We start from the raw sequence: 71933 nt of genomic DNA, 5'->3' as shown, positions 1-71933 counted from the left end.
ACATGAAATCCTTATAAAGTCAGGAAACCCAGGTCTGCCCTGCATCCTAACCATCTACCTGGTCATTTTGATGCCCTTAAAAATTGGGAATCTGTATGCCCACCATGCCTGTGCTACTTCACCTTTGTGACATGAGTTCTTCAGCAGCCTGCCTTCTGACTGAACCACGTTCCTGTTGCTAAGGAAGATGAGCCGCCGGAAGAAGTGCTTGTTTTCACCCTGCACATCCTCAATGATGTAATCTCCACTCAGGCAACTGCGGTCCACATGGCGAACCTTCCGGACTCCGATGTCCTTACCCACAGACAAAAAGGGCACCTAGAAGTTCAGCAGAGAAGTGGTCTAAACAAGAAATGATGTCACTTCCCTCTAGGTATGTAAGGAACCCCCAGCAGGAACTCCAAAGGTACAGTCTTGAGTTACCTTTCTGGACTCGTTGTAGAGATTGCAAAATGTTTCAGTCACCTTTTACAAGTCAGACAGACACATAAAGATCCCCCAGACCATTAGTGAAATATACTTACTTCTCCACAAGAGAAATATAAGTTTTTCTCAACAGTTCTCCCTAAGAGAACTTTTAGAAAATGGTAAAGGACAATGAGGTAACCTACAGGGAAAAGCTAGCATTCTAAGATAGGGAAGTTAATGGAATAAAGATAGAAATATTCAGAGGAAGGTCAATAAGATAGCTTACTAGGTAGGTGCCTGCCCTATCATGTATTCAGCCCAGATTCAAATATCCATATGGCTTCTTAATATCATAGAAAAATGTATCCCCCTCCCATCCCTCTTTCCAACTTTTACATCTGTTTCTTCTTTAAAATAAGCATGAGTGACACTATAATAATGGTTAAATCAAGGAAAAACATTGGAGAAGTGAAACAGGACAAAAGTTCAGCTAAAAGACCCCCAATGGTAGAAGCACTGAAGAATGAGATCAACATCCAACCATTAATTGAGACATTAGTCACCGGAGTGAGGAGTTTCAAAAAACTGTCATCAGAAATGCAGAAACAACAAGTGAGACTCTAAAAGAGAGTATTATCTTGAAGTAATTAGAGAGCTGAAAGCTGAAATAGCTGAGCTAAGAGCACAACAAGCTAAAAAACAGTATCAGAACAGGGTAACAAAATAGCTGAGCTACAGAAAACAACAGAGGGGAGAGAGAATAGAATAAATGAGGCCGAAAACAGAATCTGCAAGATTGAGGACAAATTAGAGACAACTAAGAAATAAGTAAGAGATCTCAAAAAGAGATTAAGAGATATTGAAAACAACAGAGACATATGGGATGACTTCAAAAGAAATAATATACGCAGGAGTTGGTGGCAGCTCAGCAGGTTAAGCGCATGTGGCGCAAAGCACAAGGACCGGTGTAAGGATCCTGGCTTGAGCCCCCGGCTCCCCACCTGCAGGGGAGTCGCTTCACAAGCAGTGAAGCAGGTCTGTAGGTGTCTATCTTGCTCTCCCCTTCTCTGTCTTCCCCTCCTCTCTCCATTTCTCTCTGTCCTATCCAACAATGATGACATCAATAACAACAGCAACAAGGGCAACAAAAGGAAATAAATAAATATTTAAAAAGAAATAATATACGCATTATAGGACTAGCAGAGGAAGAAAGAGAGGGAGGGGAAGAAAGCATTCTACAGGACATAATAGCTGAGAACTTCTCTAATCTAGACAACATAAAATACATAAAGGTTCAAGAAGCCCAGAGAGTTCCAAACAGAATTAACTTAAAAGACACCCGAGACACATCATATTTAGAATGAAATGTAATAAGGATAAAGAAAGGATCCTTAAGGCTGCAAGAGAAAAACAAAGAGTCACCTACAGAGGAAAACCCATAGATTACAGCTGACTTCTCCACACAAACACAAAAAAGAAGAGAATGGCAAGATATCTATTGAGTGCTCAATGAGAAAGGCTTTCAACCAAGACTACTGTATCCTGCTAGACTGCCATTCAGACTAGATGGAGGCATAAAAACCTTCTCAGACAAGCAACTATCACCAAGCCTGCCCTGCAAGAAGTTCTGAAAGGTCTCCTATAAACAATAAGATCACCATAAACATGCCATATATCAGAATACTCTATAAAATAATCTATAATAATGGCATTAAAATATCTTCAATCTATAATATCAATAAATGTCAATAGCCTGAATTCACCTGTTAAAAGGCACAGAGTAGGAAGATGGAACAGAAAACATAACCCAACAATATGCTGTCTAGAGGAAATTCACCTAACTCAACAAGACACAGACTCAAAGTGAAAGGATGGAAAACTATCATACAGGTCAATGGGCCACCAAAAAGGGGGGGGGGGGCAGGAACAGCTATGCTCATATCTGACATGATAGACCTTAAAATAAAAGATAGGGATAAACATTACTCAGAGGATCAATCAATCAAGAGGGCTTAATGATTATCAACATCTATGCACCCAAGGAGAGGCCATCTAAATACATCAAACATCTACTGAAAGAGCTACAGCAATATATTAGCAGCAACACAGTAATAGTAAGGGACTTTAACACCCCACTCTCTCAACTTGACAGATCATCCAGGAAGAAAATCAATAAAGAAACAAAGGAAGCTAAATAAAGAGAGAGAGAAACTAGAACTATTGGACATTTTCAGAGTAAAAAATGGTGACTTCACCATTTTCAGCCCATCTTGGATGAAGCTTGAAGAAATCATATTAAGTGAAATAAGTCAGAAACAGAAGGATGAATATGGGATGATCTCATTCACAGGCAGAAGTTGAAAAACAAGATCAGAAGGGAAAGCACTAAACAGAATTTGGACTGGAGTTAGTGTATCGCACCAAAATAAAAGACTCGGGGGGGGGGGGGGTCCTGGAAGAAGATGACAGAGGACCTAGTGGGGGTTGTACTGGAAAACATTAATTCCCCAATAAAGAAAGAAAAATGTGCATGAGTATTTAATCATCAATAGGGTGCCTGACTTGGCACAGGGTGAGAGGTCACAAAAGAACCCCATGCAGGACCTAGATGTCCCTGGTTTCACCAACCACCAGGCTGGCCAGAAAAGACCAAACACAGTCCTCTATAAACACAGATCTACTGTGAGCTTACTTTTCAGACCTATTATTGCCACATGAGAGTATCTAGGCACAGGAGTATACTCTGGTGCTGTGGTGTTTCTCCTCTATCTCTACATGAATGAAAAAACAGCCAAGAAGCAGAGAAATTGTGCATATGTACTTGTGCCACCAAAAAAAAAAAAAAAAATCTACCTGTTAATTACCCTTGGTGGCTAGGATACTGGATGGATTATATCAACTCATAGTAGGTCTCTTTCCAATAAAACACCAGACCAGCAATACAAAACATCCTAGAGATACTGCTAAGCTACTCAGACCATTTCCACTCCACACTTAGATAGCAATGTTTCTGGAGTCCAAGAGTCAAAGAACACATCCTTCAGGCACCTCTGCATAGTACAGACACACACAGACTCTCATTCTCTCTCTCTCTCTCTCTCCCCATCTCTGGACATCAACAATGCCCCAGCCTACCTCCTCCCATGGCCATCGAGCATCATTTCTACCCAGTTAGCTCTTAACTGATGGCATGGACCAGAAGTCCTAGATTCTGGGTACTTTCAAGAGGCCCTGGGCCCTCCCAGCTAGTGACACTCCTCTGGAGCCTCCAAGAGAAACTGCCCAAGTGTTTACCCTCTGCTGGGCAGGCATCCCAGCAGGGGCCAGCTCCAGGACCCTGGTCGACAGCTCATCCTGGATGCTGCTCATGTCCTCATAGTGCTGGCCTCGATGCAGAGCCACGGTGACAAGTCTCTGGTAGCCTGAGCTGAGTGCCAGCTGCTTCCGGCCTTCATCCATGCCAAAGAGCCACTCGGTCTCCCGGCCCTGGGGAACTAGAGAAAGGTAAATGGTAATGGATGTCTGGGGAAAGGGTTTTAATACATAACCCTTATGACCACATAGCAGAAAGCAAGGCCTGAATGGGATCCAGCGCCTTCATTTTAGGGGCTAGCAACTCCCCATGGGACATGACCAGAGCAAAGCAACAGGTCCCATGGCAGCTAACAATTGTGAGCACATGTGCAAGGGGAGAGAGGCTAGTGCAAACATAGGAACAACCAACATTCAGCATTGGACTCTGCAGCATGAGGTCCTGAGTTCAATCCCCGGCAGCACATGTACCAGAGTGATGTCTGGCTTTTTCTCTCTCCTCCTGTGTTTCTCATTAATAAATAAAAATCTTAAAAAAAAAAAAAAAAAAAAAAAAGCGGGGGGGAAGTCAGGCAGTAGTGCAACAGGTTAAGTACACATGGTGCAAAGTGACCGGCACAAGAATCCCGGTTGGAGCCCCCAGTTCTCCACCTGCAGGAGAGTTGCTCCACAGGCGGTGAAGCAGGTCTGCATGTGTCTGTCTTTCTCTCCTTCTCTCCATGTCTCTCTGTTCTATCCCACAACGACATCAATAACAACAATAAAAAACAAGGGCCAACAAGGGCAACAAAGGGAAAATAAGGGAGCTGGGCGGTAGCGCAGCAGGTTAAGCGCACGTGGCACTAAGCGCAGGGACAGGCCTAAGGATCCCGATTCAAGCCCCCAGCTACCCACCTGCAGGGGGATCGCTTCACAGGTGGTGAAGCTAGTCTGCAGGTGTCTATCTTTCTCTCCCCCTGTCTTCCCCATCTCTCTTGATTTCTCTCTGTCCTATCCAATAACAGCAACAACAATAATAATCACAATGATAAAACAAGGGCAACAAAAGGGGAAATAAAAAGAAACTACCTAAATCCACACAGAAGTCCAAGTTACAGGCAGTTAGCAACCCCATTTTTATAAAAGAGGAAAAAGATGCAGAAATTACATTATTTGCCTACGACCAATAGATGACAAGGCCCCTTGGGACTCAAGCCTGGTTAGACCCCACACTCCTGTCTACTTGCACTGTTCCATCCTACTGGTGGATGGTTAGGGTTATGGAGCACTTAGGGAAATACTAATAGCTCAGTTGTTGGGAAACATTACCAGCGTAACTATCTTGCATCTGTCTAGAACTTCCTACTTTTGATTTTCTTTTTTAATGCATTTGCCAGGAATTGAACAGGGTCTTAACTATGTATTCCACTACAGAACAGTCTCTCCATTAGTTGTGATTCTGTTATTTTAAGAAAATGAGAGAGACACCAAAGTACATTATTTTTTTTAATTTTATTTATTTATTCCCCTTTTGTTGCCCTTGTTGTTTTATTGTTGTAGTTATTATCGATGTCATTGTTGTTGGATAGGACAGAGAGAAATGGAGAAAGGAGGGGAAGACAGAGAAGAGGAGAGAAAGACAGACACCTGCAGACCTGCTTTACCGCCTGTGAAGTGACTCCCCTGCAGGTGGGGAGCCGGGGGCTCAAACCTGGATCCTTTTGCCAGTCCTTGAGTTTGGCGCCACCTGCGCTTAACCTGCTGCACTACCGCCCGACTCCCCCAAAGTAAATTATTATCCATAGAATTCCACTTGTTTTTTTTATTTGGTGCTTTCATATGGTGTTAGCAGTCAAACACAAGGCATCACAAAAGGAGTAAATGCTGTCTACCTGATGAGTTAACCCAATGGCTCAAGAATTTTTAACTTCTGAAAGCATTTTCTCTGACTCTCTTTTGATTCTTATCAAAGTAAATATGGGAGGAAGAAGAGGGTTTGGCTGGTGTATCAGTACATAAAGCCCATGCCTTCCATGTGTAAGGCCCTTAGTTAAATCCCCAGCAATAAAAATCAAACTGAGTGTAACTCCACGGATGGTGGAGTGGTGATGATTTAATGTAGCTCTCCCTTTATTAAAAATAAAAAGGGGGGTTGTGGTGCACCCAGTTAAGCCCACATAGTACTAAGCACAAGGACCCGCACAAGGATCTGGGTTCAAGCCCCCAGGTCCTCACCTGCAGGGAAGATGCTTCACAAGCATCAAAACAGGTCTGTAGGTATCTGTCTTTCTCCCTCTCTATTTCCCCCTCCCCTCTTAATTTCTTTCTGTCCTATCCAATAAAATAGAAAAAATGGCCACCAGGAGCAGTGAATTTATAGTGCTGGCACCAAGCTCCAGCAATAACCCTGAAAGAAAAAATAAATCAATGAAAGGGAGAGGGGGAGACAGAAAAACAGCTCACTTGAATAATACGCTGCTTTACATGTGCACAAGCCAGGTTCAAACCTAATTCCCAGCACATTGGAGGAGCTTGGGTGCTGTGGTTTCTTTCACTCTCTTTGACTCTGTATATCTATGTTTAAAAAGTCATCCTGGAGTTGCAAAGTCTCGGTGATGATTAAAAAAGAGGGGGAGGGATGTCTTAATCTAAGTGCTTTCATTTAACACTGACATCTATGAAGTTCTCATCATCTGCCAGGTACCATTCAGATCTTTTATACTGCTGACAACTACCTAAGTCCACTCTCACTTTATAAGTGAGGACACTGTGGCACAGGAAGTAACGTCCAATATGATACATCCAGGAGTGGTCAAGCCAAGACTGAAACCCCAATACTCAAGCTCCAGAACTCTGCATCCTTTTTTTTAAGATACTCCTCTGCACTATCGCTAAATTCAACAGAAAAACACAACTTCCCTGAAGTTCACAGCTGCTCAGTGGCTCCCATTCCTCAACATCTGAGAGCAATGAACACTTCACAGTATATGACTTGCAATACATATACCTGCATCTTTTTACTGTGCTCCTCAACAGCCCTGGTTCTTAAGCTTTTGCAATGAAAAATAACAAGAGACAAGTCTCAACCTTCTCCGCAGGGACTGGATTACATGCCAGAATCAGCCTAATCCATCCTGCCAGATAAAACCAGCCACAGTGGGTCCCAGCCCCTCCCTGGAAGAAGGGAAGCAGATTTCAACTCACTGATGAAAATGGCAAAATCATTGTCCCGCGCTGGCTTCACAGTGGGGCTGTCTACTACATGGAGGGTGTAGCGCGGCTGCCCTGTGTCCCCGCTGCACAAGTCCAGGGACACACATCCCAGCCCGCCCTTGTGGCGCAGCTGGCTGCAAAGCCAGGTGTACTGCTGCCGCTCCTGCACGGCCTCAGCCAAATGCTTGCTGCTCTCCAGCCTTATGGGCTGGCCCCACTCCTGTAGGCAGAGCTCAAAGATGGGTGAGGTCTGGCCAGGGATTTGTCTGAGTTTGGTCATGATGAAAACAAAGACAGGCATGGAAAAGTGAGATTCTGCTTCAGATGCCAGGTTCCGGCTGCCAGCCACTTGGTGCACTCGCACCATCCACCCTTCCTGAGAGAAGCGCTTTACTACTGTCTTCAGGACGTGCTCTTGGGCCAGGGAGATGCACAGGTAGCGCCCGCCCACCTTCAGGACACGATCGACCTCGGCCAGCATCCGGTCCACCTGCTTCAGGGTCTGTGCCTCCTCGTCTGTCAGGATAGCATCTAGGGTACCCTTGTCTAGTACCACCTGGAAGGCAGCATCAGGAAATTCCATCTGGGTCATGTCCATCTTCAGGAAGTGTAAGTTGGGCCGGCGGCTGGCATTGCGTTCCTGCATCTGCTTTATGACCACCTCGCTGATGTCAATGTTGACTATTTCCTGGTAGCCTGAATCATACAGACACTCACTCAGCTCCGAGTTTCCACACCCAACCACCAGCACCTAGGGGGAGGCAAAAGCGGAGGGTCAAGACAAAGCAATGTTTTAGATACTTGGAGGAATTGAGGCTCTCCACAGCTGGTGATGTTTTCATAAGGTAGAAAAGCTACTGGCAGGAGAGAGCAACTTTCAGAGTTGATTCTAGTCATGCCAGTTGATTTCAAGTCAATTTCACTTTGAAAAGTTAGAGGAGCTCACTCCTAAAACCTCCATCAAGAGCAGCAAGCTTTGCAAAAAAATGGGCTTTCTGTAATGCAGAAACAAAATAATCCTAACTTTTTCCCCTCTGAATCAAAGAATTGAAAGGAAGTCATAGCATCCAAATTTAACTGTTAGAAATAAAGTCTTCTACTTGTTTTGCTGGTGAAAACCTAAGACTGTAACAATCCTATTCTTCTTATGTCCTGAGCTCCACTTCATGCTAGTTGGCTTTTTTTTTTTTAAGATTTATATATTTATTTTGTAAGAAAGAACCAGAGAATGTTCTGGCATAAGCAGTCCTAGGGACCCAGAGCTGGGGGGGGGGGGGTGTTCCTAAGACATGCAAGTCTTATCCTCTATCCACTGAATTATCTCCTTGGCCTGCCATTTTCTGAAACCAAGCTTAGTACACACACTGCTGCTGCTTTTACTAGGAAGTAATCTCCCATTTATCCTTCACACTTTCTTCCCAGTAACATTTTTGTCTCCAGAAAAGCATGAGATGTGCATTCACTTTAGGGCTAAATGGGTCTAAGTTTAATCCCAATGTAACCATTTTTACATATGTGATCTTGGGCAAGAAACCAGCTCTGAGCTTCAATTTCTTCCTCTATAGGGCATCTGCCACTATTCACCTAAGTTTATTATGAGAATTCAACTACTGAAGCACAATGCTTAGCACTAAAAAACCTCCTCCATGCCAGTCCCTCTTCTACCCTTCTTCCTTACCCACTTCAAGTACATGCTCACCTCTATCAAAACTCCTATTGGTGCACTTAACACTTTTCAGTGCTGTCCAGGGTTTCTAAACACTCTTGTAGCTAAAATTTTGGCTGAGCACAGTGTCTGAAATTCAGTGGGCTGCAACCACTCTTTGATCAGTATAGCTCCATGTGCTGCATAGTCTGGAAAGACACAGTGATAAAGGAGACTATTATCTTTTTTTAGTAGAATACAGCTGAGATGGACTACTAAAAAAGAAAAGTCACTCTACCAACTAGTCTGTTAGCTGAAAGCCTTTAAAAGAAAAACAGTTAATATTTTGAGCTCAACATCTCAAAATCTTGACTGCCCTCTGGGCTCAGATACTAGGTTTTGAACTGTTTTTTTTTTTTCCTTTTTTAAAATTTTTATTTATAAATTGGAAATATTGACAAGATGATAAGAGGGGTACATTTCCACACAATGCCCACCCCCAGAGCTTCATATTCAATCCCCTCCCTTGATAGCTTCCCTACTCTTTATCCCTCCGAGGAATAAAGAACTGTTCATTTTTATTTTGCTTTCTGAAACACCTTTCATCAAATGCATGACTACATGTAGCATTCTGCAACTGTCCTCCACACTACCACATCCCAACAGATGATCCTTATTGACAACAGATGACCAGAAGAGAAGTAGTATCACCTAATTTAAAAGAGAAGACAGATTTTACTTGGACGTGAGAGAGGACTGTAAAAGATTCTTTGCTTGACCAAACTTCAGTCAAGCTTCCAGACCCATCTGTGAACCTCTTTCTAAAATCCGGTTTTAGCAAGAACTCTGATGAGTCAACTTATAACAACAATTCCTGTCCTCCAGATCTGAATGTCCTTGGTATCTACTCGGTTTCTCCAGCCCCCAATGTTCCCCTGGTGATATCTGAACACTCGCGCCTGTCCTCAGCAATAATCCTGTCAGGTCGGTTTAGTCAGAATGTCCCTTACCCACATATCTGCTCTTGGCACTTTTCCTTTGACCCTTGCCCTACTCTGGCTATAAATGCCCACTGTCCCGGGCTGTCCTGGGGACGAAGCCCAGTTCTATAAGGAAAGAGCTCTTTTTCTATTTTTCTCTTAGCAAACTTGGCTTTACTACTTCAACATACATACATATATATGCTGTCGTTAAACGGAATGATGCCTGGGGTCATGAAACAAAGTGACGACGACCCACGTCTGTTTGTCCCAGAAGCTGAATGTCAGCACCCACTCTCAGCTCACCTTCTCGCGGGACTTGATGTATTTGTGGAGCAGTGCGCAGAGATCCAAGTAGCTTCCGTACCACTCGAAGGCTTTTCTCCCTCGAAGCTGGAAGAACTTCTCCCAGTAGTCCGCAGAGGCGAACTCCCTGGAGCTCTTCGGGAGGAGATTCATCTTCCCGCGCGAGGGCTGTGTGTAGGGGGCCGTCCGTCACAAGAGAGGTGCACCCGCAATCCCTACACTCCACAAGGCTACTCTACTGGACACACTGCGCCCACAGCCCGCCTCCACGTGGGAACCCAGCACTCTCCCCGAACAGAACTTTTCCACAGGCAATCACTTCCGGGTTCCAGACCTTTCCGGGTTCTCATTGGTCACTGACTGTCAATACTGACTTCTCATTGGCTGAATCGACGCAGGCGCACAATGTCTGGTCCTCAGGCAGAGACTTGCTGGAGCGGAAATGACCAGCTGCCCTGAGGCTGGGTTGGTGTACATTTGATGGGCTTCTTGTACCTTACGCAGAATATTGATGTCTTCACTTTTTTTTTTTATAATTCAAATTTAATTTAGAGGACGGTGGCACCTGAAGACGCTTTTCCTACACCAAACACAAAATTCCACTTTAAGTAATATAATAAAATCCAGGGAAAAGAAAACCACAACTAGGTTGTTGATTTCAGATTTCTTCCAAGTACAGAATACAATTCGGAAGGCTGATTTGTATTCTCTGCTTCCTTAGGTTGCCATTTTGATAGCATTAGAGTTAACTGCTGTTTATGTGTTTCATAAATTTACCATACTTTCAGATTTTACCCTAATACCTTCAGGAAGCCCCTGGGAAAGGCAGTGTTGTTTGTTTGTTTAAGATGTTATTTATTAATGAGAAAGGTAGGAGGAGAGAGAAAGAATCAGACTTCACTCTGGTACATTGTGCTGCTTGGGAGTGAATTCAAGGCCTTATGTTTTGAGATTCCAGTGCTTTTATCTACTGGGCCACCTCCCAGATGACAGCAGTGGTTATTTTCAATTGCCATGTTTGTGTGTGTGTGTGTGTGTGTGTGTGTGTGTGTGTGTGTGTGTGTGTATGTGTTTAAATAGGCCCAAAATGTGTGTGTGTGTGTGTGTGTGTGTGTGTGTGTGTGTGTGTGTGTTTAAATAGGCCCAAAAATCTTGACTCTTGGGGAGTCGGGCAGTAGCAGCGGGTAAAGCACACCTGGTGCCAAGCGTTAATGGACCGGCAGAAGAATCCGGGTTGGAGCCTCCGCCTTCCCACCTACAGGGAATCGCTTCACATGCGGTGAAGCAGGTCTGTAGGTGTCTATCTCTCTCTCCCTCTCCATTTCTCTCTGTCCCATCCAACAACGATGACTATCCAACAACGATGACATCAATAACAACAATAAAACAGCAAAGGCAACAAAAGGGAATAAATAAATAAATAAATAAATATAAAAAAAGAAAAGTAAAAGTCTTGACTCTTATGTCAAATGGTGAATGTATGTGTTTGTCTTTCTCCCTATCTCCCTCTCCACTCTCAATTTCTCCCTGTCTTGTCAAAATAGAAAGAAAGAAAGCGTGGTTTGGGAGGTGGTGCAGTGGCTAAGTCACTGACCTCTTAAGCGTAAGGTTCCGAGTTTGGTCCCCAGTAGCACAAGTGCCAGAGTCATGTCTGGTTCTTTATCTCTCTCCTCCTATATTTCTCATTAATAAAATAAATAAGATCATTTTAAAAGACAGAAAAAGAAAAGATAGCTGCTGAGAGTAGTTGATTCATAGTGCTAACACCAAGCCCCAGCAATAACCCCGGTGGCAATAATAATAATTTATTTTTATTAATTATTTATTTATTTATTTTCCCCTTTTTTGACCCTTTTAAAAAGATTTTATTTATTTTTCAGGAAGCTAGAAGGAGAAAGAGAAAGAACCAGACATCATTCTGATACATGTCCTGCTGGGAATTTAACTCAGGACCTCATACTTGAGAATCCAACGCTTTTGATCTACTACGCCACCTCCCAGACCACAGTTGCCGTTGTTTTTTATTGTTGTAGTAGTTATTATTGTTGTTGTGATTGATGTCGTCGTTGTTAGGACAGAGAAAGAAATGGAGAGAGGGGAGGAAGACAGGGGGAGAGAAAAGAGAGACACCAGCAGACCTGCTTCACTGCTTGTGAAGCGACTCCCCTGCAGGTGGGGAGCCAAGGGCTCAAACCGGGATCCTTATGCCGGTCGTTGCGCTTTGCATCACCTGTGCTTAACCGCTGGCTACCGCTCGACCCCCTACTAGGCAGTTTTCTATCTGAATCCTGCCTGAAGTTTGAGGTTAAAAGTGGGTAATAAAGGAAGGAGATCCTGAGGAAAAATTAAGTCCTCTTTCCAAATCTGTAAAAGGTGTACTGCCCCAATAACTGTCGTCTCTGGACCAGAGGTTGCTAATCGTGAAATAAAAGTAACCCCTAATCTATTCCAATTCCAGCCGCGATTTGTAACCGGAGGTCATAGGGCAGCTCCTTCTTCAAATCAGACCCTAGTCAAAGCCTGGGCTGCGCTAAATTTTCAGCGCCGCCTCCCGAACCCCTTCCTAGAGGAACTGAAACCAGGGCAAAATCAGGGCACCCTGATGGAATCACGTGATCCCAACACCGTCCTGGATCGACTCCATCGACGTTCCGCCCCCTGGCCCCGCCCCCTTTGCCGGACGTCAGGTCGGCCGCCAGAGTGCCGAGCAGCTCGATGCGCGGGGGTGGCTGCGGTGGAGCGGCGGACCCGCGCCCCGCCTGCCCGCGCTCCCCCCAACCTCCGGGTCCTCTAACTTCTCTGGTCAAGTCGACAGGAGCCCGCAGCACGCAGGTACTGGCTCCTGGCCATGTGTCGGCCGGAGATGCAGGTGTGAGGAGGCCGCTCCCCCTACCCCCCCTGGTCCTGGTCTGGCCGCGGCCCAGGGTGGGGACTGGCGGGGCCGGAGACTTGAGGCCGGGGGTGTCGGGGCCGCGGCGGTGGAGGGAAAGGGGGCACACGCGGGCTGGAACGGGAGGGCTCGTTTGGGGTGCAGCCCAGAAGAGGGTGGGTGGGGGTCCTGCAGGGAGAAGCGGCTGAGTTGGGAGCATTTGCCCGGCGTCTGGCCTGCCCGGCCCGTAGTTGGGCTTCTCCCGGGGGCGGGGGCGGCGGGTTTGTTTTGGTTCTCGCAGCGGCGGGGAGGCGGAGCCGCGCTGTCACCGGCCGGGTGAGCAGCACCTGCGGGCGGTCCAGCCAGGGCGCTTCATTTCCCGGAACCGGTTGCAGGGGTGGGGAAAGGGGAACCTCAGCCCGATCTGCGCTCTGCAAAACTAAAAGACGAGGTTTTGTTTCGTTTTGTGTAAAGAAAAAGGAGAGAAGGAAAAGAGCACTGATTAAACTACAAGACAGACGAGTGTTACATGTAAAGCCATTTGCTCGAGAAAGGACCCCCCCCCACCCAGGCGGTGGGTAGATAGCATAATAGTTATGCAAATACTCTCATGCTTGAGGCTCCAAAAGACCCAGGTTCAGTCCCCCACACTGTCATAAATCAGAGCTGAACAGTGCTCTGGTAAAAAGTAAAAAAATAATAATAAAGTTAAATTAAAAAAAATTTTTTAAAAGGTGGTTCGGGAGGTGGCACAGTGCATAAAGCATTGGACTCCCAGGCATAGGTCCTGAGTTCAATCCCCGGCAGCACATGTACCAGAGTGATGTCTGGTTCTTTCTTTCTCTCCTAGCTTTCTCATAAATAAATACAATATTTAAAATAAAAAAATAATTTATAAAAAAGGGAGAAAGGACCGCCTTTTCTAGAAATCATTGTTGATTGTAAAAGTGTGGTAATGGCGTAAGAGTTTATTTTGAAGTGTGTGTTGGTGTTATGTGCTCAGTGTTGAAATACATTATGAAGACTTAACGCGTCACCAGACACAAGTACCTGAATTTTGTGGACAAGCTGAGGTGTATTACATCTTAATTTTATTTGGGCAGAAGTTGATTCCAAATGGGTAGCATAGGATCTAGCCAGGTGGAAAAGAGCTGAGAGAAGTCACAAATGATTCTTCTAGCCTGAAGGAAGCAGTACAGGAAGTTATACTAGTCTATAAAATGGGTTGCTTTAAGAGATGTCAGGTCCTTTCATTTTTTAGAATGAAAAGTAAGACTCTTTTCCACATGTTCTGTTAAAAGTTACATCCATTTATCATGACTGTTTCTAATTATGGAGGCCTAGCATGAAGTATAATAGTGAGAAGTGAGTGGTTGAAGTAACAAGAAGGCCTCACTATGTCAGACTTTGTACCTTGTTCTATGTACTTTACCTTAGACCTGAAAATCTTAAATCTGAAAATGTTCTTTTTAAGGTGGTGAACACTCATTCTGTTGGAAAAGTAGAAGAGTACTTCTTGAATAAAGCAATATGCCTCCCAAGTTCAAGCGCCATCTAAATGATGATGATGTCACTGGTTCTGTGAAAAGTGAAAGGGTAAGTTCAGAATCTTAAGCTTTTAAAAAGAAAGATGTAAAATGTAATTTCATTTCCTTTGTAAATAAAGTTTTAAAGCTTGCAGCCTGCTTGCTATGTGAACTACCTCCTGGTTCTGTAGATAATGTGTTCTAGAAAAATTTACACTTTATTGCTATATTCAAATTCTGTTTGTTCTCATAGTAAACATAAGGTAGAATACTTAGATTGGTGACACATCCAAACTCTGTTCTAAAATCACATTCAGAGGTTATTTTTAGTCTTTCAAAAGGACTCTTATTCACATGCACAGTATTTCAGCTTTAAAATTATTTGAAGTAATATTTCAGTGTAGCTTGAATTTTAAGTGTGTCCCATTGAAAATCAGTATGTCTATACACTATATAAAGTTGACTACTCTCTTTAACCATATAGTACCAAATTTAATGTTTTATTGAGTTTTATCTGTTGGTTTCTCCATATTCCACATATAATTAAGAACCGCGTGGTTTAATTATCTCATTTATTGGCTAGAGACAGAAGTTGAGAGGGAAGCCCCAGCAGGTTATTAGGGTATCCTGAAAGATGAGGGGCATCAGTGAGAATGAGATGAGAGACACGTCAACTGCTTCAAGAGCAGGAGAGAGGCACCTCTGCCGTGCTTAGGCAGAACTTTATTTTTATAGTCTCATGAGGCTTAGATCATTAAAACAAAAATCACCAAGGTATAGATCGTTAAAACAAAAATCACCAGGGTTTTGGTCACTAATACAAAAATCACCAAGGCTTTGATTATTAATACAAAAATCACCAAGTAAGAACAGCACAGGTAGGGAACAGCTCCGGCTTTATGGAACATTCACATTCCAGGGGCACATTTCTCCCTAGAGATCACATCACAGTTTCTGTGACTTTTGTTATTCCTGTACCTGTGTGCTGGGCAAATGTCCTATTGATTAAGATTAATATTCTACCTGTATGTTTATGCCATCCTCTTGCCCCTATACATCAGAAACCAATGGTTCATAGAAAGTTCAAGCTTGATAATATTTCTAGGGGCCTTAAACAAATTGAACAGCCCATTTTTTATAAAATCCATTGTTTGATCAAGGAGTTTTGTCAAGCAGCTCGCATGGTGGCACCTGCGCCAGGGGGTCATAGAGAAGGAGAGAGAAAGAAAGACACCCGCAACACTGCTTCACCACTCAAAGCTTCCTCCCTGCAGGTTGGGATCAGGCGCTTGAACTTGAGTCCTTGCGCAATGTAACGTGCTCTCAACCAGGTGTGCCACCACCTGGTCCCTGTCTTGCTTCTTTCACTAGGCTTAGACCCTCTGGTTTTATCCATGCTGTTGCAAAAGGCAAGATTTCATCTTTGTTTTTTCACTCCCTTTCTACTAGTGTAGCATTGGTTTACAGTAATATAAAATGTTAGGGTGAGGTTTCACACCTGTATATGTGTGTAAGACTCACCACACCCATTACCAAAGCCCCAGTGCCTCTCTTATTAGTGCTGATAACCCCCATAGTTTCCACAGTCTTATAAAAGTCAGTTTTTCCCCCTTACAAGTTTGTCTCTTTTTAGATATTTATAGTCTACTTATGACTGAAGCCATTTGGCAGTTGTCTTTGACTTTCTGACTTACTTTACTTAGTATAGTTGCCTTCAGTTCTTTCCATTTTGTCCCAAAAGGCACAATGACATAATTTCTAATGACTGGGTAGTATTCTGTTGAGTATATATCCCATGTATTTTTATCCAGTCATCTGTTGATTAATAGACATTTAGGTTGATTCCATTCCGTATTTGGACCTTGAGAGCTTGTTTGGAGGTTCTAGCAGGGGAGCACAGCTACGTATATCCTAGACCAAAGACAGGTTCGTCTCTGTTCGGGGAAGGCTGTCCTCTTCCACTGAGCGCACAGCTTCGGGAGGGACATACATGTAGCAGTGAGGGAGGAAGGGGACGCCCACCTAGCCAGCCAGATCAGCCAAATCAACCCTGGCATTCAGTGGGGTGAAAGATGCCTCAGTCAGATCGCCCTCACTCCGGATTTGGGCTGTGATAAATAGTGCTGCTATGAGTGTAGGGTTGCAAGTAGCTTTTCCTTTATCTTTTTTTTTTTTTTTAATTAAAAAAATATCTTTGTTGATTGGATAGAGATAGTCAGAAATCGAGATGAAAGGGGTAGGTAGAGAAGGAGATTACATATGCACATGTAATGGGAAGTGAGGGCAGAAGATAAAGGGAAAGGCACCTGCAGTACTGCTTCAGGGCTTGTGATGCTTCCTCTCTGCCGATGGGGACCTGGGATTTGAACTGGTAATCTATCATGCAGTTTTTATTTTTTTGTTATTCATGTAGTATCCTTTTTTTTTTTTTTTAAACCAGAGTACTACTCAGCTCTGGCTTATGATGGAGGGGGAATTGAACTTGGGACTTCAGAGCCTCAGGAGGCATGAGTCTCTTTCATAACCATTATGCTTTCTACTCCTACCCCATTGATTGATTTCCATGTATTGAATTCTCTGGGATGGATTCTCCTTGCTAATGATGGACTATTCTCTTAATATGTTGTTAGATTGATCTCATCAGTATTTGTAGAGGATTTTTGCATGAATGTTCATCAGTGATATTAGTCTATAGTTTCCTTTTTTGTACTCCCCTTTTCTGCTTTGGGGCTCATAGTGATAGTGGCCACACAGTGTGTTGGGGGAGTGCTCCCACCCCTTCCCTTCAGCTTAGTTTCTGCATGTTTGAGATTTTGAGCTGTATAGGTTCTTTTAAAGTTTTATTTAAGGATTTTCATTTGTGAAGACATCTGAACCCAGACTTTCATTCTTAGAGAGACTTCTGGTTACTGGTTTGATTTCTACACCTGTGATTAACCTGTGCAGGGTATTTCTTCCTGGTTCAGTCTTGGAAATTTTTTCATGGTTCTAAGATTGTGTTTATGTCTCTTCTGTATTTGTCTAGTTTGTTCATAGATAGATGCTCATAATAGTCTCTTAGGATTCTGCTATTCCTACAGTCATACTTTGACCTTTTAATTTATAATTTTTAGTTTTACTTGAATTTTTTTTAATCTTTATTTACTTATTGGATAGAGACAGCTGGAAATCAAGATGGAAGGGGGTGATACAGAGAGAGACAGAGAGACACGTGCAACACTGCTTCACCACTTGCAAAGCTTTCCACCTGTAGGTGGGGACCGGGGGATTGAACCTGGGTCCTTGTGTATTGTAACATGTGCACTCAACTAGGTGCGCCATTACCCAGCCCCCAGTTTTAGTTTTTTGGTTCTTTTTATAATGGGTTTCTCTTAGTAATCCTGATGACAGATTTATCTTCCACATTGTTGTCAGCACCTTTTTTTTTTTTTTTTGGATGATAGCCATTCTCACAGGAGTGATGTGATAACCTTATTTTTAAAATATTTTATTTATTTTATTACTTATTCCCTTTCATTGCCCTTGTTTTTTTTAATTGTTATAGTTATTATTGTTGTTGTCATTGTTGGATAGGACAGAGAGAAATGGGGAAGACAGAGAGGGGGAGAGAAAGAAAGACACCTGCAGACCTGCTTCACCTCCTGTGAAGCAACTCCCCTGCAGGTGGGGAGCCGGGGGCTCGAACCAAGATCCTTACAGGTTAAGCGCAGGTTAAGCCACCTGCGCTTAACCTGCTGCGCTACTGCCTGACTCCCATAAAATATTTTATTTATTTTAAGCACACACATGCGCGCGCACACACACACACACACACACACACACACACTACTGTTCTGTACTGGTTTATGGTGGTACTGGGATTGAACCTAGGATCTTGGAGCTTCAGGTAAGTCTGAATCTTGGGAGTTGGGTGGTAGCTTAGTGGATTAAGCACACATGGTGTGAAATGCAAGGACAAGTGGTAAAGCAAATCTGCAGGTGTCTTTCTCTCCCCCCCTCCATTTCTCTCTCCTGTTCAACAACAGTGACATCAATAATAACAACAATAACTACAATAATAAAACAGCAAGGGCAACAAAAGGGAATAAATATATATATATATATTTTTTAAAGAGAGTCTGAATCTTTTTTTTTTTTTTTTTTTTTGTCTCCAGGATTATTGCTGGGGCTTGGTGCCTGCACTACAAATCCACTGCTCCTTGAGGCCATTTTTCCCATTTTGTTGCATTTGTTGTTGTCGTTATTTTTGTTGTCATTGCTGTTGGATAGGGTAGAGAGAAGTCGAGAGAGAGGAGGGGAAATGGGGAGAGAAAGACAGACACCTGCAGACCTGCTTTACCGCCCATGGAGTGACCCTCCTGCAGACAGAGAGCTGGAGGCTCGAACCGGGATCCTTACACTGCTCCTTGCACTTCACTCCAGGTGTTCTTAACCCACTCTGCTACCGTCCAACCCCCAAGAGTCTGAATCTTTTGCATAGCCATTATGCTATCTCCCATACACAAATTATTGTTAGGTTTGTATTTCCCTCAAAGGGTGAGCATTTTTTCATGTGCTTATTGGTTATCTGTATGACTTCTTTGGACAAGTGCCTGTTCAGATTTTCTGTCCCTTCTTAGTGCTATTTTTGTTGTTGTTGTTGAATAAGTCTTTTTTTAATTTAAAATTAGAAAGATTTATTGTTTTCTTTTTCTTAATATCAAGGAACATATGTTTGTATTCTCTAATGCCATTTCAGGAAACCTAAAGATATAAAATGCACAAAGGGGCATAAAAGATATCTCTGGATAGCGCTATTATTCTGAATTGGGGGCCTGGATTTGGGAGCATTTTTAATTAGTGATTTAATAATGATTTACAGGGCTGGTGAAATAGCTCACTTGGAGACCTGTATGTGTATCTTTTCTTTATTATTTATTTATTTATTTTTCCTTTTCTTGCCCTTGTTTTTCATTTTTGTTGTAGTTATTATTGTTGTAAATTTTTTAAAATTTGTTTTCCCTTTTGTTGCCCTTGTTGTTTTATTTTGTTTAAGTATATATGCTGCCAAAGCAAGCACTGGTTTTTTTGAGACTCTTAATTTTTTTTTATTTATAAAATGGAAACATTGACAAAACCATAGGATAAAAGGGGTACATTTTCCACACATTGCCCACCCCTAGAGCTCCATATGTAGTCCCTACCCTTGATTGCTTCCCTATTCTTCATTCCCTCTGGGAGCATGGACCCAGGATCACTGTGGGGTGCAGAAGGTAGAAGGTCTGGCTTCTGTAACTGCTTCTCTGCTAAACATGGGCATTGGCAGGTCGATTTTTACCAGAGCACTGTTCATCTCTGGCTGATAGTGGTGTGGGGGGTCGAACCTGGAATTTTAGAGCCACAGATGATGTCTCCACTACTTCCTTTTATTTTTTAAAAGACTTACTGTTTAGATCAGATGAGAGAGAGAGATCCCAGAGGACCATTCAAGCATATGTGGCCCCAGGGGATCAAATTGTAAATCCTTTGGTTAACCAGTTGAGTTGGCAGACCCCACATTTCTTATTTCTCCTTTGCTACCTGGTAACCCGTTCAGTTCTGCCAGTAGAGAGAGCCTGGGGAGGCAGGAGAACAGCAGGAGAAGATGGCTCTTCCCTGGTTGCCTGATGATCTCTCCTTCCACACTAGCATCAGTGACCACTCTCCCTTTTCCTCAGGTTTAAGATTCTGGTAATGTGATTATTTTCTTTGAAAGTATAGTTCTATTAGTTTTCAGCATAGCATATGGAGTTTTCCATGTCTCGAAGCTTAGAGGGTAGATGCCACCATCATAGAGCTTGTGTCATTTTTCCTCCCTGGCACCTTATAAACCCCTGATTCTGAAAACTCTAATCTTTTTCTTTTTTGACAGAGAAATCTTTTGGAAGATGATTCAGATGAAGAAGAGGACTTTTTTCTGTAAGTTTAAAAAAAATTAAATCACAACCCTTTTTAGTACACAGTAAAAGTACACAGTATGAGTTTTGGATGTGCTCTTTTCTCTGGGGATGGAGTTAGACCCTATTATGTCCCTGTAAAATCACCAGAACCAAACATAGAAATTACCTCATATTCACTGGTGATCTTTCCCAGTCCTCAGGCAACTGCTGATGTGCTTTCTATAACTGTATTGTATATTTTCTAGAGTTGTTTTAGAAATAAAACCATAAGGGGGCTAGGTAGTGGTGCACCTGGTTAGGCACAAATGTTGCAAGGCGCAAATGTTGCAATGCGAAAGGACCAGGTTCAAGCCCCCGGTCCCCACCTGCAGGGGAAAAGCTTTGCAAATGGTGAAGCAGTCTGTCTCTCCTCTCTGTCACCCTTCTCAATTTCTGGCTGTCTCTATCCAATAAATAAAGGTAATAAAAACATTAAAAATTTTTAAATAAAAGGAACCATCCTTTAAAAAAATAAACCATAGGGGTGCCCCGGTCCCTGGGAGAGGATGGAGGTGGTGGAATCTGTGGGGGTGCTGGACTCTCGTGAGATACAGCCTGGGAATCCCTGTGTGCTACTCCTCAACCACAGCTGTGTGCAGCACGGCATGTTGGCCTTCTGCCTCGAGGAGCTGAGGACTAAGGCCTGTCATAGTCTACCCATCAACAAGTCCCTAGCACCAGTCACCCTGGTCCTGGCCATGATCCTGGCTGAGGACAGCACCATCATGGATGATGATGACTACTTCCTATTTCTACCGTTCAGTACCAAGTTTGTGGCGTTAGCTGGTGATAAGAAGTGGACATAGGGGCCGGGTGGTGGCACACCTGGTTGAGCACACATGTTACAGTGCACAAGGACCCAGGTTCAATCCCCAGCCCCCACCTGCAGGGGGAATGCTTTGCAAGTGGTGAAGCAGTGTTGCAGGTATCTCTCTGTCTCTCCCTATCACCCCCTCCCCTCTTGATTTCTAGCTGTCTATCCAGTAAATAAAATAAAGATGATAATTTATATAAAAAAAACAGAAGTGGACATATAGCAATTCAGATGGGGGAACAGCTTGGATTTCTCAGGAGTCCTTTGATGCAAATGAGACAGTGGAGCTGGGCTAGTGTGGAACAATGTGCTGAGCAGCTGAGAGGAGATCTGTCCAGCAGCATCCTCCTATCAGAAGAAGACCTGCAGATGCTCATTGATGTCCCGTGTGCAGCTCTGGCTCGGGAACTATGCCAAAGCTGTGCTACACACAGTCCAGGGCCTTCAAAACACCCTCCAGCAGGTTCTTGACGAGAGAGAGGAAGCCCAACAGTCCAAGTAGCTTCTGGAACTTTACCTCCAGGCTCTGGAGAAAGAAAGCAGCATCCTGTCAAGCAGCAAGAGTCCACCACCAGCTAAAGTGATGAGCTGGATGCAGCGGATGTGGGTCTTGGTGGCAACAGTTCCTCTGGAATCACACTAGCTAGCTGGATCCTCGATGCACTGAAGGGGAAGCCTGCCCTGGAGCCGAGTCTGTCCAGTCAGGATTTGGAGTTGGTGACCAGGGAAGACACCCAGACTCTGGCCATCTCATTGAGCTGGGATGTAGGGAAGACAGAAACTGTTCAGCAGGCCTGTTGTCAGGAACTTTCCCTCTGTCTCCAGCAGATACAGAGCTTGCATTCTCTTAGAGATATTTCAGCAAGGCAGAGCCCACCACCTGGGGAGCTGCAGAATCAGAAACGAGCCAAACCAGACCCTTCGTCACCGTTGCTGGGAACATGCCAGAGAAAGTACCATGACCTTGCTTTCTGCTACCAGCTGAATCGGCTCAGCTGATGCTGTTAGCTACTTACACAGCTTTACCCCTTAGAGAATGTCTCCTGGAAGAGGCTGTAACTGGCATCATGCCCATTCCAGACCTCGGCATTTATCCTCCTATTTTGAATGGCGTGGTGGCACCCACAGTACCCCTCCTCTTCTATTCCATGTCCCTATGTTCTGAGTTCTAAAATAGCTGTGTGGTGGGGGTTGCAGCAGTAGGCCACAGGACTTCCAGGTCAGTCCCCAGCACCACATGTAACACTCTAGATTCTCTCTGATTAGTAATTCTTAGTATTTGAATTTTGAAGGGCAGTGGAAAGAAATTCTATTTCACATTCACCATCCTTGTTCTGACTAGAACTGCAGGATTTTAAATACAGATAATGATAAAGAAAGTCATGAGGGCCTGGAGGTAGTGCAGCAGGTTAAGCACCCTTGGTGCGAAGTGCTAGAACCAGCGCAAGGATCCCAGTTCAAGCCCCGGGCTCCCCACCTGCAGGGGGCTCTGTCTTCCCCTCCTCTCTCCATTTCTCTCTGTCCTATCCAACAACGACAGCAATAACAATAACGACGATAAACAACAAAGGCAACAAAAAGGGAAAAATAGCCTCCAGGAGCAGTGGATTCGTAGTGCAGGCACCAATCCTCAGTTAACCCTGGAGGCGTAAAGTTAAATAAAATAATAAAAAAGAAAGAAAGTCATGTAATATTGTTAATTATGGCCAGAAATGTGTTTCTACATTTAGTGACTATTTTTGTTAAAAGGTACATGTTTAAGTCGCAGACCATAGGGACGCACAGACAGACTAACTCACCATTTCTAGTATCTGACTCAGTATTGTGAAATTCCATCTGTCATCACTCTGTGAAACTCTTCAGCTTTCTAATATGTTTTATCAGTGGGGGGTATAAAAAGGTCATTAAATTGATTTCCAAGTTTGGGGAAAAATATATATATATACAATTGGTATGCTTTTTTTTTTTTTTTTTTTTTTTTACTGGCCTCATTTACTCAAAATGCAATTACTGAGTTTCATCCATATTATTGCATGTTAGTTGCTTGTGCCAGGTTATTTTGGGTATTGGGGATGTTTCTAGATTTTAGCCATTATTTATAATGCTGCTTAAAAGCATCAGTGCACAAGACCCCTAAGGTGGTACCTGGCTCCCACCATACTGGAGGAAGTTTTGCTGGTGCTGTCTTTCATTCTCTCTCTCTCTGTGTTTTTGTCTTAAAACACACACACGGGAGTTAGGCGGTAGCGCAGTGGGTTAAGAGCAGCTGGCTTAGGGAGTCGGGTGGTAGCGCAGTGGGTTAAGTGCAGGTGGTGCAAAGCGCAAGGACCAGCATAAGGATCCCAGTTCGAGCCCCCGGATCCCCACCTGCAGGGGAGTCACTTCACAAGCGGTGAAGCAGGTCTGCAGGTGTCTATCTTCTCTCCCCCTCTGTCTTCCCCTCCTCTCTCCATTTCTGTCTGTCCTATCCAACAACAGTGACATCAACAACAACAATAATAACTACAACAACAATAAAATACAACAAGGGCAACAACAACAACAAAAAAGAGCAGGTGGCATAAAGTGCAAGGACCCGTGTTAGGACTCCAGTTGGAGCCTCTTGCTCCCCGCCTCACAGCTGTCAAAGAAGGTCTGCAGGTGTCTATCTGTCTTCCCCTCCTCTCTCCATTTCTCTCTGTCCTAGCCAACAATGACGACATCAATAACTACAACAATAAAACAAGGGGAATAAATATTTAAAACACAGCAATGAATACAAACTTTATTTTTCTTTATTAAGTACTTAAGAGTGAGATGCTGTGTTTCAGAATCAAGCATTTACCGCCTTACGTTCCAGCTAGCATTGTATGAGAGTTTGTTATTCCAAATTCATAACACTACTTATATATGGTCATTCTTTAACTTTAATTACTTTTGTAGGTATGTGTATAATAGTATCTTCTTATGGTTTTAATTTCTTTTTTTTTCTTTTTTATTACCTTTATTTATGTATTGGATAGAGACAGCCAGAAATTGAGAGGGAAGGGGTGAAAGGAAGGGAGAAAGACAGACACCTGTAGCCCTGCTTCACCACTTGCAAAGCTTCAACCGGGGGCTTGAACTGGGGTCCTTGTGTACTGTAACGTGTGCTCAACCAGGTGCACCACCACCTGGCCCCAGGGTTTTAATTTCCATTAACCTAGTGACAGGTTATTTCAAAAATTGCTTTTGTGTGTTTATTTTTCATGATGCTAAGTTGTTGTTGTCTCTGTGTGTGTGTTTGCCCACTTTAAGATTTGTCATAAGCTGTAAGGTTTTTGTTTTGTTTTGTTTTTGTTTTTGTCTTCAGGATTACTGCTGAAGCTTGGTGCCTGGACTAAGAATCCACTGCTCCTGGAGTCTGTTTTTTCCCTTTTGTTGCCCTTGTTGTTTATCATTATTGTTGCTATTATTGTTGTTATTGCTGTCATTGTTGTTGGATAGGACAGAGAAGTGGAGAGAGGAGGGGAAGACGGGGAGAGAGATATAGACTCCTGCAAACCTGCTTCATCCCTTGTGAAGTGACCCCCCCCCCTCCCAAAAGTGTGGAGCCGTGGCCTCTAACCAGGATCCTTACACTGGTCTTTACACCATGTACGCTTAGCCTGCTGCGCTACTACCCAGCTACCATCTATAAGGGTTTTTATATACTTGAGATAAAAGTTTTGTTAGTTTTATAAATTTTGTCTTCTCAGGTTTATATTCTTATTTTTCATAACTATCATTTTTTTTAAATTTATTTCTTTATTGGGGAATAAATGTTTTACACTCAACAGTAAATACGATAGTTTGTATATGCATAACATTCCCCAGTTTCCCATTTAACAATACAACCCCCACTATGTCATTTATCATCCTTCATGGACCTGTATTCTCCCCACCCACCCACCCACCCCAGAGTCTTTTACTTACTTGGGTGCAATATGCCAATTCCATTTCAGGTTCTACTTGTGTTTTCTTTTCTGATCTTGTTTTTCAACTTCTGCCTGAGAGTGAGATCATCCCATATTCATCCTTCTGTTTCTGACTTATTTCACTCAACATGATTTTTTCAAGGTCCATCCAAGATCGTCTTGAAAACAGTGAAGTCACCATTTTTCACAGCTAAGTAGTATTCCATTGTGTATATATACCACAACTTGCTCAGCCACTCATCTGTTGTTGGACACCTGGGTTGCTTCCAGGTTTTGGCTATTACAAATCGTGCTGCCAAGAACATATGTGTACACAGATCTTTTTGGATAGATGTGTTGTGTATCCCCAGGAGAGGAATTGCAGGGTCATAGGGTAGGTCCATTTCTAGCCTTCTGAGAGTTCTCCAGACTGTTCTCCACAGAGGTTGGACCAATTTGCATTCCCACCAGCAGTGTAGGAGGGTTCCTTTGACCCCACACCCTCTCCAGCATTTGCTGCTGTTACCTTTTCTGATGTATGACATTCTCACAGGAGTGAAGTGATATCTCATTGTTGTCTTGATTTGCATTTCTTTGACAATCAGAGACTTGGAGCATTTTTTCATGTGTTTCTCAGCCTTTTGGATCTCTTCTGTGGTGAATATTCTGTCCAAGTCCTCCCCCCATTTTTGGATAGGGTTGTTGTCTTGTTGTTGAGTCTGGCAAGCTCTTTATATATGTTGGTTATTAAACTCTTATCTGATATATGGCATGTAAAGATCTTCTCCCATTCTGTGAGGGGTCTCTTGGTTTGGGTAGTGGTTTCTTTTGCTGTGCAGAAGCTTTTTAATTTGATGTAGTCCCATAAGTTTATACTTGCCTTAGTCTTCTTTGTAATTGGATTCGTTTCGTTGAAAATGTCTTTAAAATTTATGTGGAAAAGAGTTCTGCCAATATTTTCCTCTAAGTATTTGATAGTTTGTGGTCTAACATCCAAGTCCTTGATCCACTTGGAATTTACTTTTGTATTTGGTGAAATACAGTGATTCAATTTCATTCTTCTGCATGTTTCAACCCATTGTTTCCAACACCATTTGTTGAAGAGACTCTGCTTTCCCCATTGAATAGTCTGGGCCCTTTTGTTAAAGATTAGATGTCCATAGGTGTGGGGCCTCATATCTGGGCTCTCAATTCTATTCCACTGGTCAGTGTGTCTATTCATGTTCCAGTACCAAGCAGTTTTGATGACTATGGCCCTATAATATAGTTTGAAATCTGGGAGTGTGATGCCTACGGTTCTGTTCTTTTTCTTCAAGATTGTTTTGGAAATTCTAGGTCTTTTCTGGTTCGAGATAAACATTTGTAGCATTTTTTCTATTCTCCTAAAAAATGTGCTTGGGATCTTGATGGGTATAGCATTAAATTTGTAGATGGCTTTGGGTCATATATTCATTTTGATGATATTAGTTCTTCCAACCCATGAACATGGAATATCTTTCCACTTCTTTGTGTCTTTTTCAATTTCTTTGAGTAGTGACTCATAATTTTCAGTATACAAGTCTTTCACTTCTTTGGTTAGGTTTACGCCTAGATATTTTATTGTTTTTGTTGCTATAGTAAAAGGAATTGATTTCTGGATTTCAATTTCTTCTAACTTAGTGTTTGCATAGAGGAATGCCACTGACTTTTGAATGTTAGTTTTATAGCCTGACACCTTACTGTATTGCTTGATGATTTCCAAAAGCTTCTTGCTGGATTCCTTAGGTTTTTCCATGTATACTATCATGTCATCTGCAAATAAGGAGAGTTTGACTTCTTCTCTTCCAATCTGTATCCCTTTAATTCCTTGCTCCTGCCTGATTGCTATGGCAAGAACTTCCAACACTATGTTGAATAGTAATGGTGATAGTGGGCAGCCCTGTCTAGTACCTGATCTGAGTGGAAATGCTTCCAGGTTTTCACCATTGAGTATGATGTTGGCTGTAGGTTTGCTATATATAGACTCCACTATCTTCAGGAATTTTCCATCTATTCCCATGTTTTGTAGTGTTTTGATCATAAAGGGATGTTGTATCTTGTCAAAGGATTTCTCTGCATCTATTGATATGACCATGTGGTTTTTGGTCTTGCTTTTGTTGATGTGGTGGATCACATTGATTGACTTACGTATATTAAACCAACCTTGCATGCCTGGGATAAACCCCACTTGATCATGATGAACAATCTTTTTGATATACTGCTGTATCCGGTTGGCTAGAATTTTGTTCAATATTTTTGCATCTATGTTCATCAGAGATATTGGTCTGTAGTTTTCTTTTCTGGTTGTGTCCCTGTCTGCTTTTGGTATCAAGTGATGTTGGCTTCATAGAAGCTGGCAGGGAGTATTCCAGTGTCTTCAGTCTTCTGGAAGACTTTTAAAAGTAGAGGTATTAGTTCTTCTTTGAAGGTTTTGTAAAATTCATTTGTAAAACCATCTGGTCCAGGACTTTTATTTTTGGGGAGATTTTTGATGACTGTTTCAATTTCATTAGCTGTGATGGGCCTGTTCATGTTATCCACTTCCTCTTGACTTAGTTTTGGAAGTTGGTAGGTATCTAGGAAATCGTCCATTTCTTCCAGGTTCTCTAGCTGGTGGCATATATTTGTTCATAGAAGCCTCGCATGATATGTTGAATTTCTGCAGTGTCTGTTGTGATATCTCCTCTTTCATTTACTATCCGACTTATTTGGGTCTTCTCCCTTTTTTGTTTTGTGAGTCTGGCTAAAGGTTTGTCGATTTTGTTTACTTTTTCGAAGAACCAACATTTACTTTTGTTGATCTTTTGTATGGTTTTCCTATTCTCAATGTTATTTATTTCTGCCCTAACTTTAGTGATTTCTGACCTTCTCGTTGCTTTAGGGTTCCTTTGTTCTGCTTCTTCTAGGTCTTTAAGATGTGCAATCAGGCTGTTTATTTGTGCTTTTTCTTGTTTCCTAATGTGTGCTTGTATAGCTATGAACTTCCCTCTTAGGACTGCTTTAGCTGTGTCCCAAATATTTTGATAGCTTGTGTCTTCATTTTCATTGAACTCTCGAAACATTTTGATTTCTTCTTTGATTTCCTCTTTGACCCAGAAGTTGTTAAGAAGTGTACTGTTGAGCTTCCACATTTTGGGACTGTTACTAATCTTTTGTTGATTGTTAAGTCTTAGTTTAATTCCACTGTGGTCTGAGAAGATGCTTGGGATGATTTCAATGCTCTTGAATTGGCTGATGCTGTCTTTGTGGCCTAATATATGGTCTATCCTTGAGAATGACCCATGTGGATTTGAGTAAAATGTGTATTCCAGTTTCTTGGGATGAATGACTCTGAAAATGTCCAATAGTTCTAGTTTATCTATCTCTTCATTTAGCTCCCTTATGTCTTTATTGATTTTCTGCCTGGATGATCTGTCAAGTTGAGAGAGTGGGGTGTTGAAGTCCCCCACTATGATTGTGTTACTGTTAATATATTGTTGTAGCGCTTTCAGTAGAAGTTTGATATGTTTAGATGGCTTCTCATTGGGTGCATAGATGTTAATAATTGTTAGGTCCTCTTGATTAACTGATCCTCTGAGCATTAAGTAGTGTCCATTCCTATCTTTTTTAATCTTATCTATTTTAAAGTCTATCATGTCATATATGAGAATAGCTGTTCCTGCCCTTTTTTGTGGTCCATTGGCTTGTATGATAGTTTTCCATCCTTTCACTTTAAGTCTGTGTTTGTCTTGTTGCGTTAGGTGAGTTTCCTCTAGACAGCATATTGTTGGGTTGTGTTTTCTGATCCATCTTCCTACTCTGTGTCTTTTAATAGGTGAATTCAGGCCATTGACATTTATTGATATCAAAGATTGAAGATATTTTAACGCCATTCTTGTAGAGTTTTAGAGTGTTTTGATATATATATATATATATATATATATATATATATATATATATATCCTATTTATGGTGGTCTGATTGTTTATAGGAGACCTTTCAGAACTTCTTTCAGGGCAGGCTTGGTGATAGTTGATTCCTTCAACTGTTGCTTGTCTGAGAAGGTTTTGATGCCTCCATCTATAGAGTCTGAATGACAGTCTTGCAGGATATAGTATTCTTGGCTAAAGCCTTTCTTATTGAGCACTCAATAGATATCTTGCCATTCTCTTCTGGCCTGTAGTGTTTGTATAGAGAAGTCTGCTGCTAATCTGTTGTTAAAATTCGTTGGCCCTTGCTGGGCGGGTTGGCTTCATGGGCAGGTAACAGAGACTCGGAGACAACGGCTGGGCAGGGAAGCTGTATTTCTTTATTCAGGAACAACGATTCATAAACTAAGACAAACTAATCACCAAACAGAACTCTGCTGTCTCTTTGCGGCGGCGCAAGCACTCTCCCTTACTCTGGAACTCAGGAACTCTCCAACTCTGGAACTCTGTCACTCTGGAACTCTTGAACTCTCGTACTCGGGAACCCTCTGAAACTCTGGCACTCTCGAACTCAGGAACCCTCTCTCAGGGTTCCTTGGGGCGGGGCCAAGCGGGCCCGTGAAATTAACTGGACTGATCCAATTCTCTTGGCGGGGGAGGGCTAGAACAAACCAATGTAAAGCATACGACAATTCCCCCTTTTCTTTTTAACTAAATGACTATAGTATCAAGGGTGTGGGGTGAACAGAAACCTATATCGTACAGGCATTTTTATAAAAAGAAACTGGCACAAACATGGAGAAACATGCAAGCGACAAGAACCAGTGTGCTGCTAAGGGAAGGCCTGAGGGGGCCATATCTGCCTCTGTGGGCTAAACTTTATCAGCTTAAAAAAAAACATTTCTTGCCTCTGGGGGGCGTACTTTCTTCGACGGGCATTTGCATGGGGGCGGGGAACGGCCTAGAGTCCCAAAGGCAGCTGGCTGCAACTTACTATGAAACAAAACTTGTTATTAGCATATCTACTGCACGATCCAATGTTTCTAATAGAGAAGGAATTTGAGACTTTTACATATCAACAACATCTTTTAACCTTTTGTTACACCCATTCAAGATGGAGACACACCCTAGGTGTGGGCCGGAGAGGAAACCCCAGGCATGAGAATAATTAGCATAGCCATTGTGCGATCTACCATTTCTAATAGAGAAGGTAATGGAGAGTTTTACACATCAACAAGTATATTTAACCATTTGTTTAGACCAACTTAGTTAAAATATATTGATTGTTAACTAATTTTTACCTCAGACTTTAAATGTAAGTTAATTTTTATCTTTATGAGAATTACGTTGAAAGCCTTTTTCATTTAACTTTGACTAGTAAGAATTTAGCCTTAAAGCTACTGTTTACCAAACTTTAAACATACACATAAACATGGTCATTAATACACGAGGAGAGAAACCTTTGTTACGAAGACATGTCATTTTAAACACGAATTTAAATCTGTACTGTCTTAGTTGTTGGGGGGGGGGGTTCACCATCCGGAGGTGGCTTCCCGCGCAGCTTCACTTTTAGGAATTGTAGTTTGCGATCTCTGCACAAATCTCTGCGTACTCCAGCTTGTCTGCCTTCAGACCGGACCGGCGACTGGAGATCTCGTGTGCCCAGTTTCGGCAGGGAGCCCGGGGGTCCGGGAGGCCCGGGATGGTTCCAGAATTTATAGCAAGAGGGCAGGCAGGCCAGTTTTGTAGAAGACTTAGGTGCCCAGGGGTGGCGGCCATGATAGGCCGCTGCGGCCCTGCCCCATGGCCCTGCCATGTCTGCTGCCCTGCTCACAGTGGCCGAGCAGCATGGAGGGATCACGCATCCAGTGCCCTGCGCCACGCGGTAGAGAGCCGGCTCCTGTGGGCTGGCCTTGGGCTCTTGCGTGTTGGCCTCGGGCTCCAGGGGCTATGCGTGCTGGCGTCGGCCTCCTGCGTGCTGCGGGGCTGCGGGCGCAGTGCGCGGGGTTGTCTGGGCGCAGCCGGCTGCCTGGCTGTTTAACCAGGTGGAAACAGCAGCTCCGTGCCTCACCTCCCGCCCACTGGCTCTGCCCGCTGGCTGTTCTGAGTTCGCCCGAGCGAATGGGAACCACAGAGTGGTGCAGAGATAAATGTTCCAGAAACAGCAAAACAGTCTCGTGAAGAAAGAGCAGAGGCCTTTGGAGATCTCTTCACAAGCAGAAGAGAAGGCCATAGTGCATAGGTAGCCAAATTGTCTTTACTTATCTGAGAGATGCGCAGGTCAGGTCCACGTGGGCGCCATTTGTTAAAATTTCGGACGGCTCTTGCTGGCCGAGTTGGCCGAGTTACAATTGTCGTATGCTTTACATTGGTTTGTTCTAGCCCTCCCCCGCCAAGAGAATTGGATCAGTCTAGTTAATTTCACGGGCCCGCTTGGCCCCGCCCCAAGGAACCCCGAGAGAGGGTTCCTGAGTTCGAGAGTGCCAGAGTTTCAGAGGGTTCCCGAGTACGAGAGTTCAAGAGTTCCAGAGTGACAGAGTTCCAGAGTTGGAGAGTTCCTGAGTTCCAGAGTAAGGGAGAGTGCTTGCGCTGCCGCAAAGAGACAGCAGAGTTCTGTTTGGTGATTAGTTTGTCTTAGTTTATGAATCGTTGTTCCTGAATAAAGAAATACAGCTTCCCTGCCCAGCCGTTGTCTCCGCGTCTCTGTTACCCGCCCGTGAAGCTAGACCCGCCCGGCAAGAGCCTTCCGAATTTTAACAACACTAATCTTATGGGTTTTCCTTTGTAGGTGACTGTTTTTCTCTTGCAGCCTTGAGGATCCTTTCTTTATCCTTATTCCTTTCCATTCTAAGTATGATATGTCTTGGTGTCTTTAGGTCTGGGTTAATTCTGTTTGGGACCCTCTGGGCTTCTTGAATCTTTATGTCTTTGATGTTGTCTAGACTAGAGAAATTTTCAGCTATTATGGCCTGGAAAATGCTTTCTTCCTCTCCTTCTCTTTCTTCCTCTGGTATGCCAATGATGCGTATATTGTTACTTTTGAAGTCATCCCATAGGACTCTGATGTTTTCAGCATCTATTAATCTCTTTTTGAGATCTCTTACTTCTTTTTTAGTTGTCTCTAATTCATCCTCAATCTTGCTAATTCTGTCTTCAGCCTCATAGATTCTTTTCTCTCTGCTCTCTACTGTTTTCTGGAGTTCATCTGATACTGATCTGATACTGATTTAGCTTGTTCAGCTAGTTGCATTCTTAGCTCAGCGATTTCAGCTTTCAACTCTCTAATAACCATGAGATAATTAGTATTTTCTTCCATATTCTCATTTGTTATTCCTGTATTTTTTATTACAATTTTTTCAAATTCTTTACTTACTCCTGTTATTATTTCCTTAGCTAATGTTTGGATGTTGAACTCGTTATTTTGTGCTTCACCCTCTGGAGGACTTTTAGCTGGGCTCTTGTCCTGGTTCGAGTCTCCAATATTTCTTCTTGTTGTTTTAACCATTTTATATATTATGTTATGAGTTCCCTTTATCAGTACTTTTCAAATTATTGATCACTATTGCCTGGATTGACTTGTGTCTAAGTAAGGTAATTAAAGGGTTCACAGTGGTGGAAGTTAACAGTTGTTTCAATAGTATTTAAATCTCTGAGTTGGAGCTCAGTGGTTTAAAAGCCTCTTTTTTTTTTCTTCCCTGTAGGCTATGGGAGCTGAGGGCTTTTAAACTGTCAATAGGCTTCAGCTTAATCACTGACTCCTGACCAAGAGATAAAGCAGGGTGTGGCAGAGATAATCCAGTGGTTATGCAAAGAGACTTTCACAGCCCCTCAGCTATGCCACCGAGGTATAGGTTTTCTCCTGAGTTTCCTGGTTAGATCTCTGTCCCCTGGTGTCCCTCCCTGTCACTGCTCCAGATTCTGAGGGTAGTATCAATGGAGACTCAGATTTGCACTTGGTGAGTCTCTGGGGAGTCCTCTCCTCCCTTTAGTTGTCCCCTTGTTGGTGGAGCAGACTGGAGGTGGTGTCTCAACTGATAAACTGCTGAACTGTTAGCAGTCACTTAATCTCTCCTTAGGCTCCTCTCTCATCTCTGTCACCAGCCACACGTGTTTGTACTCACCGTGATTTACTGGGTTCCTGTGGTCATTCTAGTCCTGTCTTATTTCTGTCCCGGGTGGTATCCTTTGGTATTCCTAGTTGATCCAGGAGAGGAGGGGAAGGGAGGGGAGGGGAGGGGAGGGGACCATAACTATCATTTTTAAGAATTATTTTGTTTAATTTTTCTTATTTATTTTGTTGTTGTTTGTTGTTGTAGCTATTGTTGTTGATGTCCTCATTGTTGGATAAGATAGAAATGGAGAGAGGAGGGAAGACAGAGAGGAGGAGAGAAAGACAGACACCTGCAGACCTGCTTCACTGCCTGTGAAGCGACTTCCCTGCAGGAGTGGAGCCGGGAGCTTGAATTGGGATCCTTACGCTGGTCCTTGCACATTGCGCCACGTGCACTTAACCTGCTGCGCTACCATCTGACTCCCTTCTTTTTTTAAAGTTTTTATTTATTTCTGAGAAAGATGGGAAGAGAAAGAAAGAACCAGACATCACTCTGGCACATGGGCTGCCAGGGATCAAAGTCAGGACCTCATGCTTGACAGTCCCAAGCTTTACCACTGCGCCACGTCCTGGACCACCTTATTTTATTTTTTTAATATTTATTTATTCATTCCCTTTTGTTGCCCTTGTTGTTTTGTTGTAGTTATTGTTGTTGTTAATTGATGTTGTTGTTGGATAGGACAGAGAAATGGAGAAAGGAGGGGAAGACAGAGGGGGAGAGAAAGATACCTGCATACCTGCTTCACCACCTGTGAAGCGACTCCCCTGCAGGTGGGGACCTGGGGGCTCGAACCGGGATCTTTATGCAGGTCCATGCACTTTGCGCCATGTGCTCTTAATTCGCTACGCTACCACCCGACTCTCAACAGTATCATTTTTTAGAGAAATTTTGTTTGTTTTTAATTTTTTTAAATATTTATTTGTTCCCTTTTGTTGCCCTTGTTTTATTGCTGTAGTTATTGTTGTTGTTGATGTTGTCATTGTTGGATAGCATAGAGATAAACAGAGAGAGGAGGGGAAGACAGAGAGGGAGAGACAGACACCTGCAGACCTGCTTCACCACTTGTGAATCGATTCCCCTGCAGGTGAGGGAGGAGCTGGGGGCCTGAACCGGGATCCTTATGCTGGTCATTGCACTTTGCGCCACCTGTGCCTAACCCACTGTGCTACCGCCTGACTCCCTATTTTTACCAGAGTACTGCCTAGCTTCTAGTTCATTATTTTTGTCATTGGTCAGGCTCTGAGCCTGGCCATAGGTAAAGATTATTAAGACCACACAGCACTTAATTCCAAGCCCTATACATGGCAAAAGACAGGATGGTTTCAGTTTGGCCTGATGAGTCCAGCCGTGCTGAACTTCGTGCAAAGCTGGTACCGTGTCAAGCAGCTCGCATGGGGGCACCTGCGGCACTCTCCCTGCTCTCTGTCTTCCCCTCCTCTCTCCATTTCTCTCTGTCCTATCCAACAACGACAATAACAACAACAACGATAATAACCACAACAACGATAGACAACAAGGGCAACAAAAGGAGAAAAATGGCCTCCAGGAGCAGTGGATTCATAGTGCAGGCACCAAACCCCAGCAATAACTCTAGAGGTGCAAAGATAGATAGATAGATAGATAGATAGATAGATAGATAGATAGATAGATAGATAGGTATACAACACACATACACATATTGATCTGTCAATGAGAAATAGGGAAAGAGAAGCAGAACATCACTCTAGCACATGTAATGCCAGGATTGAACTTGGGGCCTCATGCTTCAGAGTCCCAACACTTTTTCCTTTCTACCACCTCTTGGGCCCATCTTTTTTTTTTTTTTTTTTTTTTGCCTCTGGGTTATTGTTGGGGCAAATCCACTGCTCCTGGAGGCTATTTTTTCCTTTTTGTTGCCCTTGTTGTCTATCGTTGTTATTGCTGTCATTGTTGTTGGATAGGACAGAGAGAAATCGAGAGGATTGGAAGAGAGGGGTGAGAGAAAGATAAGACACCTGCAGACCTGCTCCACTGCCTGTGAAGCGACCTTCCTGCAGGTGGGGAGCCAGAGGCTCAAACCGGGATCCTTGCGCTTTATGCCACCTGCACTTAACCCGCTGTGCCACTGCCCAACTCCCTAAATAAAAATCTCTTATAGTCAGTATTTGTGAAACAAGGAAATGCAAAGCTTTGCCAGCAGTGATAAGAACAGGAAGTCAAAAAAAAAAAAAACGAAACAGGAAGTTGGTGGGAACAAAGTCAGGCTGCAGGGAATTGTGAGGCTGAGGTTGAGCGTGGTGTGGACCGCCTGTGAAAAAACGGGTGCCTGGAGGTACAGTCACCCCATCAGTCTCCCTGTCAGTCTCCCCTCCACATAAAGACTCTCCCCCCCGTGTGCCTGCTGATAATCTCTCCTCCTCATTCCCAAACTAGGGCTAGGGCTAACTGCAAAATGGGGAGCCCTGGACTAAATTGAAGCCATTTTTCCTTACACTGATAATTTAAAGACCTATTGGCTATATTGGATGTGCACAAATAATATCTGGGGACAATAAAAGGAGATTCCTAGGGGAAGTACACTGTGAAACAATTAATGGCAGTGAGTGTAACAAGACTAAAATGGCCTAGAAGCAGAAGCTGCTATACCCATTTAAAGGCTTTCAGAAAAGGAGCTACTTATCACCACTATAGCTTCTCAGTCAGCTGGACTCAGACCAAAAGCCAGAATTACAGGTGGCTTGTAGTGTGAGTGACAGACTGATCTTCATTTAGTTATAAAAGACTCTATTGCTTACGCTCACCCACTAACACCCTGCTTCCACTTACAGAAATCCATGATGAGTTATAGGTTGTGTATTTAAATGGCTAGTGTTAGGATATATGGGTAGAAGTTAGTAAACTTTCATATAGCTAAAAATTAGTGAACTTTCACTTATGTAAAGGTTAGCCAGAAGAGAGCCCCCATGTTGTGTGCTTACTTTACAGCAGAAGATTTCTTTAGGTGGACAGCTTACTATGATCTAGTTAGACCCATCCAAGAATGGGTTAAGAAGAAAAGCTATTAGAGTTAGCTCCAAAGAAAAATGTTTATTCATACAGAAGGTCAGAACAGGGAGATGGTCAAAACACAGAGGGAACTTTCAAGGGAAAATTTAGACGACTACTGACCAAGAAAACTTTCAAGGGTAGATTTAGACTACCCCAGACCCAGGAAACTTTCAAGGGTAGATTTAGGCTACCCCGGACCCAAGAAACTTTCAAGGGGAGATCAGGATGCCCCAGACCTAGGGAACTTTCTACGAAAAACATACCTATGAGGTTATTCCTGATGTTATTGAAAACAAAACAATTTAATACATGATGTCATCTGTATCCTTGATGTTAATGAAATAATCTTACATAATGTCAACTATATCCGGGCAAAAAGTGTTTGAATAAAAAACCTCTGCAGACAGAGGACAGAGACGCCTCTCTCCTGCACCTGAAGCAGCTGATGTGTCTCTCACTTCATTCATCTCAACGACTCCCCCTTTCCTTCAGGGACCCTGAATTATTTTCGCCGGGAGCCAGCTCCCAACAGAAAGTTATCAGGGCCAGCTTTGAACAGGTTAAATCCGAGATGGATAATATATATGCCCTTGAAATGATTTGAAGGCTGATTATCCTTTCCTTTTTAAAAATATATATTTTTTAAATTATCTTTATTGGATAGAGACAGCCAGAAATTGAGAGAGTAGGGGAGATAGGGAGAGAGAGAGACACCTGCAGCACTGCTTCACCACTTGCAAAGCTTTCCCCCTGCAGGTGGGAACTAGGGGCTCGAACTGGGGTCCTTGAGCACTGTAACATGTGCGCTCAACCAGGTGCACCGCCACCAAGCCCCATGCTTTCCTTAATGTACTAAAAATCACTCCCATTTGTACCTTGATAATTTTTAATCTCCATGATGATAACAGGCAATAACTGTATTTGGTCTTTGGTGTAAAGATGTTGCCTTGGTTTTGAGAAGTCGCTAACCTCTTTCTGAGAAAAGTTAGGAAATTCCTCCCTATTCTTAGAAATCCACAAGAACCAGGACACAAGTGCATTGCATTTTTTGGGGGGGTACTATTTTTGCTTATTTAAGAAATCTTTGGCAAACCCCCCAGATCACTAAGATTTTTCTGTTTTCTTCTAGGAGTTCTGACTTACATTTAGGTCTGTGATCTACTTTAGCTCCTTACATACCATTCAGTTGAGAGTGAAGAATGATTTTTTTAGTATATGGTCATCCAGTGGTTCCATTATTTGATGAAAAGATTATCCTTTCCCCCCAGTGAATTGCCTTGATAGTTTCTGACCTAGGACCTAGAGATGGCTCACCCAGTAGAGTGTACACTGTATCATGAATAAAGATCCAAGTTTGAGCTCCTAGCAAGCACATGGGAACAACTTCACTAGTGTTGGACAAGTACTGTGGTCTCTCATCCTCTATGAAAAACATTTTTTTAAAACCTAATCAAGCCTTTACAGTTGTGGTTGGAAAGGCTCTCACGTGGACTTAGGTCTACATTTCCAAAGTCAGGAAAGGTAATGTGTTGCAGGATTTTCTCTGGAGTTTGATTTGGAATGGCATGCCTAAGAGGAATCTTTTTTTCCCCTTCTTTGTTATAATGGTGTGAAGTTATTGTAGAGGCATTTCTTTCCCCAAAAAACGTTATTTTGCAAAAAAAAAAAAAAAAAGTAATTAGCAACCATGAGACAGTGGAAAAAAAGAGCCTGTGCAATAGAAAATAAACTCAACAGGAAGGTCTTACTTATTAAAAAGATTCTACTTGGGGTCGGGCAGTAACACAACAGGTTAAGTGCACATGGTGCAAAGCACAAGGACCAGCGTAAGGAACCTGGTTCGAGCCGCCAGCTCCCCATCTGCAGGGGGTTGCTTCACAGGTGGTGAAGCAGGTCTGCAGGTGTCTTTCTCTCCTCCTCTCTGTCTTCCCCTCCCTTCTCCATATCTCTCTGTCCTATCCAACAATGACTACATCAATAACAACAATAATAATAACCACAACAACCTTAGGCAACAAAAAAGGGGGAGTCGGGCAGTAGCACAGCAGGTTAAGCTCATGGACCATCGTAAGGATTCTGGTTCGAGCCCTGGCTCCCCACCTACAGGGGAGTTGCTTCACAGGTGGTGAAGCAGATCTGCAGATGTCTGTCTTTCTCTCCCCATCTCTGTCTTCCCCTCCTCTCTCCATTTCTCTCTGTCCTATCCAACAACAATGATATCAACAACAACAACAATAATAACTACAACAATAGAACAAGGGCAACAAAAGGGAATAAATAAATAAATATTTAAAGTGGGGGAATACCCTCCAAGCAGTGGATTCGTGGTGCAGGTACCGAACCCCAGCAATAATCCTGGAAGCAAAAAAAAAAAAGAGTCTACTTACTAAATTATTAAATAACTAGAATGAGGTTGCTAGGGAATAGGAGGAGAGAATGGAGAGTTATTTCATTGATATAGAACCTATATTCTTTTCAGTTTTATGGTTGATACATAATCCTCTGTCTTCAGTGAATGCTTAAAATAGCCAAAAGCTTTTATTTCCAGAAAATGGATTAGTTGTGAATATATATATATATCATATGCATCACAACTATAATCATAATAGTTTGAGAAATACTTAGTGGAACACTTGCATTTCTCTTTGCTATGTAAGTTTAAGATGAGTACAGTTTTTTTTTAAATATTTTATTTTCCCTTTTTGTTGCCCTTGTTTTTACCATGTTGTGGTTATTATTGTTGTTATTGATGTTGTTGCCAGATAGGACAGAGAGAAATGGAGAGAGATGGGGAAGACAGAGGGGGAGAGAAAGATAGACACTTATAGACCTGCTTCACCGCTTGTGAAGCAACGCCCCTGCAAGTGGAGAGCTGGGGACTCAAATCGGGATCCTTATGGTCCTCAAGTTTCGTGCCACGTGCACTTAACCCGCTGCACTGCAGCCCGACCCCCATCGTTTTTTTTTTTTTTTTTTTTGCATGGATTTTCCTGTATGTCCATCCTTGACAATCAGCATTATATCATTGACTGAAGTGAATTATACTTTTATTGATCTGTTATCATAAAACTGGCCTTGGTCACTGGCATTTTAGCCATTATGCTATTTCAGAGTTCAGTAAAACAGCTGTTCTGGACCTAAAGATTATATAAAGTTATAATGTTCATGAATTCAGTTCATTATGGCTAGCACTGAATACCAAAGTACAGACATAATGATTATTCAAGCTCTTGTAATTCAAGCAAAATGTTATGTTATACTGGATTATGCTTCCTGTTTTTTTTTTTTTTTTTCAGAAGGGGACCGTCTGGACCAAGATTTGGACCTAGAAATGACAAGATTAAACAGTAAGCTTCTGAGATACTCATTTGTTTAAGTAGTTGTAAAATGGAAGTTAATAGATATGTCTCTGTATATAAAACCTTATGTATCAGAACTTGAAGCAGTCAGGTTTGTTTCAGTGGGCTATAGTTTTTTGTTTGTTTTTAGAAAGCGGCGGGCATTATGAGACTTTCTTTTTTAAGTATTTCACAGTACATTGCCCACCTAAGTACAGTGTTAGCACACAACTTTTTTTTTTTTTTACCAGAGCATTGCTCAGCTTGGCTTATGGTGGTGTAGGGGAATGAACCTGGGATGTTGGAGCCTCAGGCATGACAATCTGTTTGCATAACCATTATGTTGTCTCCCCCACCAACGGGCTATAATTGTGGGTGCTTTCAAACTGCTTGGCAAAGTTGAATTATGTATCTGATCCTTCACAGAAGAAACCGCTGAGTGCTGCCTGGTATACAGCAATAAAATTTGTGGGTCGTAAAATCCCAGTAATTTTTTTTTTCATTTCATAAAGTTATCTCTGAATTATAGCTAAGAAAATTCAACTCTTTTCTTTTTTTTACCTTATGTCAAGTAGATTTATTAATGTGATCTCAAACTCTGTTTTGACTATAAATCTACAGCTTGATTCCCATTATCAAAGTCATAATACATAATAAAATACCTAATTCACTTTCAGAATATCTTTAATTTTATTAGTGATTTAATATTGATTTACAAAATTACAACATATAATTCTACACCGTTCCACCACCAGAGTTTTGTATGCCATTCTCTCCACTGGAAACTACAGCAGTTACTCTGAGGTTACACATACGGGTTAATTATTATTTCTACAACTATCTATCTATACTTGCCCATTTTTTTAATTTAATATTACTAAATCTACCTTGCATCTGTTAAAATAATATTTTTTAAATTTTATTAGTGATTTAATAATGATTGACAAGGTTGTGGGTTGAAAGGAGTACAGTTCCCACTACCAGAGTTCCATATCCCTTCCCCTCCCTTCTCCTCCATTGGTAGTTTCCCTACTCTTTATCCCTCTGGGAATATGGCCCAAAATCTTTATGGGGAACAGAAGGTGGAAGGTCTGGCTTCTGTAATTGCTTCTCAGCTGGACATGGGCATTGAAAGGTTGACTCATACCTCCAGTCTGTTTCTATCTTTCCCAAGTGGGGTAGAGCTCTGGGAAGGTGGGGTTCTAGAACATTGGTGAAATTATTTGCCCAGGGAATTCACATTGGCATCATGGTAGCATCTGCAACTTGATGGCTGAAAAGCATTAAGATATAAAGCAGGAAAAATTGTTTACTAGTCAGGAACCTGTAAGAGTATAGCAGATGAAATTTAGGGTCTTCATGTCGGAAGAAGCTAGGAAGTTCATTTTATATATATTTAAAAGGGCCTATAACTTTACTAATTTTTGCCTGAGCCTGACAGCTAACATGCAGGTGGGCTAAGAGTATTGTTTGGGAAGATGGTGTCAGAGTTGAGAATAGGACTAGAAAATTGGAACAGTGGATGAACTAGGAATACCAAAGGAGACCACCCGGGACCAAAACAAGACAGGACTAGAACGACTTCAGGAACCTACCGAATCACCAGTGAGTGCAAACACGTGCGGCTGGTAGACAGAGAGGAGCCTAGGGAGAGATTAAGTGGCTGGTAACAGTTGGGCAGTTTTATCAGAGACACCACCTCCAGTCTGTTCCACCAAGAAGGGGATGGCTAAAGGGAGGAGAGGACTCCCCAGAGACTAATCAAGTGCAACTCTGAGTCTCCATTGCTACTACCCTCAGAATCTGGAGCAGCGGTAGGGAGGGACACCAGGGAACAGAGATCTAACCAGGAAATTTAGGAGAAGACCTATACCTCTGTGGCATAGCGGTGGGGCTGTGAAAGTCTCTTTGCAGAACCACTGGATTATCTCTGCCACACCCTGCTTTATCTCTTGGTCAAGAGTCAGTGATTAAGCTAAGAAGCCTACTTATAGTTTAAAAGCCCTCAGCTCCCATAGCCTACAGGGAAGGAAAAGCACAAAAGAGGCTTTTAAGCCATTGAGCTCCAAATCAGGGATTAAAATACTATTGAAACAACTGTTAACTTCCACCACTGTGAACCCTTTAATTACCTTACTTAGACACAAGTCAATCCAGGCAATAGTGATCAATAATTTGAAAAGTACTGAAGGGCCAGGTGGTGGCACACCTGTTTAAGTGCACACACTGCAGTGCACAAGGACCCAGGTTCAAGCCCCTGGTCCCCACCTGCAGAGGGAAAGCTTCACGAGTGGTGAAGTAGGGTTGCAGGTATCTCTCTGTCTCTCTCCCTCTCTATCTCCAACTCCCCTCTCATTTCTGTCTGTCTCTATCCAATAATAAATTAATAAAAAAAAAAGTGCTGAGAGAGGGAACTCATAATATAATATATAAAATGGTTAAACCAACAAGAAGAAATATTGGAGAAATGAACCAGGACAAGAGTCCAGCTAAAAGCCCCCCAAAGGGTGAAGCACAAAATAATGAGGTCAACATCCAAACACTAGCTCAGGAAATAATCACAGGAGTGAGTAAAGAGTTTGAAAGAATTGTAATCAGAAATACAGGAACAACAAATGAGAATCAGGAAGAAAACACTAATTATCTCAAGGTTATTAGAGAGCTGAAAGCTGAAATAACTGAGCTAAGAACACAACTAGCTGAACAAGCTAAAAGATTATTAGAACAGGGTAACAAAATAGATGAACTCCAGAAAACAGTAGAGGATGGAGAGAATAGAATCAATGAGGCTGAAGACAGAATTAACAAGATCAAGGATGAATTAGAGACAACTAAAAAAGAAGTCAGAGATCTCAAAAAGATATTAAGAGATACTGAAAACAACAACAGAGTCCTATGGGATGCCTTCAAAAGAAACAATATACGCATTATTGGCTTAACAGAGGAAGAGAGAGAGAGGGAGAGGAAGAAGCATTCTTCAGGCCATAATAGCTGAGAACTCCTCTAGTCTAGACAACATCAAATACATAAAAGGTTCAAGAAGCCCAGAGTGTCCCAAACAGAATTAACCCAGAATTAAAGACACATCCTATTGAGAATGGAAAGGAATAAGGATAAAAAAAGGATCCTGAAGGCTGCAAGAGAAAAACAAGGAGTCATGTACAGAGGAAAACCCATAAGATTAGCAACAGACTTCTCCACACAAACACTAAAGGCCCAAAGAGAATGGCAAGATATCTATTGAGTACTCAATGAGAAAGGCTTTCAATCAAGAATACTGTATCCTGCTAGACTGTCATTCAGACTAGATGGAGGCATAAAAACCTTCTCAGACAAGCAACAGTTGGAAGAATCAACAACCACCAAGCCTGCCCTGAAAGAAGTTCTAAAAGGTCTCCAATAAACAGTCAGACCACCATAAATATCCCGTGCATCAGAACACTCTAAAAATCTATAAAAATGGCGTTAAAATATCTTCAATCTTTGATATCAGTAAATTTCAGTGGCCTGAATTCACCTATTAAAAGACACAGAGTAGGAAGATGGATCAGAAAATGCAACCCAACAATATGCTGTCTATAGGAAACTCACCTAACTCAACAAGACAAACACAGATTTAAAGTGAAAGGATGGAAAACTATCATACAAGCTAATGGCTCACAAAAAAGGACAGGAATAATTATTCTCATATCTGATACGATAGACTTTAAAATAGAAAAGATTAAAAAAGATAGGAATAGGAGGTCAGGCGGTGGCACAGTGGCTTAAGCGCATGTGGTGCAAAGCGCAAGGACCAGCGTAAGGATCCCGGTTCAAACCCCTGGCTCCCCACCTGCAGGGGAGTCCCTTCACAGGCGGTGAAGCAGGTCTGCAGGTGTCTGTCTTTCTCTCCCCCTCTCTGTCTTCCCCTCCTCTCTCCATTTCTCTCTGTCCTATCCAACAATGAAGACAGACAACAATTATTACAACAATAAAGCAACAAGGGCAACAAAAGGGAATAAATAAATAAATTAAAAAAAAAAGGATAGGAATGGACACTACTTAATGCTCAGTGGATCAGTCAATCAAGAGGACTTAACAATTACTAACATCTTTGCACCCAATGAGAAGCCATCTAAATACATCGAACATCTACTGAAAGAGCTACAACAATATATTAATGGCAACACAGTCATAGTAGGGGACTTCAACACCCCATTATCTCAACTTGACAGATCATCCAGGCAGAAAATCAATAAAGACATAAGGGAGCTAAATGAAGAGATAGATAAACTAGAACTATTGGACATTTTCAGAGTCATTCATCCCAAGAAACTGGAATACACATTTTACTCAAATCCACATGGGTCATTCTCAAGGATAGACCATATGTTAGGCTACAAAGATAGCATCAGCCAATTCAAGAGCATTGAAATCATCCCAAGCATCTTCTCAGACCACAGTGGAATTAAACTAACACTTAACAATCAACAAAAGATTAGTAACAGTCCCAAAATGCGGAAGCTCAACAGCACAATTCTTAACAACTTCAGGGTCAAAGAGGAGATAAAGGAAGAAATCAAAATGTTTCGAGAGTTCAATGAAAATGAAGACACACTAACAAAAATTTGGGACACAGCTAAGGCAATACTAAGAGGGAAGTTCATAGCCATACAAGCACACATTAGGAAACAAGAAAAAGCACAAATAAACAGCCTGATTGCACATCTTAAAGACCTAGAAGAAGAACAACAAAGGAACCCTAAAGCAAACAGAAGGACAGAAATCACTGAAGTTAGGGCAGAAATCAGTAACATTGAAAATAAGAAAACCATACAAAAGATCAACGAAAGTAAATGTTGGTTCTTCGAAAGAGTGAACAAAATTGACAAACTTTTAGCCAGGCTCACAAAACAAAAAAGGGAGAAGACCCAAATAAATCAGATAGTAAATGAAAGAGGAGATATCACAACAGACACCGCAGAAATTCAACATATCACGTGAGGCTTCTATGAACATCTATACGCCACCAAGCTAGAGAACCTGGAAGAAATGGACGATTTCCTACCAACTTCCAAAACTAAGTAAAGAGGAAGTAGATAACATGAACAGGCCCATCACAGTTAATAAAATTGAAACAGTCATCAAAAATCTTCCCAAAAATAAAAGTCCTGGACCAGATGGTTTTACAAATGAATTCTACAAAACCTTCAAAGAAGAACTAATACCTCTACTTTTAAAAGTCTTCCAGAAGATTGAAGACACTGGAATACTCCCTGCCAGCTTCTATGAAGCCAACATCACTTGATACCAAAAGCAGACAGGGACACAACCAAAAAGAAAACTACAGACCAATATCTCTGATGAACATAGATGCGAAAATACTGAACAAAATTGTAGCCAGCTGGATACATAGTATATTAAAAAGATTGTTCATCATGACCAAGTGGGGTTTATCCTAGGCATGCAAGGTTGGTTTAATATACGTAAATCAATCAAGGTAATCCACCACATCAACAAAAGCAAGACCAAAAACCACATGGTCATATCAATAGATGCAGAGAAAGCCTTTGACAAAATACAACATCCCTTTATGATCAAAACACTACAAAAAAATGGGAATAGATGGAAAATTCCTGAAGATAGTGGAGTCTATATATAGCAAACCTACAGCCAACATCATACTCAATGGTGAAAAACTGGAAGAATTTCCCCTCAGATTGGGTACTAGACAGGACTGCCCACTATTACCATTACTATTCAACATAGTGTTGGAAATTCTTGCCATAGCAATCAGACAGGAGCAAGGAATTCAAGGCATACAGAAGAAGTCAAACTCCCTATTTGCAGATGACATAATAGCAAGAAGCTTTTGGATATCATCAAGCAATACAGTAAGGTGTCAGGCTACAAAATTAACATTCAAAAGTCAGTGGCATTCCTCTATGCAAACACTAAGTTAGAAGAAATTGAAATCCAGAAATCAATTCCTTTTACTATAGCAACAAAAACAATAAAATATTTAGGAGTAAACCTAACCAAAGAAGTGAAAGGCTTGTATACTGAAAATTATGAGTCACTACTCAAGGAAATTGAAAAAGGCACAAAGAAGTGGAAAGATATTCCATGTTCATGGATTAACATCATCAAAATTAATATACTACCCAGAGCCATCTACAAATTTAATGCTATACCCATCAAGATCCCAACCACATTTTTTAGGAGAATAGAACAAATGCTACAAATGTTTATCTAGAACCAGAAAAGACCTAGAATTTCCAAAACAATCTTGAGAAGAAAGAACAGTGCTGGAGGCATTACACTCCCAGATCTCAAATTGTATTATAGAGCCATTGTCATCAAAACTGCTTGGTACTAGAACATGAATTGACAAACTAACCAATGGAATAGAACTGAGAGCCCAGAAGTTATCCCCCACACCTATGGACATCTAATCTTTGACAAAGGTGCCCAGACTATTAAATGGGGAAAGCAGAGTCTCTTCAACAAGTGGTATTGGAAAAAATGGGTTGAAACATGCAGAAGAATGAAACTCAAACACTATATTTCACCAAACACAAAAGTAAATTCCAAGTGGATCAAGGACTTGGATGTTAGACCACAAACTATCAAATACCTAGAGGAAAATATTGGCAGAACTCTTTTCCACATAAATTTTAAAGACATCTTCAATGAAATGAATCCAATTACAAAGAAGACTAAGGCAAGCATAAACCTAGGAGACTATATCAAATTAAAAAGCTTCTGCACAGCAAAAGAAACCACTACCCAAACCAAGAGATCCCTCACAAAATGAGAGAAGATCTTTACATGCCATATATCAGACAAGAGGCTAATAACCAAAATATATCAAGAGCTTGCCAAACTCAACAAGAAAACAAATGGCCCCATCCAAAATTGGGGGGAGGACATGGACAGAATATTCACCACAGAAGAGATCCAAAAGGCCAAGAAACACATGAAAAAATGCTCCAAGTTTTTGTCAGAGAAATGCAAATAAAGTCAACAATGAGATACCACTTCACTCCTGTGAGAATGTCATACATTAGAAAAGGTAACAACAGCAAATGCTGGAGAGGTTGTGGGGTCAAAGGAACCCACCTGCACTGCTGGTGGGAATGTAAATTGGTCCAACCTCTGTGGAGAACAGTCTGGAGAATTCTCAGAAGGCTAGAAATGGACCTACCCTTTGATCCTGTAATGCCTCTCCTGGGGATATATCCTAAGGAACACAACACACTCCTCCAAAAATGATCTGTGTACACATATGTTCTTGGCAGCACTATTTGTAATAGCCAAAACCTGGAAGCAACCCAGGTGTCCAACAACAGATGAGTGGTTGAGCAAGTTGTGGTCTAGATACACAATGAAATATTACTCAGCTATAAAAAATGGTGACTTCACCGTTCCATTTTCAGCCGATCTTGCATGGACCTTGAAAAATTCATGTTAAGTGAAATAAGTCAGAAACAGAAGGATGAATATGGGATGATCTCACTCTCAGGCAGGAGTTAAAAAACAAGATCAGAAAAGAAAACACAAGTAGAACCTGAACTGGAATTGGCTTATTGCACTAAAGTAAAAGACTCTGGGGTGGTTGGGTGGGGAGAATACAGATCCAAGAAGGATGACAGAGGACCTAGTAGGGGTTGTATTGTTATATGGAAAACTGGGAAATGTTATTCATGTACAAACTATTGTATTTACTGTTGAATGTAAAACATTAATTCCCCAATAAAGAAATTTTTAAAAATTGGATCAGGGAAGAGACAAGCTCCAAAATATGGGGAAAGTATATAAATACTATCTGACCTAGAGCCCATAACTATTCATACCTAGCACAGAAGCCCGTGTAAACCTCTGCATCTCTGTTAGTCTGAGCTCACATTCCGTGGTCATGGCTAGGAACATTCTAGACTGCATTCATTTCAAGACCAGTCTTCCTCAAGTGGCAGAGTATGTTGACCCAGCCTCCCTTTGGAGAGTGGTGCTATTTTTTTTTAGAGTTTTTTTTTAATATTCCCTTTTGTTGCCTTTGTTTTATTGTTGTAATTATTATTGTCATTGATGTTAGATAGGACAGAGAGAAATGGAGAGAGGAGAGGGAGACAGAAGGGTAGAGAAGATACCTGCAGGCCTGCTACACCACCGCTTGTGAAGCAACTCCCCTGCAGGTGGGGAGCCTGGGGCTCAAACCAGGATCCTTAGACCGGTCGTTGTGCTTTGCACCTCCTGCACTTAACCCGCTGCACTACTGCCCGACCCCCTTGATTAAGTACTTTATTGTGTCTTTTTCTTAGGTCTTTCTACTTGCTTGCTGCTCTTATTGAGTCGCTGTAGGCTATTAAACAATTTTATTTAAGTATTTTCCCATAACTTATGGATACATGTGTACATGTGCCCTATCTCATGGGCCCTGGTTTATATCTAGGTTCTGTAACTTTGTTAGGAGGTGTGTCAACTGAAATGGAACTAAGGAGTCCTATGAGGTAGGAAAGATCTCACCAGAGTAATGGAGCTGAAGGGTTTGGCCTGGCATCTCTGGACACAGTCAAAAGTGAAACATTTTGAGGTGACACTGGTTGCATTGATTTGGTTGAGATCAGTAGATGCAGTGGGCAAACGCTAGAGGAAGAAGTAGATGCAGTATCAAATGGTATGGATCAGGAGAAGTGTGAAGGAAAACAAACCACACTCCAGATGTTCCAGGACTAGGAGAAATAATGGGTTTTCATTTTTTTTTTTTTATCTTTATATGATAGAAAAAGCCAGAAATTGAGAGGGGAGGAAAAAAAAAAGCTTCACCACTTGTGAAGCTTTCCCCCTGCAAATGGGGACCAAGGACTCGAACCTGGGGCCTTGCACAGTGGAACATGTGCGCTTAACCAGGTGCGCCACCACCCAGCCCCGAGAAATAGAAGTTTTATAGAGAATGGGGAAGGTTCCTGATGTCTTAGAGTTTAAGGAGGTAATAGATAGTTATTGTTATAACCAAGTTATTTGGGAATTTTGTTTACTTTGACAATCCCATGGTTAGGATTTAGTGTACCAAACAAGACCTTACCGTGATTTATGTCAATTAATGCTGTTTGCAGATAACTGTATCATATACTGACAAGACCAGTTACTCCTGGTCTCCCTGGTCTAAGGTTGTAGGTGACTTAATATTTTAAAGTTATTACTAGAAATACATTGGGAGTTCGGCGGTAGCGCGGAGGGTTAAGCGCATGTGGCGTGAAGCACAAGGACCAATGTAAGGATCCTGGTTCAAGCCCCCGACTCCCCACCTGTAGGTGAGTCGCTTTACAGGCGGTGAAGCAGGTCTGCAGGTGTCTTTCTTTCTCTCCCCCTCTGTCTTCCTCTCCTCTCTCCATTCCTCTCCTCTCTAACAACGACGAAATCAGTAACAACAATAACTACAACAACAATAAAAAAACAAGGGCAACAAAAGGGAAAATAAATATAAAAATAAAAGAAGTACATTAACAGTTTAAGCCCAATGTTAAAATTCAGTTTACTCATTTGAAACCTTAAGTGCTTATACTGAAGATATATATATATACAGAACTGAAGTCTATACATTAAAAAGCTCCAGATATTCAATCTATTTTTCCCCTCTCGTATTGATTAAATGGTGATTTCTAAGACTGTAAGTTAATAGTATTATATATTAACACCATTCCTGACATCCAAGTTCTGTGTCCCTACCTCCACCCCCCTTTGCCCATTTATTTCCTGTAGTCCCATCTTCTCTTCCTTTCTTTATTTTTTAAATTTCTTTATTGGGGAATTAATGTTTTATATTCAACAGTAAATACAATAGTTTGTACATGCATAACATTCCCCAGTTTCCCATATATAACAATACAACCCACACCAGGTCCTCTGTCATCCTTCTTGGACCTGTATTCTCTCCACCCACCCACCCCAGAATCTTTTACTTTGGTGCGATAACGCCAATTCCATTTCAGGTTCTACTTGTGTTTTCTTTTCTGATCTTGTTTTTCAACTTCTGCCTGAGAGTGAGATCATCCCATATTCTTCTCTTCCTTTCTAAGTTACACCTATACCTATTACTACTTCTGAGTATTCTTCCTCTTTTCATCTTCTATTTCTGGACCCTGATGGATTTGGTGTTTATAGCTCTCTGGCCACCTTCCCCCTATCATTTCTTCCCCTCTGGGATTATAAACCAAAATTAAAAAAAATTTTTTATTAGTGATTTAATAATAAGTGACAAGGTTGTAAGATAACAGGGGTACAATTCCATACAGTTCCCACCACCAGAGTTCCATGTCCCATCCCCTCCATTGGAAGCTTCTCTATTCATTATGGGGTACAGAAGGTGGAAGGTCTGGCTTCTGTAATTGCTTCTTTGCTGGACATGGGCGTTAAAAGGTTGACCCAGACCCCCAGTCTGTTTCTATCTTTCCCTAATAGGGTGGGGCTCTGGAGAGGTGACGTTTCTGGGATATATTAGTGAGGTTCCTTGCCCAGGGAAGTGAGGCTGGAATCATGATAACTTCTGCAATTTGGTGGCTGAGGCTGTGATGCTTCTGTGGATGTCTCAGCTATATTTGTTGAGTTTTGGTGAGTTTGATAGTTGTAGATGTTTGTTGTTTTGGGGAGATCCATTATCATATATATATATATATATATATATATTCCATTACTCTATGGCCAATTCTCTCAGAAGTCCTTCCAGTAATCTTGTAACTTAGATTACTACATGGATTAGCATAAATATGATTCCTGGTTTTCAGTTTAAACCTTTTTCTGTATATATTATTGGTGGAAAATGGTGGGTGATGCTGCAGTCAGTGTATCTAACGCTAGGACAATGAGTTCAGACAAGAAGGGAGAAGGAATGTACTGAACAGGTAAATAGTCCTAGAAACTGAACTGTAAAGATTTGGGAGATGTAGAACCCAAATTTGAATGATCCCAGTCCAGACTCTCTGGAGAGAGGATTGTTGCTTCCTGATTCTGAATATAGTAGGCACATAGGGAGAAGTTTCACAATGGGACATCCAATTATTGTTGAAATATGTGAGCTTTGTTAGTGTAAAGAAATAGATCCACACTTGGCCTAATCCCAGGTAATGGACTCCAAAACACAGAGTCAGGGTACCAGCAAATTATTAAAGTACTAGACAGTGTGTTTTCATTTGGCTGCATAACAGATTACCATAAATTTAGCATCCAAAAGCAACACCCGTGTTATCACCCCACATTTCTCATGGGGTCAGGAGTTACTCGTTCCTGCTTAGGAGGGCATTCTGATTTTGTTTATTTAAGATTTTTGTTTACTAATGAGAAAGATAGGAGGCAAGAGAGAAAGGACCAGACATCACTCTGGTACATGTGCTGCTGGGGATTGAATTTGAGACCTCATGCTTCAGAGTCCAATACTTTATCCACAGCACCATCTCCCAGACCAGTAGGAGGGCATTCATTTGCTTGCATTTAGGGCTGTTAGTGCCTTAAAGCTCTTGACCAAGTTCAGGTGGTAGTTATTCTTGTGCCCTTCCAGGCCAGCAGACATCTTTGGTTTGGTCTATAAATTAAAAGAAGGAGGGAAAAAGAAAGAAAGAAAGAAAAAGAAAGAAAGAAAGAAAGAAAGAAAAAAGCCACTTAGATTTGGTAGATTTTTTTGTGTAGTAAAAAGAAGAGGGCTAGGGGGCCAGGCAGTAGCGCACCCAGTTAAGCACACATAGTAGAAGGCACAAGGACATGTGCAAGGAGTCCAGTTAGGGCCCCTGGCTTACCCCACCTGCAGGGCGGGGGATGTCACTTCACAAGCAACAAATCAGGTCTGCGGTGGCTATCTTTGCTATCTTTCTCTCCCCCTCTCTTCCCCTCTCTCTCAATTTCACTCTGACCTATCCAACAACAACAATGGAAAAAAGATGGCCTCCAGGAGTAGTGGATTCATAGTGCAGGCACTTCTTCTTCTAGCGTTTGCCCTTCTTCCGTAGCCAGTCAACAGCTTCAGGTTGAGCCTGATGTAAAGTTTCGAGACCTCCTTTGAATCTGGAGAGGTGGCAGTCGTTGACTATGTGGGTCATAGTCTGTCTGTAGCCGCAGGGGCAGTTCGGGTCGTCTCTGGCTCCCCAGCGATGGAACATAGCGGCACACTGGCCATGGCCTGTTCGATAGCGATTGAGGAGGGCCCAATCATAACGTGCTAGGTCAAAGCCAGGTTGATGCCTGCAGGGGTCTGTGATGAGGTGTTTGTTCTTTACCTCAGCTGACTGCCAGCTCTGTTTCCAAGAGTCTGGAACAGAGAAGATTAGTGTAGGTGTAGGGGACCAGATTGGGTGACGAGACGTCAAGCGTTGGACAGGGTGGGCGAAGATATCCGCATATATTGGCTGGTCCGGTCGAGCGTAGACGTGGGAAATGAACTTAGATGATGCCGCATCCCGACGAATATCTGGCGGGGCGATGTTGCTAAGAACTGGCAGCCATGGAACCGGAGTGGAACGGATGTTTCCAGAAATTATCCTCATGGAGGAATATAATTTGGAATCGACCAAGTGGACATGGGGGCTACGGAACCATACTGGGGCACAGTATTCTGCAGTGGAATAGCATAATGCCAGAGATGATGATTGTAGTGTGGAAGCGCTCGCGCCCCATGAGGAGCTGGCCAGTCTTGCAATGATGTTATTCCTCGCGCCCACCTTTGCTGCAGTTTTTACGAGATGTTCGTGAAATGACAGGGTGCGATCGAGAGTAACGCCAAGATAGAGTGGCTGGGCTTCATGCCGGCTTCATGCAGGCACTGAGCCCCATCGATAACCCTCAAGGCAAAAAAAAAAAAAAAAAGACAAAGTGATGATACCCCAAAAAGGGACTCAGGTGGCTATGTGAGGTGTGGGGTACTCTGTTCCCAAGCAGTCCATTACTATACTGAGGGGCTTGGAGGTTGCTCAGCAGGTAGAGCACACACCTCAACATATTTATGTAAGGCCCTAGATTAATTTCATGTACAGCATCATGCCAGAACACTGAAAGCATCAAGGAATCTCCATGGAAAGTGAGCGGTGCTTTGATGTTTCTTCATTACTACCTGATCATCCTGTCTCAGCTTTTTCTTTCTTTTAAGATTTATTTATTTATTGCCTCCAGGGTTATCACTGGGGCTCCATGCCAGCATTACCAATGCACTGCTCCTGGAGGCTATTTTTCCCTTTTTTGTTGTTGTTGCCCTTGTTGTGGTTGGTACTGTTGTTGTTATAGCTATTGTTGTTGCTGGTAGGACAGAGAGAAATCAAGAGAGCAGAGAAAGACACTTGGAGACCAGCTTCACTGCTTGTGAAGCAACACCCCCTCCCACCCGGTTGGGTAGTATGCCAGCTCCCCTGGCTTGAAGCTTCTGTCTCTAATCCTGCTTAACTAAGCACCGGCATGCCTGCAGGGCATTGGTTTGATTCCCATTTAAAGCTGTGGTCTATTTACATAAACCACTGTTAACTAAACACCACCCTCCCTCCAGGGCATTGGTTTAATCCCCACTGGTTCATGATGTCTTGTTGCTCTGCCCCCTCTCCTAGTACACCCTGATCTCCACCAGTCCTTTTTTCGCTCCACCCTCTCTACGTCACACCCTATTTCCACCCTACTTGGCTAGTATATATACAAGCTGTTTTCTGAGTAAAAACACTTGGAATTGCTTTCCGGCTCCGAGAGTTCCAGAGTGTATCTCCACGAGTTCCTGATCCCTCTCCCACACAGCAGCCTAGATTGGCTCCAGTTGAGTTCTCTCCAACCCAGAGAGCACTTGCCTAGGAAGAAGCACCGTCAGACTATCCTGGCACCCCCCCCCCCCCCCAGGGAACTGGGGGCTCCAATCGGGATCCTTACTCTGGGCCTTGCACTTTGTGCTTAACCCACTGCACTACCGCCAAGGACCCTTAAGATTTATTTTTATGAGAGAAGAAGCAAGGCATTACTCAACTCTGGGTTATGATAGTGCCAGGAATTGAACCGGAGACCTCAGGCATGCATGACCTGTGAACTAATGCTGAGCTGCCTTTCTGACTCTTGGTGACTTTCTGTATTTGTGTTCTCCCTTTTCTCTCTCTCCCTCCCTCCCTCCCTCTCCCTCTCTCTCTCTCCCTCCCTCCTTCCCTCTCCCTCTCTCTCTCCCTCTCTCCCTCTTGCTTCTCTGTTCTATCTGCTGAACGGAGAGACTCAAAAGACAGATTAAGCTGTCTATATCTCATTCCCATTGTCTAACTTTGTATACACAAAGACAGGAAAATTGACAGTCTGACTTTTTCTTCTGTCTACACTGATAAGACAAACAGGCAGAAAAAGCTATCAGGGGAGGGGATGGGATATGGAGATCTGGTGGTGGAAATTGTGTGGAGTTGTACCCCTCTTATCCTATGGTTTTGTCAATGTTTCCTTTTTTATTAATAAATAAATACGTTGAAAGGCTTTTTCATGTCTCCTCCCCTCTTCTTACTGCCTGTATACAGAGAAAGACATTTAAAAAGAAACAGACCAGGTGGTGGCACATTGGATAGACTGTTTGACTTTGAAGCATGGGGTCTTATAACAAAGGGATGCTCTGGTTCTCTCACTAATAAATAGAGCACTTTTAAAAAGGGAAAGAAACGTGTGGGGCAGATAGCAGAATGGTTATACAAACAGACTCTCATGTCAAAGTCTCAGGTTCAGTCCCCCGAATCACCATAAGCCAGAGCTGATCAGTGCTCTGGTAAAAAAGGAAAGAGAGAGAGAGAAAAAAAAGATATTTTGTATCTGTTCTTTCTTTGAGTCTCTGAGTCTATTTCTGTCTTTGCTTTTCTGTCTCTCTGTCAAGACAAACTGTTTCTGGCTCTCTGTTTCTTTTTCTTTCTCCAAGTCATTCTCTCTTCTGTATTTTTTTTTTTTTTTTTTTTTTTTTGCCTTCAGGGTTATTGCTGGAGCTTGGTGCCTGCAATGCACTACAAATCCACTGTTCCTGGACGCCATTTTTCCCATTTTGTTGCCCTTGTTATTATTATTGTTGTATTGTATTACTGTTGTGTTGAGTTGGACAGAGATCGAGAGAGGAGAGGAAGGGGGAGGAGAGAAAGACAGACAGACCTGCTTCACTGCTTGTGAAGTGACCCCCCTGCAGGTGGGGAGCCTGGGGCTCGAACTGGGATCCTTATGCTGGTCCTTGGGCTTCACACCAGGTGCACTTAGCCTGCTGCGCTACCGCTCGGCCCCCTCTCTTCTGTATTTCTGTCTTCTCTTTCTGCTTGACTTTTTCTGTCTGCTCCCCCCCCCATCCTTCCTTTCTGATAATCTATGCAGATAGGCTCAATATTTGTCTTATCTCTGTTTTTTACTGTAGCTGCTTTTTTTCTCTGTCTCTTGATTCAATCTCTGTCTTGTCTTCTCTCTCTTCTGGCTTTGCGGTCTCTGTACCTGACTCAGTCTTTCCTCTTTCTCCTATCAGTATCTTTCTCGTCTGTCTTTGTCTATTTCTTCCTCTATTAAATATTTTTATTTGTTATTGGATGGAGACAGGGGGAGATAGAGAGGGAGGTAGACAGAAACACCTGGAGCTTTGCTTCACCACTTTTGAAACCTTCCCCCTGCAAGTAGGGACCAGGGGCTTGAACTCAGGTCCATGTGCACTGTAACGAATGTGCTTAACCAGGTGCATTACCTAGCCTGGCCATTTTCTGCCACTTTTGTGTCTCTTCTGTCTCTTTCATCCAGATACAGGAGAGGGGAAAAAAATTTAAAAATTTATTTTCACTTCATTCAGTCTTTGTCTCTTTCACTTATTTCTCTCTTTTTTGACATTTTCCTTTTTTTTTTTTTTGCCTTCAGAGTTATTAGTGGAACTTGGTACCTATACTACGAGTCCATTGCTCCTGGCAGCTTTTTTTTTTTTTTTTTTGGATAGGACAGAGCAATTGAGAAGGGAGAGGGAGAGAAAGATATACACCTGCAGACCTGCTTCACCACAGGTGAAGTATTTCCCCTATAGGTGAGGACTCAGGGGCTCAGTGGGGATCTTTGCACGTAGTACTCTGTGTGCTTAAACCAGTGTGCCACCACCTGGCCCCTGCCATTTTCCTTTTTTCTTTATTTGATAGGACAGAGAAATTTGAGATGGGAGAGAGACACCTACAGTACTTGTTTCACCCCTCCTGAAGCTTCCTTACTGCAGGTGGGGAGCTGGGGCTTGAACTGCAGTCCTTGTGCACAACTGCCCAGGCCACACTCCCCCATGTCTGTATTTCTCTCATATTTCTTTTAAGACTGAAACAGAGACACTGTCTTTCCTACTCTTTTTTTCCTAACAATATTTTCCTACATAGACTGTTTGACTCAGTCTTTCCTTCTGTCTACGTATTTCTGTATTTCCTTGTTGTTCTGCCAGTCTTTTTTTTTTTAATATTTATTTATTAATGAGAGGGATAGAAGGAGAGATAGAACCAGATTATCACTCTGGTACCTGTGCTACCAGGGATTGGACTCAGGACCCCATGCTTGAGAGTCCAACACTTTATCCACTGCACCACCTCCCAGACCACTTCTGCCAGTCTTTATATCCTTTATTCCTCTCTCACTGTTGAGACAGAAATAGATACTCATCTTTGTTTTTCGTTCAGAGTCTCTTTCTTCCTTGCTTTCTTTCTGATCAGTGTCTCTTCATATCTCTGTCTTTTCTCTTTTTCTGCCCAGGCAGAGAAACAAAGCTTGCCTTTTCTCCTATCTAACTCAGTCTCTCTTCTGTGTCTTGTTTCTCTATTGAGAGACAGTTTATCTATTCTATCTTTGTACAGTTAGTTGTACCACCCTGCTTCTTTCTAAGGGTCCCTTCTCTGTTTCAGTATCTCTTTTGTGTCTGTTTCTTTGTATTTATCTTTGTGTTGAACTCTGCTTCTTTCCTTGATTGAGTCTGACTCCATCTCTCTTCTGTTTAATCCCATCTCCAGGGCCTTCTGCTTATATGTGATCTCACTATAGACAGATCTATAGATCTCACTATAGACAGAGAGGGAGAGACACCGTGCCACAGGAAATTCCTCAGGTGCCAGTGGTATTTCCATGTTGATCACTATATTATAGATACTTAAAAACTTAAGAAATGTGTCTAATACAGGGCCGAGTGGTGGCACACCTGGTTGAGTGCACATGTTACAATGTGCAAGGACCCAGGTTTGAGCCCCCGGTCCCCACCTGCAGGGGGAAAGCTTCACGAGTGGTGAAGCAGTGCTGCAAATGTCTCTCTGTCTCTCTTCCCTCTATACCCCCCCCCTCTTGATTTCTGGCTGCCTCTATCCAATAAATAAAGATAATAAAAAAAAATTTAAGTGTCTAATACTACATCCCCTATTAAGGAAATAATTATTTTCATTAACACCCCTCCCTACCTTATGGCCATTTATGGTACTGTTAACATAAGTTTTAATATTGTATATTTACCATGTAGTAAATGGTATAGCTGTACTGCCAGCCCAGGTTTGAATACAGAGTTAGGGTGCTGCCCATGTACTTGCTCAGGTGGGAAGGTTTGCTGTAGTGTGTCTCTGTTTTGTGCATTGTTTTCAGCACCCAGAATAGGAATACACTGCAGTGTTAGTGAGTCTTTGCACATGCTATCTCTATTATTTAATTATTTTTTATTATCTTTACTTATTGGATAGAGACAGCCAGAAATCAGGAAGGAAAGAGCAGATAGAGAGAGAGGGAGACAGAGACACCTGCTTCAGCCCTGCTTCACTACTCGCAAAGCTTTCCCCCTGCAGGCGAGGAATGGGGGCTTGAACCTGGGTCCTCATGCACTATAACATGTGCATTCAACCAGGTGCACCACCACCTGGCCCCTCTGTTATCTTTTTTTTATTTCTTTATTGGGAGTTTTACATTCGACAGTAAATACAATAGTTTGTACATGCATAACATTTCTCAGTTTTCCACATAACAATACAACCCCCACTAGGTCCTCTGTCATCCGGTTCCAGGACCTGTGCTCTCCCCCCACCCACCCCAGAGTCTTTTATTTTGGTGCAATATACCAACTCCAGTTCAGGTTCTACTTGTATTATTTTTGTTTGTTTAAATTTCTTTATTGGGGAATTAATGTTTTACAGTCAACAGTAAATACAATAGTTTGTACATGCATAACATTTCCCAGTTTTCCATATAGCAATACAACCCCCACTAGGTCCTCTGTCATCCTTTTTGGACCTGTACTCTCCCCCCCACCCACCCCAGAGTTTTTTACTTTGGTGCACTATACCAGCTCCAGTTCAGGTTTTACTTGTGTTATTTCTTAATACATTAATTAGCTCTTAAGTATCTTTAGCTCTTTGCAAAGGGGCCAGCAGGTGGCTCACCCAGTAGAGCCACCACATGGGAGAGCCTGCAAGGGGGGGAAGCTTCACAAGCTTTGCAAGTGCTGTTTCTCCTCTCTCTCTCTCTCTCCTTCTCCCTCTCCCTCTCTCTCTCTCTTCTTCTCCCCCCCCCCTCCCTGTCCCTCTGTCCCTCTCTGCCTTTCGGTAGATAAGAAGAAGAGAAAAGATCATGTGGAGTTGTATAGGCACTGAGGCCCAGTAATAATCCTTATGACCATAATAGGGCTTCAGGGGCTGTAAAAGAAGCTCTATAGGTGATAAATGATAGACTTCCTCAACTAGACACAACAGTTACATGTGCACATATTTAACAGTTTGAGTTATAAGACTCATGAATTTTTTGTCTTTGTTTAAGTACTTCAGTGGCATGACTAAAGTTTACAGTATTTTTCCCCCCATTGATTTGAGCAACCAGAAGAAAATTAGATGCTTAATTCAACATTTCTGTGCTTTTGTATTCTGGTAACTGAGAACCAAATACTAGATTCTTAGTTAGGTTTAATCTTCATAGAACAGTGTGTGACATTTGCTTAGAATAGGTCCATATCACCTAGTATCAAGATGGAAATGCATTTCAACAAATGCAGAATTTTCCTCTTTGTTCCAACATGGATGCTTTAAAACCTTCCCAGGTATTCCCAGTTGTCTTTAAATAACTGTTGAGTCATGCCAAGCTATCTCACTGAATTCTGCAGTTACTGAGTTTATAGAAACAGTACAATAGGAACTAATCATGTTGTCTCTAATTCAAAGACTTGAAGTTAAAAAAAAAAAAAATTCAAGTATGGTCCAGGAGGTGGCACAGTGGATAAAGTATTGGACTCTCAAACATGAGGTCCCCTGTTCAAACCCCCTCCCCCCCGTACTCATGTACCAGAATGATGTCTGGTTCTCTTTCTCTCTCCCTCCTCCCATCTTTCTCATTAATAAGTAAATAAAATCTTTTTTAAAATATATATTGATGGGGGCTGGGCAGTAGTATAACAGGTTAAGAGCACATGGTGCAAAGTGCAAGGACCAGCATAAGGAACCTGGTTCAAGCCCTCAACTCCCTACTGCAGGAGGATTGCTTCACAAGCGGTGAAGCAGGTCTGCAGTTGTCTCTCTTTCTCTCCCTCTCTCTGTCTTCCCTATCTCTCTCAATTTCTCTCTGTCCTATCCAACAACAACAACTATAACAACAATAACAATAACAACCGCAACAAAATGGGGAAAATAGCCTGCAGGAGCAGAGGATTCGTAGTGTAGGCACTGAATCCCAGAGATAACCCTGGAGGCGGAAAAAAAAAAAAAAACTACATTGTTAGGGCCAGGCGGTGACACACCTGGTTAAGCGCACACATTACAATGTTCAGGGATGCAGGTTCAAGCCCCTGGTCCCCACTTGCAGGGGGAAAGCGTCACAAGTGGTGAAATAGGACTGCAGGTGTCTCTGTGTCTCTGTCTCCCCTTCCCCTTTCAGTTTCTCTCTGTCACTATCCAATACTAAATAAAATTTTTAAAATATATACATTGTTCTTTAAAAATTAGGTTTATTTTATATATGAAATTGTTCCACGTGAGTCCAAGAGAAGGCGAGACAAACCAGTGGACCATTCTAGTACATACAGTGCTGAGGATTGAACCAAGAACCACAGGCATAGAAGTCCAGTGCACTGCCAGTTGAGCTACTACCCCAGTTTGGCTTCAAAACCTTAACATTTTATAGGTGATTACATCTGAGAATTTGCTGTTCTCTGATCACATCTAATGAAAGTTCCAAAAAGTTAAGAATTCTCAAAAGAATTATTTTTATTTTTTTAACTAGTGTTCAGAATCAGGTGGATGAAGTTATTGATGTCATGCAAGAAAATATCACAAAGGTAATTGAAAGAGGGGAGAGACTAGATGAACTACAGGACAAATCAGGTACAGACACTTCATATACTTCTTGATATTATTCAATGTTTTGATAGTTTTTCTGTCATTTTGCTAGCCAAAGTTTAGGGAAAGAATGGTATTTGGCTCCTCAGTTTATAATTTCAGAATTTTAACCTTAGCTCCTTGACTTTGAATCACCATGATGTTACTTAGTTGTCCAGCTAAACTGTTCATTTTCTCTTTTGTCCTTGTCCTGTGTTTTGAATTTTTTATGGTCTGTAGGAGAGAGGTCTAACTTACTCTTTTTCAATACTTTCAAACTTACTGATTTTTTTTATTTTTTTAAATATTTATTTATTTATTGCATAGAGACAGCCAGAAATTGAGGTGAAGGGGGAGATAGGGAGACGGAGAGATACCTGCATCCCTGCTTCACCATTTGTGAAGCTTTCCCCCTGCAGGTGGAGACCAGGAGCTTGAACCTGGGACCTTAGGCACTATAACATGTGCACTTAACCAGGTGTGCCACCACCCAGCCCCACACTTCCTGATATTTCTACCTTTTATATTCTTTGACTTAGTGACCTTTCTTTCCTGATAGATGTTAGTCTCTGCCCAACTTTTTAAACAGATAAAGTGTCTAATTCTTTCTTTACAGGTTTCTTTAGCCAAAAACTTTTGTGAACTTAGGAATTGAAAACACTTTTGAAGTGGGGTTAGATGTTTTCTAAGAATCTGATCTCCTCACATGTAAAATTTTTTAATTATGAGAGAAAGAAGACCAGAGCATGCTGAGCTCTAGCATAAAGTAGTGTTAGGGATTGAACTTGGGGCCTTAGTTATGCAAGTTCTGTGCTCAGACAAGCTGAGTGTCTTCCCTACTTCCTGGAAATAAATAAATATATATATCATGTATTTGAAGTTTTAAAGAGCATGGTTTTACCAGAATTCATAAATGTATTAGAAAACTTTAAGGAATGGGCAAGCTTCTTTAATTTCATTATAAAAATGAATTCATTAAACTTAACTGTAACTTTTTTTTTCTTGGCTTTATTTAAAATACAAAATTCCAGAATTTGTGGGTGGAGGAGAGAGAAGATGTTGTTTTTATGCTTAAAAGAGAATACATTTGTGACCCAGAGAGTGATGTCATGGATGAAGTGGATTTTAAATGAAAATATGAGGTTCCAGGTTTACTTCCTGGCATCACATGTGTCAGAGTAATGCCCTGGTTCTCTCATATAAATATATATTTTAAAGGAAGTAAAGTTTTCAGAAGTAGAAATTAATATTTTCTTGTCTTTGTATGACTAGATAAAAGAATCCTGTTATGTTGTTTAATCCTTCTCTCCATCCTCTATGTGATATAGAAAGCTTATCGGATAATGCGACTGCTTTTAGCAACAGATCCAAACAACTTCGAAGGCAAATGTGGTGGCGTGGATGCAAAGTAAGTCAATCAGAAGATTTTGGGTAGGTTGTCGAACATCTCAAGGGACTTTAAAATGCATTAAAAAAAAAAAAGCACCTCAGTTTAAGCCTTTATGGATAAGGACTACAGTTGTCCTCTTACTATATCCTCTGAACCAAACCATGCTAGGAATGCAGACATATTATGAATTGTCATTTAAATAACTAAAAGCAATCAATACCTAAAGGAGTGTTTGTGGTTTTTCATGGAAATATTGTTTATTCTTTTATAAAGATTTCATATGAGGGGGCTGGGCCATAGCGCAGCAGGTTAAGCCCAAATGGCACGAAGCGCAAGGGCCAAGGTAAGGATCCCAGTTCAAGCCCCCAGCTCCCCACCTGCAGGGGGTCACCTCACAAGCAGTCAGGCAGGTCTGCAGGTGTCTTATATTTTCTTTCTTTCTTTTTTTTTTTTTTGCCTCCAGGGTTGTTGCTGGGGCTCCTTGTCTACACTATGAATGCACTATGAATCCACTGCTCCTAGAGGCCATTTTTTTCCCTTTTGTTACCCCTGTTATTATTATTGTTATTGCTGTCGTTGTTGGATAGGACAGAGAGAAATTGAGAGAGGAAGGGAAGACAGAGAGGGGTAGAAAGACAGAACCTGCAGACCTGTTTCACCAACTGTGAAGCAACCCCCCTGCAGGTGGCGAGCCGGGGGCTCGAACTGGGATCCTTGCCCTGGTCCTTTTGCTTTGCACCACATGCACTTAACCCACTGTGCTACCGCCCAGCTCCCCAGGTGTCTATCTTTCTCTCCCCCACTGTCTCTCCACCCCCCCTCTCGATTTCTCTCTGTCCTGTCCAACAATAACAAGGGCAACAGAAGGGAAATTTAAGCCTCCAGGAGCAATAGATCCCCTAGAGGCAAAAAAAAAAAAAAAAAAGATTTCATATGAAAGAGAATCCAGAATACTACGACTAAGCTTTATTTTCTACTTGCAGCTGTCAGTAGTGCTCATTACTTTAAAGAGATGAAAGAAAATTTTAACAAGGGAAAAATGAGGGCTGGGAGGTAACTTACATGGTACACTATCATGTGTTAGGACAAATTAAATGGTCAAGCTAATTTTTCTGGTAATGATGTAGAACTACTATAAAATTCCAAATTATATCAGAAACATTTTCATATTGAAAAAAGTCATTCAGCTCTCTCTCTCTCTCTCAGACAGCAGTTATGTAAATCGCTCTCTCCCGTTGCTCTCTTGCTCTTTTCTTTTTCTGGGATTACCATGTGAGAAGCATGTATGTCATATGTCAGCTGTCTTTTTTCTTTCTTCTTCTCTACCTCTCTCTTTCCCTAATATGTTGTTTGCAATAAAAGTTTTTTTATTTCTTTAAAAAAAAAAAAAGTCATTCAGTCTCAGATCACATTTTAATCCGAAAGTTGTTACTATTTGTTTAAGTCATTAATACAGTCAGCATGCCTTTGGGAACTGCAACTTTACACAAAACAATGTATATTCACACATTTCTTAATTACAGGAACACATCTTGATAAATGCACTGTTACAGAGGTAGGCTATGGCACATAAGAACCTGTGCTTGAGCCTCTCCTCCCCACCTGCAAGGGGACACTTCACAAGTGGTGGTGCAGGTCTGCAGCTGTCTTATCTTTCTCTGTCCCTCCTCTCAATTTCTTTCTGTCCCATCAAAATAACATAGAAAAAATGGCTTCCAGGAGAAGTGGGTTCATGGTGCTGACACCGAGCCTCAACAAACCCTGATGGCAGTAAAAACAAAACAAACAAAAAAAACATTGTTAAGTGACAGACTGTAGCATCTTAAGTTTGTGTGATTATATTCTACACAACTAGCTTGCATGGCACATAGTCTTTTTAAATTTCTTTATATTTATTTATTTATTCCCCTTTGTTCCCCTTGTTGTTTTATTGTTGTAGTTATTGTTTTTGTTATTGATGTCGTTGTTGGATAGGACAGAGAGAAATGGATTGAGGAGGGGAAGACAGAAAGGGAGAAAGACAGACACTTGCAGACCTGCTTCACAGCCTGTGAAGCCACTCCCCTGCAGGTGGGGAGCTAGGGGCTCAAACCAGGATCCTTAAACCGGTCGGTCTTTGCGCTTTGCGCCACATGCGCTTAACCCGCTGCGCTACTTCCCGACTCCCGGCACATAGTCTTTTGTGGTCCATCTTTGAAGATTTATTTAAATACTGAGAGAGAAGCAGAGTGTCACTCCTGACCTGTGGTGCTGGGGACACGTGCATGCCATATGGTACTCTGCCATTGAACCTCTCACCAGCCTCGACATCTTTCTCTAAATAAAGACCCCATCATTTGTATTGACTCATTCATTTTTCAACTCACTTATTCTAGGATCAGGGTGGCCAGAACCCTCTCTGGACAGGCTACCTTCCATCACAGACTGTACTCACACACATCCCAGCATTTGAGGGAAAACCTATGTAGACAAGGAGACAACATGCAAACTCTACATAGACAGTTGAGACTATTAACTAGTCTGCATTATAACAAAATAAAAATGAAACTATGTTGCTATTTATAGTCTGATGTGGACCCAGCTTCCTACTGAACTGTTTTTCCATGTTGAAGTATCATAATTCTTAATAAGCACAGTTATCCATACTGCAAAGTTTCTCTGTACTTTTCCACCAGTTATTAACATGAATGTAATGCCACTAAAATGTCAGCAGAAGTTCTATTTTGTAAACTTTTCATTTACTGCTGGTTGCTACTCGTGACACTCTTCAAGAATATTCCTTCTGTTTATAGTAACTGGGATTTTTTTTCTGAATGAATGATGTTTAAGCAAGACTTTAAATTCATCAGAAAAATGATATTTATAATTTATACAATTAGTACTAAATGATGAATGTGACAATTTTATAGAGAAGTGGTATGAACTGAAAGCTAGTCTTTAGGTCTCTTAATAGTGAAACTGACAACACTCTTACACAAGTTATTGAGTGAGGTTTTCCATATCTAAATGAAATTTCTGGATTGGATTATAAAATGCCAGGCAGGGCTGTGGTGCACTGGGTGCAAAGAACAAGGATCCGGGTTCGTGCCCCAGGCTGCCCACCTGCAGGGGTGTCACCTTCACAAGCAGTGAAGCAGGACTGCAAGTATATTTCTCTCCCCCTCTCTATTTTTCACTCCTCTCTCAATTTCTGTCTATCCAGCAGCAACAAAAATGGAAAAAAATAGCTTCCAGGAGCAGTGGATTTGTAGTGCAGACACTGAGCCCCAGCAATAACCCTGGAGGCAACAACAACAACAAAAAAAACTGAACTGCCAAGAAAAGGAGGAGAAATAGTTGTCATATACTTTGAGAATCAGTGCTATGAAAAAATACAAACTGGGGGAGGGGGGCTGACCAGTTAGTGCACCAGGTTAAGTGCAAGGACCAGCACAAGGATTCCAGTTCCATCTCCTGGTTTCCCACCTGCGGGGTGGGTGGGGTGTGTCCCTTTGCAAGTGGTGAAGCAAGTCTGCAGGTGTCTATCTTTCTCTCCGCCCCCCCCCCAAATTATTTCTGTCCTACCCAACAACAACAGCAACGGAAAAGAGATGGCATTCAGGAACAGTGGATTCGTAATGCAGGCATCAAGTTCCAGTGATAACCCTGGAGGTAAAAAAAAAAAAAAAAAAAAAAAAGGAAAGGAAAGGAAAGGAAAGGAAAGGGAAAAGGGAAAGGAAAGGAAAGGAAAAATACAAACTTGTATCAGACAACTATGTTGTTCACGACTTGTGCTGACACTTAAAGATTTATGAAAAAGACCAAGTAAGGAGAGAGAAGCAGAATACCACTCTGGCATCTATAACAGTGGGCAAATGCTTTGTCCACAGAGCACAATCCTGATACTTGAACAGAGTTTCTAAAGGATTGTGCATTTTCCTTGATCTTCTGTTGGAAATAAGCATGAGAAATCAAAAGTCCAGACCTGTGAATGCTTCAGCTGTGACTCTTTGCAGTACAGCTTTGAACAATAAAACCTAGGTAAATGGGAGTCGGGTGGTAGCACAGCAGGTTAAGCGCAGGTGGCGCAAAGCGCAAGGACCGGCATTAAGGATTCTGGTTCAAGTCCCCAGCTCCCCACCTATAGGGAAGTTGCTTCACAGGCGGTGAAGCAGGTCTGCAGGTGTCTTTCTTTTTTTTTTTTTAATATTTTATTTATTTATTCATGAGAAAGATAGGAGGAGAGAGAAAGAACCAGATATCACTCTGGTACATGTGCTGCTGGGGATTGAACTCAGGACCTCATGCTTGAGAGTCCAATGCTTTATCCACTGTGCCACCTCCCAGACCACTGCAGGTGTCTTTCTTTCTCTCACCCTCTCTGTCTTCCCTCTTTTCTCCATTTCTCTCTGTCCTATCCAACAACGATGACATCAATAATAACTACAACAGTAAAACAACAAGGGCAACAAAAGGGAATAAATAAGTAAATATTAAAAAAAAAAACTCATGCAAAAACCTAGATTAAAAAAAAAACTCTTGCAGAACCCTAGATAAATAAAATCCCTTGCATTTGCAGCAAGTTTATGTGAGGAAAAAGAGAAAGAAACCCTTTCAAAAACTGAACCTTTTCATTGATGAATAAAATGCCAACACACTAGTAGTCACTTAATCAACGAATCAGACACTAATACCTTTGTTTTACCTTTGTGTTTTGTAGATAAAAGCCATCATGGCTTTTGTTGCTGTCGTCCTTTTGCTAGTGATTATCAGTAAGTATTATCTTGGGAGGTTATTTTTTACTTCATTTAAATTCTGTTACATTTTTATCTGACCTAGTATGACTGATGTAATGACTTGTGGCCCAACTCAGGGTCTCTCATGATTACTGTGCATATACCTGTTTTCAGCCTGAAATCTATAATTCTATGAAAAAGACATGCATAAACAAATGTTATATATACATATATAATAATATTTGATCAGATTCTCAACTCCTGTACAGCCCCACCCTCAGACTTGTTCAGATCACCCAGCCATCACACTCATCTATTTGCTTTTAGGCATAAGTAGCTTGCCATAGCAATACCCTCCCCCCCTTTTTTAAAAAATATTTATTCCCTTTTGTTGCCCTTGTTTTATTGTTGTAGTTATTATTGATGTTGTTGTTGGATAGGACAGAGAGAAATGTAGAGAGGAAGGGAAGGGGGGAGGAAGAAAGACACCACCTGTGAAGCGACTCCCCTGCAGGTGGGGAGCCGGGGGCTTGAACCAGGATCCTTACACTGGTCCTTGTGCTTTGCGCCAGCTGCACTTAACCTGCTGCGCTACTGCCTGACTCCCGATACTCTCCCTTTTAATAGTTCCTTTTCTATAAGGCCTTTTGATTGTTTTAAGTTGTATTTACTTATTAGCGAGAGGGGGGTGATAGAAATATAAAAAGAGAGATACCTAGGGCTAAGGAGATAGCATAATGGTTATGCAAAAGCCTTTCAAACCTGAGGCTCTGAGGTCCCAGGTTCAATCCCCAGTACCACCATAAGCCAGAACTGAGCAGTGTTCTGGTCTTCAAAAAAAAAAAACATTCCTGCAACTCTGCTTCACCAGTCATGAAGCTTTTCCCCTGAAGTTGGGGACCAGAGGCTTGAACCTGGTTCCTGTGCATTGTAACATCTACCCTACTAAGTGCATTCTACCTGGCTCTCAGCTACAAGGATTTTATGATGATTTAGAAATGGCTTCAAAATAACCACTTAAAAACTTCGAAAACTTCTTTATTGGTTTCTAACCCAAAACCACATATCCAGAGCTGGGAGAAATCTGCTTTCCAACAAGTACCTTCTAGCTGATTCTTAGGAACCAAGCTCTGCCTCTGAGTCAACAACTATCCTTTTATAAGTCTCTCTAGTGCTGCACTTTTTGCTTTTTGTGTGTGAATTTCATTACTATCATGACCCCTAGATCATACTAAAGTACTCTCTTACTATTAATCTAAAAAAGGCTGGACTGTGCCTTTCAGTAACACGTGTCAAAGAAACTTCTTTGATGGATGAGGTACTGGTGTTGACTGAGTTCAGCGTTAGTGAATTAGCAGTGTGACATGAATTCTCTTTAAACAAACACAAGATTACAGTTTGATTGGTGGGCAAAAACACAGCCAGGACTACACAGAAAACTAATCACCATATTTCCTCAGAAGTCTCTAATTCATTGTTTATAGCGACATTAGATAATGTAACTGTAACATTAGATAATATAACTGACAAACAGCAAAAGTAAGCCATGTATTTGGTGAAGGTCATCTGGAAAATGTAGGGTAGCTGAAAGAATTCTACTGTAGCCTTACTACACAGAAAGTTGCTGTTGATAGGAAGGTTTGAGGTATATGCACAGTACTCATACTAAAGCTCAGTCACATGCACACCTTCTAAGGTATTCTGAATATTTTCACATCATTTTAAAAATATGTTAGCAGCTGTATGCTATGTCATGCCATAATTCTGATGAAAATGCCAGTGTTAAACAAGGACCAGCTATGTTGGGAATGTTTCTGATACAGAATATGAATCTGTGACTCATATTTTCACTTTTTTTGCTTGTAGTTCTCATAGTTGTGAAATACCGTACTTGATTGATGCCGGAGATCTTCACCTAACAGTCTGGGACAATAGTGAGAGATTGCTGCATAATTTAAATGAAACTTATGTATATAACTCTCAAGACTTTTTCAAGAAAGAGGCAAGTTTCACTTCAAATTGCAGCACTGGGAAATCCAGTTACCTTCTTCCCTTTTACATGTGCTTTACAGAATTTTCAAGGCATTTAACAGCCTCTTTTGCCATATTCCAAGGATCTAATTTGAAACAAGATACTTGCCAGTTCATTATTTATGTGTATATTTAGACACTGATAACCATACTGTGATTTAATATCATATGGACTTATGCATCAGGGTCAGGAAACTGAGGCTGAGTACAATGTGCTAAAAGAGATGCATAACCATTCAGCAGGTCTGCAAAGAATCTTCTGATATTACATTGCTTTGCAAGCAATTTTCACGTGGTTGTGGGTGTAACAAATGCTAAATGTAAATGTTACTGCCTTCAGCTCTCACTAAAAACATTCCAGTAAATCTATTTTTGACGGTTTATGGAATTGTGTACTAATTTTTTTTGCATTTGAATTATGGAAACAGGAACTAAACAGTTTGGAAGGAGAACTAGAGATAATAAAAGTGATTGGAGAATGTCATTTGGAGTATTTGAAGTGGTCAATATGTAGTTGTAGTTCACCATCCTGTCAGAGTTCAGCCCTAATGAGAACCTATAGCTAGTTAATCCCTAAATCTGATTTTTGTAATATGTGCACTCAACCAGGTGCGCCACCACCTGACCCGTACCCAAAGCTGATTTTTGTTAATCATTTCCCTTTTCAGTTAAATACTCCTTTCACCAGAGGTACTAATAGCAAAATCATCTGCTTATTCTATTTTTACATTCCCTAGGAAATGCATGTTGTATATGCTAAAGTGTCAAATTAGTAGACACCAGACTTGGTAGCCTACATACATCATCAGCCAGTAGTGTCAGTACTAATCCCGTTTTATAACACTAAAATGTGCCAGCATTCCTGAGTTTTATAAACAACTCAAAGTGAAAATACAGAGCCCTTTAATGTATGTGAGGAGGAAGTGTGTGTACATTGGACATCTTAATATGTGTATGCATATACATATCATTAAATTTGATGGCTTAACAGACATTAGTATGTGAAAAGGAAAAAAATAATATCCTGCCTAGGTTGTATGTCTTTGATCATTTTAATTCAAAATATATGACACCTGGGTATAAATTTTTTAAAAAGACAATACTAGGAGGAAAATATTCTGTTTATGTCAGAAAGATACTTGTCATCAGGGTTAAGCGCACACATGGCATGAAACACAAGAACTGGCAGAAGGATCCCAGTTCGAGCACCCAGCTCACTACATGCAAGAGAGTTATTTCACAAGTAGTGATGTCGGTCTGCAGGTCTCTTGTCTTTTTCTCCCCCCCTGTCTTCCCCTCCTCTCTCAATTTCTCTTTGTCCTATCCAACAACAATGACATCAATAACAATAATAGTAACCACAATAATAGTAAACTACAAGGGCAACAAAAGGGGGAAAAAATAGCCTTCAGGAGCAGTGGATTCATGGTGCAGGCACCGAGCCCCAGCAATAACCCTGGAGGAAAAAATAAAATAAAATAAAAAGATACTTGAAGGAACCAAAGCAGGTAAAAGCTGAAGCCCAAGGTAATAGAAAATCACAAGAACAGCTATATGAAAACCAAACCGAAGGGCAAGGGAAACAACATGATCATGCAAAAAGATTTTCATGCTCTAGTTAAAATGAAGATCAGGGTTTAAAAATAATGACATCTTTCTAACAAAATTCAGAAAGTGCTATAATAAGGAAACTCAGACACAGGAAGACGCAGTGAACCAGTGAACTCAGGAATAAAATTAACATCAAATCAAGGCTTCAGTGAGAAATGAACACATTCAAGGTATGAGGAACAATAACCAGAATCAAAGGGTGCCATTACAGAAGGATGGAAATAGAGACCTAGTGGAGACTAAGTGAATGAGAAAGAAATCTAAGAAAAGGGGAGAACTGCAAGGAGAGTTCTCTAGTTCTCATCAGGAAGGGTGGAGAGAGGAGAACTAGTCCAAAGAAATAGTCTTTGACATCTTTCCCATTCTGGGAAGATAGGAACAAGCAACTCCACAAAGCTAGGAAAGCATCTGGTTATGTAATGTCAAGAGGCCTTTACCCAAAACAAGTATTAGTGAATCTACTAAAAGATGGGAACAGTACTGTAGGAGGGTAGGAGGGGTGGAGAAGCAGCTAGCTTATAAAGGTATTCTGTCAGGTTTTCATCGAAAGTCTCAGCAAAAACTCTACAGGCCAGCAGAGTGGATTGACTTTCGGAACACATCAGCCAAGGGGCCAGGTGGCGCACCTGGTTAGGTACACACATTACAATGCAACAACTCAGGTTCAAGCCCCTGGTCCTCACCAGCAGGGGACAAGCTTCACGAGTGGTGAAGCAGGGCTGCAGGTGTCTCCGTCTCTCTCTCCTCTATCTCCCCCTCCCCTCTCAGTTTTTCTCTGTCTCTATCCAATAATAAATAATATTTTTTAAAAAATCAGCCGAGACTAAGTCCTGCAAAACGCTCCTGATGTGGGGGAAATAAAGGCTTTCCTAGACAAGCCAAAGGAGACCACCACCTCAGACCTCTGCCAAGAAATGTGAGAAGATTTTAAAACTTAAATTGGACAGATAAAGTACACAAAACTTAGGAAATGTCATCAGTAGGTAAATTACAGCAGCATGGCTTGACATGTCATAAACACCTAATGGAAATGTATTGAGCTCACCAAGCAAGAACCACTCCGCCCCGCCCCCCCCCCCCCCCCCCGCCTGCTTTCTCTCGCTTTCCTTCCCTCTTTCCATCCAAATATATGGTGCTTATAAGTTACACTAGTGGGGAGTTGGACGGTAGCATAGCAGGTTAAGCGAACATGACACAAAACACAAGGACCGGCTCCCCACCTGCAGGGGAGTCGCTTCACAGGTGGTGAAGCAGGTCTGCAGGTGTCTATCTTTCTCTCCTCTCTGTCTTCCCCTCCTCTCTCCATTTCTCTCTGTCCTATCTAACTACAATGACATCAATAACAATAACTACAACAATAAAAAACAAGCAACAGGGGATTCAACTTCCGGAGGTGGAGCTACGAGCAGCGGATCACTTTCTCTCCTCTCCTCTCCTCTCCTCTCCCGGATCAACTAGGAATACCAAAGGAGAAAGGAGACCACCGGGGACCGAAACAAGACAGGACTAGAATGACCACAGGAACCCAGTAAATCACCGGTGAGTACAAATACGTGTGGCTGGTGACAGAGAGGAGAGAGGAGCCTAAGGAGAGATTGACTGCTAACAGTACAGCAGTTTATCAGTTGAGACACCACCTCCAGTCTGCTCCACCAACAAGGGGACAGCTTAAGGGAGGAGAGGACTCCCCAGAGACTCACCAAGTGCAATTCTGAGTCTCCATTGCTACTATCCTCAGAATCTGGAGCAGTGACAGGGAGGGATACCAGGGGACAGAGATCTAACCAGGAAAATCAGAAGACCGATACCTCGGTGGAATAGCTGAGGGGCTGTGAAAGTCTCTTTGCATAACCACTAGATTATCTCTGCCACACCCTGCTTTATCTCTTAGTCAGGAGTCAGTGATTAAGCTGAAGCCTATTGATAGTTTAAAAGCCCTCAGGCTCCCATAGCCTACAGGGAAGAAAAAAAAAAGAGGCTTTTAAACCTCTGAGCTCCAACTCAGAGATTTAAATACTATTGAAACAACTGTTAATTTCCGCCACTGTGAACCCTTTAATTACCTTACTTAGACACAAGTCAATCCAGGCAATAGTGATCAATAATTTGAAAAGTACTGATAAAAGGAACTCATAACATAATATATAAAATGGTTAAAACAACAAGAAAAAATATTGGAGAATCGAACCAGGACAAGAGCCCAGCTAAAAGTCCTCCAGAGGGTGAAGCACAAAATAACGAGTTCAACATCCAAACATTAGCTAAGGAAATAACAGGAGTAAAGAATTTGAAAAAATTGTAATCAGAAATACAGGAACAACAAATGAGAATATGGAAGAAAATACTAATTATCTCCTGGTTATTAGCTGAAAGCTGAAATCGCTGAGCTAAGAAGGCAACTAGCTGAACAAGCTAAAACAGTATCAGAGCAGGGCAACAAAATAGATGAATCCAGAAAACAGTAGAGGGCAGAGAGAATAGAATCTATGAGGCTGAAGACAGAATTAGCAAGATTGAGGATGAATTAGAGACAACTAAAAAAGAAGCAAGAAATCTCAAAAAGAGATTAATAGATGCTGAA

General features: G+C 41.9%; 2 protein-coding genes and 1 pseudogene across 3 annotated transcripts in view; 2 read left to right on the top strand and 1 right to left on the bottom strand.

Moving 5' to 3' along the window:
* The window catches only part of METTL13 (methyltransferase 13, eEF1A N-terminus and K55), a 17757-nt gene extending 7567 nt beyond the window's left edge, over positions 1–10190 (bottom strand). The window contains exons 1-4 of one of the 2 annotated variants that reach the window (XM_016189140.2): positions 9844–10190; positions 6904–7663; positions 3703–3902; positions 123–318 (exon numbers count right to left, since the gene is read on the bottom strand). In XM_016189140.2, the coding sequence (XP_016044626.1) occupies positions 123–318; positions 3703–3902; positions 6904–7663; positions 9844–9996 (1309 nt within the window). In that variant the 5' untranslated portion in view covers positions 9997–10190. The remainder of the gene's footprint in view (positions 1–122; positions 319–3702; positions 3903–6903; positions 7664–9843) is intronic. The other variant, XM_007525193.3, reaches the window with a different exon arrangement.
* A 2328-nt stretch (positions 10191–12518) lies between these two features.
* VAMP4 (vesicle associated membrane protein 4) lies at positions 12519–68225 on the top strand. Its single transcript, XM_007525196.3, has 8 exons — positions 12519–12675; positions 14187–14308; positions 20129–20175; positions 39285–39335; positions 59511–59611; positions 60934–61013; positions 65695–65746; positions 67577–68225. The coding sequence occupies exons 2-8, from the start codon at positions 14243–14245 to the stop codon at positions 67603–67605; spliced, it is 426 nt and encodes a 141-aa protein (XP_007525258.1). The 5' UTR covers positions 12519–12675; positions 14187–14242; the 3' UTR covers positions 67606–68225.
* On the top strand, positions 20241–24780 carry LOC103115450 (DNA fragmentation factor subunit alpha-like; annotated as a pseudogene).
* Positions 68226–71933: the final 3708 nt, after the last annotated feature.

This window comes from Erinaceus europaeus, chromosome 9 (assembly GCF_950295315.1).
Source record: "Erinaceus europaeus chromosome 9, mEriEur2.1, whole genome shotgun sequence".
Taxonomy (NCBI): Eukaryota; Metazoa; Chordata; class Mammalia; order Eulipotyphla; family Erinaceidae; genus Erinaceus; species Erinaceus europaeus.
The sequence above is the reverse complement of the archived record's forward strand: the minus strand, read 5'-3'. Positions and strand labels throughout refer to the sequence as shown.

Coding starts and splice junctions, on each gene's coding strand:
- VAMP4 (XM_007525196.3), top strand. CDS start 14,243: ATGCCTCCCAAGTTCAAGCGCCATCTAAATGATGATGATGTCACTGGT. Junction 59,612..60,933: donor TGAACTACAGGACAAATCAG/GTACAGACACTT, acceptor TATGTGATATAG/AAAGCTTATCGGATAATGCG. Junction 65,747..67,576: donor CCTTTTGCTAGTGATTATCA/GTAAGTATTATC, acceptor TTTTGCTTGTAG/TTCTCATAGTTGTGAAATAC.